At 44.5% G+C, this 70747-nt stretch overlaps 2 protein-coding genes across 2 annotated transcripts in view; one reads left to right on the forward strand and one right to left on the reverse strand.

The window, feature by feature from the left end:
* C7 (complement C7) overlaps window positions 1-2502 on the forward strand; it is a 21610-nt gene extending 19108 nt beyond the window's left edge. Inside the window, exon 18 of the mRNA XM_068423129.1 lies at window positions 1149-2502. Within this exon, the coding sequence (XP_068279230.1) occupies window positions 1149-1336 (188 nt within the window). The 3' untranslated portion in view covers window positions 1337-2502. The remainder of the gene's footprint in view (window positions 1-1148) is intronic.
* Window positions 2503-33134: 30632 nt separating this feature from the next.
* C6 (complement C6) lies at window positions 33135-57273 on the reverse strand. Its single transcript, XM_068422150.1, has 17 exons — window positions 57116-57273; window positions 56193-56349; window positions 51793-51937; window positions 50673-50814; window positions 49670-49808; window positions 48315-48515; window positions 45004-45244; window positions 44183-44305; window positions 43086-43252; window positions 41830-42055; window positions 40459-40630; window positions 39254-39365; window positions 38698-38830; window positions 37508-37699; window positions 36878-36968; window positions 35257-35498; window positions 33135-33316 (listed from the first exon to the last, which is right to left on the reverse strand). The coding sequence occupies exons 1-17, from the start codon at window positions 57271-57273 to the stop codon at window positions 33135-33137; spliced, it is 2823 nt and encodes a 940-aa protein (XP_068278251.1).
* Window positions 57274-70747: the final 13474 nt, after the last annotated feature.

Here is a 70747-nt window from a genome sequence, read left to right on the forward strand (position 1 = left end):
CAAAAATAATAACAAAAAAAGATAATCAAAACTGGCTGGAGCTTCAGCAGAGAAAAATACAGGCAAAAAGCCCCCATATAATACCAAAACAAAGACACAGCTATGAAAAATAAATCTCAGATGGGACCTTCTTCTTATCTGATTTTTTAGCTGTTGTCACTGATACAACTACGCACATTTATTTGTAGGAGTAGATTCTTTGATCTTAGTGAAACAGCCTTTATGTAAATAAAGCTACCAGTTTTAAAGGTCTGCATGATCAGTTTGTTACTGTCCAACGACAGACCTCTCATCTTACATGTTATCTGGAGCAGTGGGTACACAAATCTGTTCAAGCAGTAACATCAGAGAAGGCTTTGAGAGCAGTATGTCAGTCACCTTAAGCAAGCTTTTCACACACACACAATCAGCCTCTCCAAGCAGAGGAAGCCCCAACAGTGCACCACTCATTTCTACTTGTGTTTTTTCCACTGAATCTGGATATCAGCTAATATTACTTCTGGTTAGGAAATGAATCATAGAATTATAGAATGGTTTGGGTTGGAAGGGACTGTTGAAGGTCACCTAGTCCAAGCCCTCTGCAGTGAACAGGGACATCTTTAACTAGATCACGTTGCTCAAAGCCCCGTCCAACCTGACCGTGAACGTTTCCAGGGATGGGGCATCTGCCACCTCTCTGGGCAACCTGTTCCAGTGTCTCACCACCCTCACAGTAAAGAATTTCTTTCCAATACCTAATCTAAATCTACCCTCTTTCAGTTCAAAACAGTTCCCCCTTGTCCTATCACTACATGCCCTTGTAAAATGTCCCTCTCCAGCTTTTCTGTAGGCCCCTTCAGGTACTGGAAGGCTGCCGGAGCCTTCTCTTCTCCAGACTGAACAAGACTGGAAGGCTCCCTAGAGCCTTCTCTTCTCCAGACTGAACAAGCCCAACTCTCTCAGCCTGTCTTCATAGGAGAGGTGCTCCAGCCCTCTGATCATTTTTGTGACCCTCCTCTGGACCTGCTCCAACAGCTCCATGTCTTTCTTGCACTGAGCACCCTCCAGAAAATTGCTGTCAATGCTACAGTTTTGCTGTAAACATTTTAGTCTGTTCTTTGTTGAGTTGGATGCCATCCTGAGTGTTTTTCCTCTGTGCTTTTGCTTAGCACAATCCAACAGCTGTGTTTGTGACGAAGATGGGCTGTGCAAGGAGGGAGGCATCCAGATCTGTGCTGAAGTGAGCGGCTCTGCTGCCCGTCGGACCATGACTGAGTGCGAGGCTGGGCGGCTCCAATGCCAGGGGGAGACTGTCACCCTTGTCAGCATAAGGCCCTGTGACGTACAGAGCAAATAAGATCTGTTACGGTTCATTTTGCTTGTTGCCATGGGATCTGTCAAAATGTGTCAACTCTTGGGCAGGACGTACTTCGAACCTTGCTCTACTAAATATAAACTCTGCTGTGAAGTCCGCTGCAGCTGATGAGACCGTGTGCATCAGCTCTGGTCGGCTCTGAACCAGGGCCCGAGGCTCTTCTTTAGGCAGAGCGGCACTTGCCACTACCGCTCGTGACAGGGCTCTTGCTTAGGCCCCAGACTTAGTACTGGCAAGTTTACTTCACATTTCCATCAGAAATTAAAAATATTGCTGAAGTGCAATTGGCAAAGTAGCATTTATAGTGATGGATTACAGTGTCTGACATTGTAAATACATTTTTCTTAAAGCCACGCAAACATATGCAAGCACCATGTAGATTTAGACTGCAAAAAAAAATAGGCTTTACAGAGTAAGAGGTATGATTCTTCTCATTTAATAAAGTCGCTTCTTCCTACTGTGCCTTATTCAGTTGAGCAAACAGTATGCACAGCATTGAACCTGTCATTGAGCCTGAAGCTCTTAAAGGTCAAAACAATGTGCATTAATAGTAAAGCCAGCTTAAAGTAATGAGAAGACTTATATGCTTGCAGCTTCTCATACACAGCCCCACGTCATGAAAAATCACCATTTTACTTTGTCATAACTATCATCATGACCTACATTTGTAAGTGCAGGTAATTTAGTTGCATTTGTCACATGCATTTATGTTTGTGCCAAGACCAGTTTGCTTACAGACCATTGCACATAGAGGCCTTCCACCACAGCAAAACATTCTCAAAGGCAGCTATTAGGGAAAGCGTATCTTCACAGAAAAGGAGACACTCTGCGTGCAGTCCCGATGGAGATACCTTTGAACAATGTCCTAAGACTGCTTCTAAACAGAAAAAGTCTCTCACACTCTTTTCTTACACAGCTAAGCATGTTATCAGGCAGTAACGTCTTTGCTCACATATGGTGTACCTTGCAAGTCCGTTCAGGTACCTGTCCTGGCAGTCCGATCCCTTCTGACTGTTCTCAGATGCAAACAAGGACAAAGGGCTGGATAGCAAGTGGATGATCAAGCAAGTGCAGTACTATCAGCAGGAAGTCTGTATGCTTTTTAAGCGACAGATTTTATTTCTTACTATCAATAAATACCTACCAGATAAAGCACCTCTCTTGGTCATCATGTTTGTACCTGTAGCTTCCTCACATAAACCCTACCCTCAGCTGGAAAAGCTTTGCTTTCCGTGGTGCTGGCAATGAGGATTAAGCCAGAATGGGAGCAGCATGCTTTCCCTTGGAGACTCCCTCTCCTGGAGGCAGCTGTGTTGGAGGGAAAGGTTGCCACCACACTGACTGAAAGGACCTTCTGACCTTTATGCTGTCTGGAACTTAATGGCATTTTTTTGTTTTTTGAGCAAATAGTAAATTTTTGCTAACAGCTTATAGATGAAAACAAGTAGAAGAGAAGCCAAATTAATTTAATCTGTTATTTGCTCTTTATTATTTGCTCAGGAGTAGCATGTTCAGAGAGCAGCCAGATGTTTGACCCTTGGTTACTCCCGACAATCTTGTCCACAATTTCTAGCCTTTTTCTTGGGGCAACTGGCCCAACATATGATTGGATCACGAGCCCACTGGGTAGCAATAACTTCCATAGCTGCTGGAGGCAACAGAAAATAATCTGTGAGTTTCCTGATAGATAGCACAGAAATAATAGTGACTTGATGAATCATGTCTTCAAACATAGGGAAATTTAGAAAACCAGCACAGAGCCTCAAGAAACACTGAGAATTCCTGCTTAAGAAATAGTTCAAAAAAACAGCAAGGTTGCCTGATACTTGTCTCGATACGTCAGCAGGAACAGATCTCCACATCCATAAAATAAATTAGTCTGAGTAAAGACAGATAAAATAATAATGAAGGCTACATTTCAAATGGTTCACCCAGTCCCTTATATCTCGATGTTTACCTGACCCATATAAATCTTCACAGGGATCCTTTTTATCTCCCTTTTTCTTTCTAATTACCCACTCCATCTTTTCCCCTCCTGCTTCTCAGCCCAGCCAGTGCCTTCCTTGTAGACGTCTCATAGACCCTCTCCCTCCCAGCTGCCTGCCAGCTGGTGTCCAGTGAGGGTCTGCTCCCCCTTGTGCTGTGCATTTGCCCCATCACCATGTGTTAGGATACTTGGGAGGAATTTGATATTACATGACCTGAGTTTTGGGCAGCTGAACTGTGAAAAGCAGAAATAGAGAGCTGCAAGACACTTCTGTGGCAGACAACAGGCTTTTACAGGAACTGGGCTCTTTTAAGTAATGAAGATCATCACTCTGCCTTGCTTTCACATTTCGCAGTCTATTATGCCAGATCCTGTAGTAAGGGGAAAACCGGGGGGAGGCGCGCTCGCAGGTGCTGGGGAACGGTCCTGAGTAAGCTACGCAATCTCAATGTGAGTATGGAAGCTTCTTGTTTATTAACAAAGAAAGCAGTGGTTATATAGACTATGCATATGTTATTCACGCGCCCCGATCGCACTTGTGATTGGTCCATAGGTTTACATATTCAGAGCCGTGTCCGCCCCCCCCCTCCCGGACGTAGTTTTGCTTCCCGCGAAGCAGGCACCACGAGGTTCTTTGTTCTGCACCGTGCAAGGGGAGTGCAAGGTCGCTAGCTCTGGGCTTAACCCTTGCTCAAAGCCTGGGTTGCTCAGACTGCTCAGTGACTGACACAGGATCGTGCCCCTTCTCACTCAACCAAACCTCTACAATATCCAATGAGACCTGCAGTGCATACATGTCCCAGGAGGAAGCACCTTAATATTAATCTTATTGTAAATATGTATGTTAATGATATTGTAAATATCTGCCCCTGTTATTGATGAAATGAGATCCTCCCAGGCATGTGTAGAGGGACCAACAGTTTCATATATTGTGTGAAGAGAGAAAGACAAAGGATGAAGGAGAAAACTCACAGCAAGCTGGTAAATTTTTGCACATGACATTCAACTAAAAAAAATATTACCCTCTAAGAAGCTGCTGAGAGACAGAATGAGCTGGGAAATTGAGTAATGCTGTGGCAGATGAAATTTCACTCAGATCAAGGTAAGGTAAACTTGTTATCCATACTGATGAGCCAGAGTCATGGGATCATCTGAGGCCAGTTACTTGGAAGAAGTCATCACAAACTGCTCAGTAAAAAAACTTAACTGTGAGGAAAAATCACTGAAAGGAAAACTGGTTCTGTTTTAGTGCAAACCAGGACAGCCTGTGAGTGCCTTCAAAAGAGGCATTTGGACAATGCCGTTCATGACAGGCTTTAACTCTCGGTCAGCCCGGGACTGCTCAGGCAGTTGCACTAGACGATCGTCACAGGTCCCTGCCAACTGGAGCTATTCCACCCTACTACCTTCCAATACCATCAAATCAACATTGTTTGCCTTTCTCCAGTTTTTGTATTTTTTACTGCCCTAAACGTTATATGATGAAAGAAGCTAGAAATCTTCTTTTTTAAAGTAATCTCATCATTCTTACAGAAAACGAGAAAATATCAACAATTCCTTCCAGCCTCATACAATATTTAGAAGCCATGGATGTTGCCTTAACTGTTATTGGCTCTTGTCCAATAGAGTTTTGCTTACATAAATATTTTTGGCATTTGCTCGTTCACATTTTCAGCTACCAGGCTTTTAAAATACCTGTGTTGCCATGACTTTTTTGAGAACAGGAACTAAAGACTTTGTGCACATCTATTGGCTGTTGATATACATAGTCTGGACTTATAGTTTAACGTCTGCTTTTAAGTCACGGATCAGCCCCTGAGAGTTTATTATTTCACCTTTGTTCTCCTCTAAACTCCCTCTAGTGTTTATAAATGCTCAAAGGCATCCAGGCCTGGAGAAAGGAACCCTGTGTTCTTCTGCAATGGCCCCCATTCCATTGCGTTATCTTTTTCAGCTATTTTATACGACACAGTATTATGCTTTAGTATTTTCTGATTCTTATACAGATCATTAATAAATTGGCTTTCAGGGCTGCATAACACAAATCCCCTGGAAATCAATGCAATATGGACTATATACTAGTCCATATGTGGACTAGTTTTTACATGTGTATATATACATATATATATGCAAAATGTATATGTATATGCCAAATATATTAAATATATCCCACACAATATGTATTGTATGGGGAGGGGTTATTTTATTTTATGGTATGCATTGCATTATGTATATGGCATTGTATGGTTTATAGTGTATGGTATTCATTGTATTGCAGGTATTGTATGGGACGGTATGTGTTGTATCTATTGTATGTATTGTATTTTGTACTGTACACGTAGTGTATGTATTGTATGTGTTGAGTGTATTCTATGGTATGGTATGTATTGTATTGTGTTTTGTATGCTGTGGCGTGGTATGTTTTGTATTCTATGTATTGTATGTATTTTATTGTATTTTGTTTTGTATTGTAGGTATGTATTGCACGGTATGGTGTGTATTGTATGGTGTGCTATTATTGTATCATGTCGACTGTGTATAATGTAGTTTGCATTGTAAAGGTATTTTCCGTTGTAATGTACTTGTCATATTTTATGTATTAAATGGTTTCTATTATATGGTTTGTATTGTATGGTTTCATATGTATTGTGTTGTATGTATCATATTTTGTATTCATTGTCTTATTGTATGTGTTGTGTTTTATTGTACGGTATTTATGGTATTGTATGTATTGTGTCATATGTATTTTGTATTGTATTTTATAATTTCATTACCAACTTCTTGTGTTGCACTGCGCCCCTCCCCGCGTAGCTCCAGCACCCTCCAACACCACCTCCCAGCAGGCTCCCGCACACAGCACTTCTCGGGAGCCAACACAGCCGAGCCCATCCCAGGAACCAACCCCAACCCTGCTGAGTGCAGGCGAGCGCCGGGCTGTTCCTGCTGCTGCTCCAGAACCACACAATGGCTCCTGAGGAACCATCCCTGCACTTGTGAGGCTGGACCGGGTTAGTTGGTACAGTATGTGCGCCGCTGCCAGCAGTTGTTTCCAGCTTTCACACTGCCATGCTGTATGACCGTGGCTCTGTACTGCAAAGTGCACCCCGGGGGAGCAACAAGGCACCCGCAACTTCTGGAAATGGCACTGGCCTGAGAAGTTTTAACTCAGGCTCCCATTTTTGACAATGTGACGCTTCACCCGCTGCAGCTGAAGGTGCCAGGGTTACCGACATCTTTGCGCTAACGCAGGGCCAGAGAAGCCTGAGTCCTGCTGAAGGTGGGCACGGATGAGGAAGGCATTTTGCTCCCCACCCAGCCCCAGCACCCTGCCCCTGGGTGAATGGGGCATCCAAGAACAGCCCACCACCCCCCAAATACAGAACTAGAGGAGCCATCCTCCCACTGGGAGCATGGGCTGTTCGCTGCGGTAACCTCTAGAGAAATTAAGGCTGCTATTACGAAAAGCCTGTTTGGGGATCAGTGCAGTCACAGCTCCCAAGGGACTTTGCCTCTCGCAAGGCAGCTGTGCCAGACTGAGCCCGTGAGGCAAATGCACTGGGAGGGGAGAGGCTGCTTCCCTGAGAGGGAGGGATGAGCTACAAGGTTTTGCTATAAGGGGGTGGAGATGGGAGCCCCATCACCTAAATGCCCCAGGAGAGACTGAAAGAGGTTAAAGACACAGCTGGTCCTGAAGCGGGGCCAGCCCCAATGCAGGGGCACATTAAATTCACTGGAACACATTAAATTCACTGGAATTCACTGAAAATGAACTTCTACATTCCTTGGCTGTGGAAGTACTGGCCACTACAGTGCAAGAGCTTTGCAATTGTGTATACAAACAGTGATGGATTCACAGAATCACAGAATCACAGAATCACAGTTAGGGATTGGAAGGGACCTCGAAAGATCATCTAGTCCAATCCCCCTGCAGGAGCAGGATTACCTAGACCATATCACACAGGAACACGCCCAGGTGGGTTTTGAATGTCTCCAGAGAAGGAGACTCCACAACCTCTCTGGGCAGCCTGTTCCAGTGTTCGGTCACCCTCACCGTAAAGAAGTTTTTCCTCATATTTATGTGGAACCTCCTGTGTTCCAGCTTGCACCCATTGCCTCTTGTCCTGTCAATGGATGGCACTGAGAAGAGGCTGGCTCCATCCTCATGACACTTGCCCTTTACATATTTATAAGCATTAATGAGGTCACCCCTCAGTCTCCTCTTCTCTAAGCTAAAGAAACCCAGCTCCCTCAGCCTCTCCTCATAAGGGAGATGTTCCACCCCCTTGATTACTTCAGCGCTGTTTATTTCTGCCTTTCTTTAAGGTTAAAGTATGTTGAAAACATAATGAAAATAGTCCTTATTTTCAACATGGTAACAGACTTTCATTATCATTCTGTGTTCTCTGTCTCATGCCAGTCTAACTTTCTTCCTCATGATGAGCAAATTAAGGACATATGATGTGTATTATGTTTGATTCATACTTAGCCAAAAAGTTGTATTCAGAAAGGTGCCATCAGTAATTTGATGTTCCATTGATGCCTACAGTGGTCTGTACTCGAGTACTCTCTATATACATTATTTTCTGTTACAATTTTGATGACAGAATAAAGGGTGCACCTACAAAATTGGCTGAAAAAGATTGCCTGGTTTTTGGAGGACAGGACAAGAAAAAAGGACTGCCTGTCTAGACTGGGAAAAGGACTAAAAAGGAGCACATGACATTTAATAAAGACATATGTGATATACTACAGTTATGAACAGAGGTCAGTGTAAAATGCAAAACGGGTAGGCAGTAGTCCTGCTACAGGACGTCAGGGTTGTGGTGGAGCCAACAGTGCAAGGCTGTTGCACAAACGGCAAACGCTATGCCATTAAATATTAGCAGGACCATCGTGTGAAAGTCATGGGAGGTAACTCTGCTGTATTTTCTTGGGTGAGGCGTCTGATCTGTGGAGATGTAGTGTCCAAAGGAGAAAGGCAAGAGGATGGTTTTAGCTGGATTTTAGGGCAGCTGGGTGCAGGCACAAGCCACATCAGCACTACAAGGGGGAAGGGACAATACTGACAAGCTGACTTTCTCTGCACGTGCTTCTGTCACCAGCGGAAGTTCCTCTTCCACCAGTGGAAGCAACCCTCTTGCAGGACTTGAGCAAGCATCCTTTCATGGGCTTGTGACAGTTGTGCTCTGGGTTTTGGCCACTCAGATCTTGAAGACCTCCAGGCTCAGGGATCTCACAACACCTCTGGACAACTCACTCCAGAGTTTCACGATCCTCACAGGGATGGACTGAGATGTCTCCAAGCAACGGACTGTGAGGTCTCCTAGCAATGGACTCTAATGTCCCTGAGCGATGGATTGTGACCTGGTATCCCTCACAGCTTGTATCCAGGTGCCGAGTCCCACCCAGCCGGCTGGTGCCCACACTCCAGCTGAGCAGCTTGCGAGGCTGGAGTGCTGAGCACAAGCTCGGTGCTGGTGTCCAGACGGGAGAGATTTTCTTGCAGCTCTTGGTCCTAGACCCCAGAGCCATCACAGGATTAGCCCCAGCCCTGCCAGGTTCAGGCAGCCGGGGCACCTAGGAGGCACGCTCACGGCAGCAGAGGTGAGCTGGGAGGGGACACCTCACCCTGGGGAGCTGGGAGGGTTTCCTTCCTGGGGGACCTGGGCATATCTTGCAGCCCTCCCCGGGCCAGCCCATGACTGGGCCCTCTCTTTCCTTTCTAGCGTGACAGGGGCTGCTGCAGTGCCGGTGTGAGGGAGCGTCTCAACATCCCCAGCTCCCCCCAGACCACCGCAGCCAGTGGAGAGCATGGCCACAGAGCTGGAGGACCGCTGTCCCATCTGCCTGGGCAGCTGGGAGGAGGCCAGCTTTGTGATGCTGTGCCTCCACAAGTTCTGCTATGCCTGCATCCTGCAGTGGGCTGAGAGCAAGCCCGAGTGCCCCCTCTGCAAGAGGAGGATCTCTTCCATCCTGCACTCGGTGCGGGCTGACGATGACTACAGGGAGCACGTCATCACATCACCCACGGCACCATCAGTCATCGTCCGCCGGAGGGGAGCAGCTCCTGGGTATGCAGCCGCCCACCACCTCCATGGGCCTGGAGCACCCCGGCGGCGGGCTGCAGAAGGGGTGCCCAGGGGTCCTGGGAGCGGCTTCCAGCCCCCGAACTGGCTGAGCCAGCTCTGGGGCAACCTGCCGCTCTTCCAGACCCCGCAGCCCTGGGTCCATCGGGAGTTCGAGGAGCTCCTCATGGATGCAGGGCTGCGGGGCGGGATGCCGGGGGTGTCCCTAGAGCATCGCACGGCCACGCTCGAGCAGCAGCGTGCACGTGTGGCTGTGCGGCGGCGCAGGGCAGAGGCCGGCCGTCTGTCTGGCGGGCAGGACGCCCGTGCTGCCGGGGGACGGGAGGGCAGCCCCACGGGTGCCCCTGGCCCTGCTGCCTCCCGACGAGGGTCTCCCAGCCCCGGCCCAGCCCCCTTGGGCAGCCCTGGGAGATCCAGCCCAGAGGAGCTCCCCGCCGCCTCCTCTGCTGCCGTAGGTGGGGGTCCCGGCAGCCACCCCTCTGCTCCAGATGCCATCCCTGCGGAGCGAGGAGAGCCCCAGGAGGACCCAGGGGAGGCAGTGCCCAGGCCCTCCACTTCCACCCAGGGCAGGGCACGCTCCCCTGGGGGGCCACGGCGACCCCCAAAGAGGAAGACCAGCGGCTCCGAGGCCTCTGAAGCCAGCAAGAGGCCCGCACTGCCTCGGTGAGCCTGGGCGGTGCCTCGAGGGACGGCCAGACCACAACCGGGCCATCAGCTGGGGTATGCACCTTTTTTGCTTTTTTTGCCGGGAGGGGTGGGGTGCTAACACTGAGGGGTCCTTCTACGTGTGCCAGGTGCTATTTTGTTGTTCCCCCCAAAGGCACGCGCTGCCCAGCTCCAGGCCTCCATCTCTGCAGCTGGTCCCGGGGCAGACGTTTCCAGACGAGGGGTCTCCAGGGCCAGCCTGTGGCCCACCGCTCGTCACCCCAGGCCTGGTCTCCTCCTCACCACACCCTCTGCCCCCATGCCCTGGGGCTCTGCTCTGCTACCAGCCTGCACTGCTGGGTGCAGCCTTGCTACAGCGGCGCCCAAATCCCTCCTCCTGCGCGCAGTCACGCCTGGGTGCTGCTCTCTGCGTCACCCTGGGGTCTCACCCTGCCACAGCAGGAGCCCCGAGAAGTTCAGCAAGGGGAAGCACCAAGTCCCTGCACCTGGGGACGGACAACCCCAGGCACCAGCACATGCGGCTGCCTGCCTGTCTGGAAAGCAGCCAGGGAAAGGTGACCATGCTGCTGCCCTCAGGCACAGGCTTTCTTCCGGCTCTTCTGGATCCAGCCTTGGTGCTGGCATTTCTTCTCCTCCACTTGGAAAGGACTCACCTTCAGCAGATGCTCGGCAGATGGATGCCAAACAACTGGAGGACTCTGGGATTGTCTAGTTTAGAGACAAGGAGGCTGAGGGGCAACATCATTGCTCTCTACAGCTTCCTGAGGAGGAGAAATGGAGAGGGAGGTGCTGATCCTTTCTCCCTGGGGTCCAGCGACAGGACGCGTGGGGATGTTTCAAAGCTGCGCCAAGGGAGGTTCAGACTGGACATTAGGAACCATTTCTTTACCAAGAGGATGGTCAGACACTGCAACAGGCTCCCCAAAGAGGTGGTCGATGCCCCATGCCTGTGTCATGGTTTAAGGCTGGGCTGGCTGTTAAACTGATGGCAGATGCTCTCTATTAACCCTTCTCCCCCTCAGAAGGGGAAGGAAAAGAGAAAAGGGAGAGAGACTGACAGGCTGGAAAGTTGCAACAGTTTGCTTTTAAGTCATGGATCAGCCCCTGAGAGTTTATTATTTCACCTTTGTTCTCCTCTAAACTCCCTCTAGTGTTTCTAAATGCTCAAAGGCATCCAGGCCTGGAGAAAGGAACCCTGTGTTCCTCTGCAATGGCCCCCATTCCATTGCGTTATCTTCTTCAGCTATTTTATACGACACAGTATTAGGCTTTGGTATTTTCTGATTCTTATTGTCCTGGTTTGGCCCAAACCAGGCCAATTAGTCTTAAAGAAACCAAGGTCACTGCTAAATTCCTCACTGCTTATGAGTGAAGAGCCAAAGGGGGGTCGCACCTGCAGGGAGGAGCAGACAGGGCAGGTGACCCAAGATTGACCAACGAGGTATTCCATCCCATACATGTCATTCTTACTTTCCTGTTTATCACTAACCCACTGCCTCCTGGAGGTGGGGCCCAGGAGGGAGGGGCCCTCCTGTCTCCCACTGATTGGTACCAGCTTTGCCAATTCTGCAGTTAAAAGCCTGCAGGTGTGATGGCAGTGAGAGCTATTGCATTTTGCCCTCTGCCCGTGCTGGGGGGAGCTATTGCATTTTCCCCTCTGCCTGTGCTGGGGGGAGGTACTGCATTTTCCCCTCTGCCTGTACTGGGGGGAGCAACTTTGCCTGAGGAGGATTTCCACGCTCTTGATCTTGGTTTTGTACATATTTGTATATATTTGGTTATTTCTATTATTATTGTTATTATACTCTTTTTCATTATTATAGTTTATTAAAACTGTTTTAACTTTCCAACCCATAAGTCTCTCTCCCTTTTCCCTTTCCCTTTCCCTTAGTGGGGGGGAGAGGGTTAACAGAGAGCATCTGCCACCTGGTTAATAGCTGGCCCAGCTTTAAACCATGACAGATTTATTGGTGCCCAACGTGGGGCACGAGAGAAGCTCCAACAGGTTGCTCTGATAAGTTGAATCCTGGCTCTGGTGGGAGGAGACCCGGAGAGCTCAGATGAGAGAATATCAGATTTTTTCCTTTGAGATTTACGAGGGGTTGGAAAGTTAAAACAGATAGTGAAGATGGTGATGTCATTTTTGAATGCTGTGTTATCTCATCTTTTTATGGAGTTTCTTTCACAATTGAGTATTGCAATGATGCCCTACCTGCCATGGGCACTGTGTTATTGCTTGCTTCTTATGAATGTTTACATGCAGTTTAGCAGTGGGCGCTGGTCGAAATGTATTGTTTTGGTATGGGGTTTGATACTGATTTATGCTGTGATAAACTGGGCAGTTCCTATTCCGATCTCTTATCTCTATGGCACAATGATGGGCAGCTTTAATCGCGAATCAGTAGCAGCAACTTCATCTGCGCGCTCCAGGCGTCCTTTAGCAGATTCTGTTAATGATTACACTTCCAGTTTTACTTTGGGAAATAGTACCTTCTCCTTTTCTGCCAAGCTGATTCCACTAGATTTTGCAAAATTAGGATGGTGCTGTCTAGGTGGCATGTTTTTATTTTTGGTTGTCCTGAATGTGTTTCTGATGTGGGATAAGATTAAATATCGGTGCAGGGACAGTTGTAGGTGTTATGCAGCCACCTCAGATCCTACAGTGTGTACTGCCGCTACAGCCACTAAACCCACTGAAGCCTCGGCAGCCTGTACCACAGCTGCTACACCCCCCAAGATGGCCACTGCAGCTACTCAGACTCTCAGCACTCCCAAGACAGCCACTGCATCTACTCAGACCCCAGCATCTATCGAATCTCTACCAATTGCTCCTGTAACCAGGAAGAAATACCAAAAGAAATCAGCTCGTGAAGTGAAGGATGATGACTCAGAGCCTTCTAAGGCAGAGCCATCATATGACCCAGGTGAGGGCCCTTCTCAGGCAGAGTTAGGGCCTGACACAGATGGGGGTTTCCTCGATCGTCCTTTTAAAGCAGACCCATCACAGAAGAAAGGTCCTTCTAAAGCAGAACTATCACAGGAGGAGGACTCGGACGTAGAGATAACCTACCACTCCTTATCCCTGAAGGACCTGAGAAATATAAGGAAAGACTTCAGCCGTTATGACAGTGAACCTATTATTACCTGGTTGCTCCGATGCTGAGATAATGGGGCAGATAGCATGCAATTAGATGGCAGAGAAGCCAGACAGTTGGGATCCCTGTCCAGAGATGGTGGTATTGATAAGGCGCTCGCAAGAATGTCAAACACTGTCAGTCTCTGGAGGCGACTCTTGTCAGCTGTATAGAGCAGATATCCCTATAAAGATGATGTTATGAGTCACCTAAGCAAATGGACCACTATAGAAAAAGGTATTAACTACCTTAGAGAACTGGCTGTGCAAGAGATCATTTATAGACACCCACGGGACATTGTAGATCCTGTAGATCCTGATGAAGTGGAATGCAACCAATCCATGTTCCGGAAGGTTGTGAAGAATGCTCCACCGACATATACCCATACATTGTCAATATTAGTATGGGGAGAAGATGATATGGCACATTCTACTGTGGGCGAAATGGCTAACTGTATGCGACAGTATGAAGATAGTATTTCTTCCCCACTGCAGGCACGCATCTCGGCTGTGGAAAAACTGACTAAGGAGAACAAGGACTCATTTAAACAACTGTCAGACAAACTGTCCATGATCGAGAATAAACTTGACTCTCTACCTACACAGGCGCGCGTTGCAGCCGTTAGGAGAAAACGCTCTCCTACAGGACCGGCTCAAAGGAAACAGAACACATCACGAGGTATCCTGTGGTTTGCCCTGCGTGGTTATGGGGAGGACATGAGCAGATGGCATGGACAACCTACCAGTACCCTACAGGCACGAGTACGTGAGTTGCAAGCTAAAAGAAATACCAGAGAGAATTTTTCTAGGAGGATGGCTGCTCCAGTTACCAGTGAGCAGGACCCCAGTCAGGGGAGATGGGCCTCAAATCACTTTTTCCCAAGTGTGAATAGGAGAAATGAAGGTCCAGTCCCTGTGAGCAGCACGAATCCATTTCTTAATTAGGGGGGCCCTGCCTCCAGCCAGGTGGAGGAGAGGGACAACCGAGTTTATTGGACTGTGTGGATTCGATGGCCTGGCACATTAAAACCACAAAGGTATCGAGCCTTGGTAGACACTGGTGCACAGTGCACCCTAATGCCATCGGATCATAAAGGGGCAGAACCTATCAGTATTTCAGGAGTAACAGGAGGATCTCAAGTGTTATCTGTATTGGAGGCCGAAGTGAGCCTAACTAAAAATGAATGGAAAAAGCACCCCATTGTGACTGGCCCAGATGCTCCGTGCATCCTTGGCATAGACTACCTCAAGAGAGGGTATTTCAAGGACCCAAAAGGGTATAGATGGGCCTTTGGTATAGCAGCTGTAGAGACTGAGCACATTAAACAGCTGTCTACCTTGCCTGGCCTCTCAGAAGATCCTTCTGTTGTGGGGTTGCTGAAGGTTGAAGAACAACAGGTGCCAATTGCTACTGCCACGGTGCACCGACGACAATATCGCACCAATCGAGACTCCCTGATCCCCATTCATAAACTGATTAGACAATTAGAAAATCAAGGAGTGATTGGCAAGACTCGTTCACCCTTTAATAGTCCTATATGGCCAGTGCGAAAGTCTGATGGAGAATGGAGATTAACTGTGGACTATCGTGGCCTAAATGAAGTGACGCCACCGCTGAGTGCTGCTGGGCCAGACATGCTAGAACTTCAATACGAACTGGAGTCAAAGGCAGCCAAGTGGTATGCCACCATAGACATTGCTAATGCATTTTTCCCTATTCCCTTGGCACCAAAGTGCAGGCCACAGTTTGCTTTTACCTGGAGAGGTATCCAGTACACCTGGAATCGACTGCCCCAGGGGTGGAAACACAGTCCTACTATTTGCCATGGACTGATCCAGACTGCACTAGAAAAGGGTGGAGCTCCAGAACATTTGCAATACATTGATGACATCATTGTGTGGGGAGATACAGCAGCAGAAGTTTTTGACAAAGGGGAGAAAATAATCCAAATTTTTCTGAAAGCTGGTTTTGCCATAAAAAGAGGCAAGGTCAAGGGACCTGCCCGGGAGATCCAGTTTTTAGGGATTAAATGGCAAGATGGGCGTCGCCAGATCCCGATAGAGGTGATCAACAAAATAACAGCTATGTCCGCACCAACTAACAAAAAGGAAACACAAGCCTTCTTAGGCGTTGTGGGTTTCTGGAGAATGCATATTCCAGATTACAGCCAGATTGTACGCCCTCTTTATCAAGTGACCAGAAAGAAGAATGATTTTCAGTGGGGCCCTGAACAACGACAGGCTTTTGAACAGATTAAACAAGAGATTGTGCATGCAGTAGCCCTTGGACCAGTCCGTACGGGACAAGATGTTAAAAATGTGCTCTACACCGCAGCTGGAGAGAATGGTCCTACCTGGAGCCTCTGGCAGAAAGTACCAGGGGAGACTCGAGGTCGACCCCTAGGATTCTGGAGTCGAGGATACAAGGGTTCTGAGGCCAATTACACCCCAACTGAAAAAGAGATACTGGCAGCATATGAAGGAGTTAGAGCTGCCTCAGAGGTAATTGGTACTGAAGCACAACTTCTCCTGGCACCTCGATTACCAGTACTAGGCTGGATGTTCAAGGGTAAGGTTCCCACTACCCATCATGCAACTGATGCTACATGGAGTAAATGGATTGCATTAATTACACAGAGGGCTCGAATAGGAAACCCTAATCGCCCAGGAATCTTAGAAGTGATCATGGACTGGCCAGAAGACAAAGACTTCGGAATGCCACCAGAAAAGGAGGTGACACGTGCTGAAGAAGCCCCACCATATAATGAACTACCAGAGGATGAGAAGCAGTATGCCCTGTTCACCGATGGATCCTGCCGTCTTGTAGGAAAGCATCGGAAGTGGAAAGCTGCTGTATGGAGTCCCATACGACGAGTCACAGAAGCCACAGAAGGACAAGGTGAATCAAATCAATTCGCAGAGGTAAAAGCCATCCAGCTGGCTTTAGACATTGCTGAACGAGAAAAGTGGCCAAGGCTGTATCTTTATACTGACTCATGGATGGTAGCAAATGCCTTGTGGGGATGGTTAAAGCAGTGGAAGCGAAGCAACTGGCAGCGCAAAGGTAAACCTATTTGGGCTGCTGAATTGTGGCAAGATATTGCTGCTCGGCTAGAGAAACTAGTCGTGAAGGTACGTCATGTAGATGCTCACGTACCTAAAAGTCAGGCAACTGAGGAACATCGAAACAACCAACAAGCGGATCAAGCTGCTAAAGTGTTCCAAATAGATTTGGACTGGGAACATAAAGGTGAACTATTTTTAGCTCGGTGGGCTCATGACACTTCAGGTCATCAAGGAAGAGATGCAACATACAGATGGGCTCGTGACCAAGGGGTGGACTTAACCATGGACTCTATTGCACAGGTTATCCATGATTGTGAAACATGCGCCGCAATTAAGCAAGCCAAACGGTTAAAACCTTTTGTGGTATGGGGGACGGTGGTTGAAATATAAATATGGGGAGGCCTGGCAAATTGACTATATCACACTCCCTCAAACCCGCCAGGGTAAACGCTATGTGCTTACCATGGTGGAGGCGACCACCGGATGGTTGGAAACATACTCTGTGCCCCATGCCACTGCCCGGAACACTATTCTGGGCCTCGAAAAGCAAATCTTGTGGCGACACGGCACGCCAGAGAGAATTGAGTCGGACAATGGGACTCATTTCAAAAACAGTCTCATAGACAACTGGGCCAAAGAGCATGGCATTGAATGGGTATATCACATCCCCTATCATGCACCAGCCTCTGGGAAAATTGAACGGTATAATGGGCTGTTAAAAACTACCCTGAAAGCAATGGGGGGTGGAACCTTTAAAAACTGGGATAAGCATCTGGCACAAGCTACCTGGTTAGTTAACACCAGGGGATCTATCAATCGAGCTGGCCCTGCTCAGTCAGACCTTCTACATACAATAGAAGGAGATAAAGTCCCTGTGGTGCATGAAAGGAATCTATTGGGAAAAACTGTCTGGATTCTTCCTGTAACGGGCAAAGGTAAACCCATTCGTGGGATTGCTTTTGCTCAGGGACCTGGATGTACTTGGTGGGTGATGTTGCAAGATGGTGAAGTCCGATGTGTCCCTGAAGGTGATCTGATTCTGGGTGAGACTACTTAATTCTGAACTGTATGTTGTTGCTGCATAAGTGTCTTTCAGGTTAAGACAGTGGTGATGAGACCGGAGCTAGCTTCATCAAGTGGCGTCCAGTAACCTCCTTGAGTCTGACATCTTTAACCTGCAACCCGTGGGCACGAACCATGACAAAAGAGAGACTGCTAGCCAGAGAGACTGCTGAGAGACTGCTAGCCAGATGGAAACCCACAATCCTGAACCAAATGAACTTAATGAACTTTTTGTGTAGAGATGAATCATAAACTAGTGATATGTGTATATATATTTGAAAATGAAAAGGTAGTGGTGATCTGAGTATGACGTGAATGGTATGGAATAAGGGGTGGAATGTCCTGGTTTGGCCCAAACCAGGCCAATTAGTCTTAGAGAAACCAAGGTCACTGCTAAATTCCTCACTGCTTATGAGTGAAGAGCCAAAGGGGGGTCGCACTTGCAGGGAGGAGCAGACAGGGCAGGTGACCCAAGATTGACCAACGAGGTATTCCATCCCATACATGTCATTCTTACTTTCCTGTTTATCACTAACCCACTGCCTCCTGGAGGTGGGGCCCAGGAGGGAGGGGCCCTCCTGTCTCCCACTGATTGGTACCAGCTTTGCCAATTCTGCAGTTAAAAGCCTGCAGGTGTGATGGCAGTGAGAGCTATTGCATTTTGCCCTCTGCCCGTGCTGGGGGGAGCTATTGCATTTTCCCCTCTGCCTGTGCTGGGGGGAGGTACTGCATTTTCCCCTCTGCCTGTACTGGGGGGAGCAACTTTGCCTGAGGAGGATTTCCACGCTCTTGATCTTGGTTTTGTACATATTTGTATATATTTGGTTATTTCTATTATTATTGTTATTATACTCTTTTTCATTACTATAGTTTATTAAAACTGTTTTAACTTTCCAACCCATAAGTCTCTCTCCCTTTTCCCTTTCCCTTTCCCTTAGGAGGGGGGAGAGGGTTAACAGAGAGCATCTGCCACCTGGTTAATAGCTGGCCCAGCTTTAAACCGTGACACTTATACAGACCATTAATAAACTGGTTTTCAGGGCTGCATAACACAAATCCCCTGGAAATCAATGCAATATGGACTATATACTATTTTTACATGTGTATATATACATATATATATGCAAAATGTATATGTATATGCCAAATATATTAAATATGTGTTGTATTGTATCTATTGTATGTATTGTATTTCGTACTGTACACGTAGTGTATGTATTGTATGTGTTGAGTGTATTCTATGGTATGGTACGTATTGTATTGTGTTTTGTATGCGGTGGCGTGGTATGTTTTGTATTGTATGTATTTTATTGTATTTTGTTTTGTATTGTAGGTATGTATTGCACGGTATGGTATGTATGGTATGGTATTATTGTATCGTGTTGACTGTGTATAATATAGTTTGCATTGTAAATGTATTTTCTGTTGTAATGTTCTTGTCTTATATTTTATGTATTAAATGGTTTCTATTATATGGTTTGTATTGTATGGTTTCGTATGTATTGTGTGTATCATTTTGTATTCATTGTCTTATTGTATGTGTTGTGTTTTATTGTACAGTATTTATGGTATTGTATGTATTGTGTCATATGTATTTTGTATTGTTTTTTATATTTTCATAACCAACATCTTGTGTTGCACTGTGCCCCTCCCCGCGCAGCTCCGGCACCCTCCAACACCACCTCCCAGCAGGCTCCCGCAGACAGCACTTCTCGGGAGCAAACATCGCCGAGCCCATCCCGGGATCCAACCCCAACCCTGCCGAGGGGTTAACACCTGAAGCGTGAGAGACGCTTCCTATACAGTGACATGGAGAAGCTTCCCAACTTCTCCCAGATGGGAGCCTGCCTATACAAAAAAGATTTGGGACCAATATGCATCTCGAGACTAACCGAAGGACAGCAAGTGATGTCCACCAACCTGCTGTTGTTAAACTAATAATGGTAGCACTAATCATGCGAGCTACCGTTTGCAAATCTCTTTTTCACTGGAGATTGTATATCCCCAGTATGCTTCTCTCAGCTCTTGAACTCAACCCCTGGCACCCATAGGTCTCCTCCACCTTTCAGAGTGAGAGACACATGGATCAGAAGGCTGTGGTTCCCAAAGCACTCCCTGATCTGCAGCCCTGAGCAGGAACCTCCCAGTTGACAACAGATCAGAAGTTTAGTGGCCTGCCTAAAGCAAAACATCACTAACTGAAACAAAAATGTTTTGAAGAAAAACATAACTTGAAAACATTAAAAAGCTGGTGTAAATAACACTAATAAGGTATATTATTCCCCACGACTGAGAAGTCCCTTTTCTCTCCTATTCTGTTAATGTTTTTTTCAGACAGCTTTGGTCAAGAGCGCTTCCGCTATTCCACCCCTCTTCACATAGGCTTAACTTGCTGTTTTCCCTCGCTTGCCAGTTCATAACCTGATGGAACATGCTAGCAATTTCATTGGGCACAGATCTTTATACCTGATGATTTTGCCCATTGCTTTCAGCCTGGGAGCTGTTGCACTGCTTCTTTCTCCAGCCCCAATAGAAGCTTAATCAATAACCTCCTGCCCTGGTCTTGTCACCACCTAAAGCCATTGCATCACCATATTCATAACGTTATGACAGACCAGCTCCACTTCCACCACACTGCGGCTCTGCCACATTGCTGGCTGTGATGATCCACCACTGTAACAGCAGATACGTTACTGCGTATGACAGGAAGCACAGGAATATAAACTGCTATTGATTTATTTCTCTTTCTACTGCAAAACACAGAAGAGTTGACTCTGACCAGCAGAAGAATGGTTCTGGCACCCTGGATCTTCTGGCCAAACTCAGGAGACATGTTAACTGCTCAGGGCTCAATCTCCAGGTCCTGCTCTCCTGCATGTGCTCCTCAGGCGGCTGTTTTCTGTTCTTGTGGTCAGGGGCCAGTGGGCAGAGTCCTGCCCCGCAGCAGGCAAGAGAAAATGATCAACTCACTTTAGCACTTCTGTAAATGGATTTTGATTATATTCAAGCCTCTAAGAACTGTATTAAATGTGAATACAGAAAATAAAATTTAGTAAGAGGGAAGCAGTGACAAACAGCTGCAAATGGTGCTTTTGAGAAGAGTGATAGTTTAACCAGACTAGATCACTAGCTTCTGGCAAAGCAAAGTTGTGGTTTTGTATTTTACTGTTGACAGCAATTATGCTGAGACTTTTACAGTGATTGTAGTATTTGCTTCCTGAATAATTACACAATGCATGATAATAACTGAACTTGCTCATACTACAGGCCTTATTGATCTAAAGGCAACCAACAAACACAAGCAATATTCTTGTATTTTGAGAACTGTTACTCAGGTGATAAAATCTTATGATGAGGGGAGCTATATAAGTACTGTCACATGCATAAAGCAGGTTATAGCATTCTACTGATGGAATTAGCCTAGGCACATGTAGCAGCAAAGGCTGCTGCAAATCCTCTCCAAATAGAAAAAGATGCCAAGACTGGCATTTCTCGAGTGAGAATTAATTTATTTGGATCATCTCCAAGGGCATGTACATGCTGACATGTCCCTGAAAACAGGATTGCCATCTTTGTTTCAGTACATACCATTGCTCCCAGCACACAAATACTGGATATTTTGTTTCTGCGTGAAGCTCCCACCAAGATGCAATCAGACTGCTTCTAATCCTTGCAACACTGGCTGAAGCAAAAGGAACAGGTATTGTGACTCTCAGTGGGAAAATCTGGCGGCATTATCTACAGAATAGTTGGAGTTTTATTATTTCTTCTCTCTGCATTGTTTCCTCTACCAGATTTTGTGGAAGCTCATCAATCAAATGCCTTTCCAAGAAGGCCAAATCCCCTTAAGCCCCAAAGATAGCCTTAGGCAATGCATATCTACTCTCCCTGCTCTTTAAGCTAGACACAAGATAGCCTGATCTGGGAACCATGTAGCTGCATTACGGTAATACAGTGGCTGAGCTAATAGGTCCTGGGGAGATCAGGATGGATTAACTTGAGCACAGCACAGTGCTTTGAGACTTCAGCCAGCTTTTAGGCTGAGAAGAGGTGGAACAAATACAGAGCTGGGGCCAGCAGTGCCAGACACAACTGCATCTGGCCAGGACTGACTGTGCGGTTTTGCTGCTGCACTCAAGATGTTGCTCAGTATTTACAAGCCTTGTTGATTTTAGAAAGAGAGGACATATATCATAAGGCTAAAAAGTAAGCCAAAGTCCTGACACTGAGTTTGTACCTGCAAGGGCAAGAATGATTTAAGTCTTTAGTAAAGTCTCTCTGTCGTGCATGCTCACATATGCAAGCTAGCTGCTGCCTAAACAGGGACTGCAACATCCATGGCTATATCAGTGAAGGGAGCATGCGGTGGTGTTGGCCAGTGCTAAAGCATTTTCAGTCCCTCCAGTGAATGTGTGTTTTTGCACATGTGTGCAGACACATACCTGCACACACACCCAAGCACACCCATCAAGCCAGTAACGAGTGCAGCTGCTACCCAGCTTTTTCTTGGCAGGGCTCCACACATCGTGTCAGCCAAGAAAAATTTCACATTTACAGGAAAACCCACTGCTGTTCTCACCCTGTTACACTGTAAATAAAAGCATTGCACAACAAATGTTGACACAGTAACTCTCAGCAGAATTCCACAGACAAAACAATCATGTTTTCACAGATGCTAACAAAATAACCTAGGATTTCACATGTACTTATTGAGAAATTATTCCCTGCTGACCTAAACCAAGGACATGAGATGATTATCATAAATCATCTGATACCATCAGGTATTGTTCTAAGCAGGTTTAACTTAAGAGAGCTTGAAGGAACGTATAGAGTATTGCTTGAGGTTTCAGCCAATACTGAAAAATGATCTTAGTTTCTTAAAATTTCCCATCCCCATTTAGAGATTCCAGATGACTGAAACACTACTGTCAAGCTTCGTTTATACTTCAAAAACTGGAACATTTCTCTGGCCCTGAACAGTGACCCTTTGGACTGTTGTCTGTCCCTAGTGAGTGCTAGAGAGTTTCAAAACAGATACGGGCATGTGAATAAAGTAAATCAAGTCTAGGAATTCCTGGGAAAGAGCAAATAACCAGTGCTTGTAACAGTAAATAAAACTGGACAGGCCTCATTTTACAGTCCCAAAGGCAAAGGGGTATGGGTCAGTTCACATCCAGCCAGCTAACCCCCTGCCACAAAAACAGTTGTCTTGGTGGAAACAGTCCTTGGCCCATGTGAGTGGTTGAATTGGGCCCAAATGCGCTATGAGGGAGGACTAGCTAGCAGAGACCAAAACCATGTCAAATAATTGAACAGGAAGGATAATTATGTGCCCTTTCCTGAAGCCCATGAACTGGTCGTCTTTCATTTAAGCATCACAGACGTCACAACCAGGCTGCTCAACAGAGGAGAGAAACAGCTGCAGTGTTATGGTGACCCCACTCTGCTGCTTCTGGGGACACAGGACTAAAAATGCTCCACTTGCAAAACATCCTGAACTTGAATGAGCAACGAAATCTTAAGCGCAACTGCTTTATAAAGTAACAGTTTTGAAATAACTCCAGAAAATTAGCCCATTGCTAAGGTACAACTCTAAAGTGCTATTTATTTGCTAGATCATTTTTCCTTCTTGGATGATCGCTGTTAATAACAGTAGCTCCCAAAATGGTTTCATACGAGAAGTACTTACTTGCCAGACTCACCTCTACCTTTCAAACCTCTGCAAATGAAATCAGCAAGTTGTTACATGCAGTACAAAGCTTTGTAACCAGCAGTCACAGAGCTTTCGTGAATCCAAGGACCGACTATCAAATTTAGCTTTGAAAATGTGAGACCTAAATCAAGGCATTTGAAAGTTATACCTCATGCATTTCCCAAGCGGTAGCAGGTGCAATACCTGCAGGGCTGTTTCCTTCCAATGCTCAGAGAAGACTATCTATCTTTTCAATAGCCCAGTTCATGTCAATGTCACAATTACAGGGACCAGGACACAGAAAGTGGGGTTACTGGTCATCTAGACATTTTCAACCAAATACTGGCAATGTGGCTTCATACTCTTCTATTCTGCAACTTTTGACAAGGACACAGATGTCTCCAGAGATGTCACTGTCAGAAGAGAAAAATTTAAAATGAAGGGGAAAAAATCCTTAGTCCCCAAACTCGATAAAAGGCCAGCTCACTTCTGCCTCCTGAAATCTAAAGCACACTTGTTGAATCCGGCAGCCTGACCGGTGTCTGTCACGGTTCTTTGTCTCTGCTGCTGTTGCAGTCCTTGGACACATATTTTGTGTAGATATTTTTCCCGGTGTATGGACCTGGTGAACCAAGACTGTCATTTTTCTGTCATGCAACCTAGCACTGCCTGGCACAGGTTCAGGTTTGAAATCATGTCACCCTGGCTGTAAGTATGGTTCACTTTTAATGGGTTATTTTACAACAGCTGTTTCGGGGCTTCTGATTATTTTTAGTTCATGCAGTAATAACCTCAGGGAATGGAAACACCAAACTTTCCCACATATTCTTACCCACAGTCTTCAGCTATAGTCACACAGATACGTTGCGATCCAACCTGCCTTGTCCAAAATTACAATTATCCCTTGAGCTCCCCTGAAAGGCAGTAGGAGATGGCAGGCAGCAAACATAGCAGCCCCTGGGGGGACCATTGGTGGGCTTCAATGCAGCCAGCACCTTCCTCAGTCTTGCATCCCTCAGAGTGGCCAGCAGCATATTCAGGGACTCATTTCTGGAGACAGACTGTGGCCATGGCACCTGTGCCACCTGCTTACTATAACCTGCACCACCCTGATTACACGTGCACCATAAACATTAATTGTGAAAATTAGGGAAAAAAAATCAAGTGTTTTCAATCAGTTATGGTTTATTCTGCTATAAGTTTCAGTTGTCTCTAGGTGAGCTGATTTCCAGGAACAGATCTAATTGCTGCTGTGCTGTTAATTGCAGATCTCTTTCTGGACTTGTAATCTGAAGGTTCGGATTGGCTGCTTTGCAGTGGCATGTCACAAAGCCTTCCTGAGATACAAGCAAACAGCTAGCGAGCTGAGGAAACTGCAGATAATCAGCTTTATTTTCTCCCTGAGTGGTGTTTAACACACGGGTCACATTGACCAGGACCTGAAGTCTCTGAGACAGCATTCAGCAAGACCTGCTTGTTCATCAACCAAACCATTGTATGATTCTATGATTCTATGACTTCATAAAAAGACATGCAGGGGCTGTATTTGGAAATATTAAACTCTGTTTGGCAATTGAGTCAGGTGATGTAACCCATAGAAAGCACAAGATTGAGCTGACCTTTTATGTATTTCTTCAACCAAATTAAAAAAAATGTTGATTTCCAATGCTGTGGGTTGTAAGGGACCTTAAAGGTCATTTAGTTCCAACCCCCCTGCCATGGGCAGGGAAACCTTCCACTAGATCAGATTGCTCAGAGCCCCATCCAAACTGGCCTTAAACACTGCCAGGGAGGGGGCATCCACAACTTCTCTGGGCAACCTGTTTCAGTGTCTCACCACCCTCACAGGAAAGAATTTCTTCCTAATATCTAATCTAAATCTACCCTCTTTCAGTTTAAAATCCTTCCCCCCTTGTCCTATCACTACATGCTTTTGTGAAAAGTCCCTCTCCAGCTTTCCTGTAGGCCTCCTTCAGGTACTGGAAGGCTGCTAGAAGGTCTCCTTGGAGTCTTCTCTTCTCCAGGCTGAACAAGCCCAACTCTCTCAGCCTGTCTCCATAGGAGAGGTGCTCCAGCCCTCTGATCATCTTCATGGCCCTCCTCTGGACTCACTCCAACAGCTCCATGTCCTTATGTTGGGGCCCCCAGAGCTGGATGCAGTACTCTAATCTTTTAGCAAGATTTCAGCAGCAGAGGAGGGAGAAAGTCCCCAGTAACAAGGTGTTATGCCCAATAAATAAAATATCACTAGAAGTTTGCCCTTGCTGATATGTTTATGACTTCCAGCTAAATGTGCACTTCTTTACCTTCCTGTCAGGGGAACCGGGCAGCCCCAGCCCTGGGCACATCCCTGGGGATGGGGACAGGCCAAGGCTGGGATGGGGACATTGGCCCATGGGCAGGGATCCCAATCAATGAAGTCCATGACCAAGCAGGTCAGGGCCTGATGGCCTCGGGGGGGGGGGCTTAAACAGGGTCCTGGGACATGGGCAGGGTGGGGAAGGCCCGTGGGAAGCTGATCTGGGCCGTAAGTGTGGCTGGTGCCCCCAGGTCCTGACGCTTGAGGTGCCTTATGTGCTCTAGGTAAATGATTTTGTCACCTAAGGATCGTACTGGGTGAAAGGCTCTGCTACCCTGCAAGTTATGGAAGTAACAGCTTCCAAAAACAAAGCTGGAAATTTTAGCATACCTTTCTACAGTAATTTCTTGTCTTCCTTTAAGCTCATTTGTGTCAGACTGAAGACCCCTTGATTCTCAACTTAGGATGTAAGGGGGCTCTAGGGAGGGATAATAATAATAATAAAAAAAAAGGCAACCAGTCTTAATCTAAAAAGTAACTGTTAAAATCAAGTCCCTTCTGCTCTGGGTTTGGTTATAGCAGGTCCTGGAACAATAGGGCCCCAAACTCCATCAGGTAATGAACAGGGCACAATATACTAAAATCATCCCACCCCCGTTTTGCTGGTGGCTGGCTGTGTCTCATACAGATACACTTGTCTCTTCCACCCACACATGAATAATGCTCGATGGTTTCTGGTTCACAGAGCTTATGATGGGAAGGCAGCACAGGCACCTCATTTGGTACTCAGCAACATTTTGGGAGCCAGTCTCTAACCTTGAGGTATCACAGTGCTGAGCCCCCTCACAACAGCTTTGGTCCTTTGTGGATGGAGCCAGTTACTCCTGAAAAGTGGCAATATAAATGGTGCTGATCTAGAAGACAAACAATCCAGTGCTGGAATTTAATGTTAGCAATATATATATTCATATATTTTAAATATAGACATACACACACACAATTTTAAAAATAGAAAAGGTAGGATTAATTTAATCCAATTTTAGACATCTATAGCATAAATATTTGTATCTGACCTAGTCACCCCCCAGCTCCCTTCACAGTCAACAGAGGAAGACAGGCACCTTTAGGGCATGACTCAGCTGGCTTAGTTTTAGATGTCTACCTAAGAAGACAAAAATCCTATCCTCTAAGGGACTGTTTCTCTCCTCCACTGACTAAAAGGACAGCCAAAAATGATTAGCTTGGATGCAGGCACACACCTTTAGGGTCATCTCACTCCCAGTAACCAGGGAAGGAAGATCAGCTTACCCAAACCCCTCCGCATCAGAAATCTTCACACCTACCCATACACAAACACACAGAGCCTTCGAAGCCAGTTGAAAGACCCCTTATAGTAAAACTGAGACTTCTGAGCAGAGGATTTATTAAATGTAGTTAAGTTTTAACTTATAAACAATGTTATTTTTAGCATCTTTATCCCATAACATTCCACCAGCAGAGATGAGTCAGTTCTGTTACAGGTATAGCTGAAGCCTCCATTTTCTGAAGCAACTAGCCAAAGCCTACTGCTCAAGGATGTCTGGGTGAGGAGAAACATGATGGACCTCTTTCTCTAAATATGGGAACTAAATATACTAGGCTGGAGCCTAGTGAATGACACATGAATGCTGCTGGAGATGCATCCCTGCGTTCCCTGGAGTGCAAGCCCTGGCGTGCGTTGGACGGCAGTGAGCTCTGCAGGAATCCACTGGGAAAAACTGGCCAAGATCACCTCTGGTTTATCACTCACTGGGAAAGAGGCACTAGCAAAAGCTCTGGTACCCACCTTCTGCTATGCTCACTGCATCTAGAAACTTTGCATTTAATAGTCACAGTCATATTTTGCACCAAATTCTTAAGTTGAGATACTTACTTCTCACAGAGCAGCTAAAATAGACATCAGGACTCAAACATTTAATACAAGATATTTTCTCTCACAGCTGTATCAGGAAACAGTAATTGCTATAACTAAGCAGTGGCCCATTGACGAAATTTTGGTGGTTACTATTTAAATCTATATATCTCCCTTATCTTCAAATCGTTGAAGCAAACTCTGGATTACTCCTTTCTGAGGCTGCATAAGGATAAACATTATAACAGACATATATATATCCTGTTCTCTTCTATATTTGGTCAAATTTTGCATTCTACATTCCAATTGCAATAACTATTTATACAGAAGCCCACAACAGCAGCTGTTAATTGTCCAGCCATTGAATCATGTCTCAGCTGTCTCACTGTGGTAAATGTGTTCTACAAACACTTCACATATTCTTGTGCTAGTGAAAAATTAGATATTCTGGGATGTTGTATGGAACTTTGCGTCAGTGGAAATGCTCATTATATTAATTTTGAATAATGCCTCCTCTCTGACGTTAAGAACAAATAGATGGGATTTTTCTGTGCAGTAGAGAAGCTGCATTACCAAGAAAGCTGTCCTTCGAGAATCGGTAAGGTCTCTGTGACCTTGGTTACCCTGACAGATTCAGTTCAGGTTTGCTTCTTTTTCCCCAATTATAATTTATGACCTAAGGCAATGATCCATCAAGCCAGATAACATTACTTGGAGCTTACAATGGCAAAGGAGGGATGGCATTTCCTGCCACCACTGAACAAGAAAAATCTATCATTACCTAATATAAGTTATCATAGTAGAAGAGGAGAGCTTATCTAACAGTGTTCGCGAGAGGGCACGGAGACACCGCACGCAGACCAATATGATCGTTAAGCAGATCTCGTTTATTTACGTATCTGAGGGTACATTTATACTATTCCATTGAGCATACATTTATAGTATTCTATTTTTGTACACACTCTGTGTACATGTCATTTCTATTATGATTGGTTAGTATGCTTTGTTCACACGCCTCTATATTAGTTCTGATTGGCTTATGCTAAAAAGTTATATCTTGCAGGTGCAGCATTCTTTTTTTTTTTTCAACTTCTCCCATATCTTGTTGGTCTCATAGCCAAGGCCCTTGTTCTGTATTATGATTGGCTAGTTCATCACCACCCCATTACCACCCCCTGGACATGCCTGGACATAGCTCGTTCAGTACCTCGTTCCCACCATTGTCCCGTGGGAACCCCACACTTATCCAAGAAAAAGATAGATGTTGCAGGAAACATTAGAGCTGCAGTCTTTGATGTCAGGGCTAGGGACCCTTGGGACAGAGCACAGCAGCAAACCCAAAGGCCTTGCAAGTGCAGTCCTGACCCTAATGAAGCCAACAGCAAAATTCCCACTTTCAGCAAGCTGAAGATTTCCTCTGGATTCAGTTTATGGCTGAATCACCACCTTATTAGTGAGTGGCAGGTGATGTCTCCACTCTGTGCCATAATGCTCAGCTATAAAACAGAAACTACGGGAGTTGTCCACATCAGCAAGAGAGAGCAACGCAAGTCTTAATGTGAGCACTTGCATAGCACACAACCACTCTGAGACTGGAGGTGCTGGAGAAATGGGGGCAGCCAGGGAGATCTCTGCTGCCTTCTGTTTACCAGGAAATAACTTCATATGGCAATTTATCATGGTGAGAAGTGTCAGGGAAAAAAATTCTTCCTATCAGAAACGTTGCTAGACAGTCACACTAATCAGAGTCAGAGAATCACAGAATGGTTGGGGTTGGAAGAGACCTCTGGACATCATCTAGTCCAACTCCCTGCCAAAGCAGGTTCCTCTAAAGCACATTGCACAGGGTCACGTCCAGGTGGGTTTTGAGTATCTCCAGAGAAGGACATTCCGCAACCTGCCTGGGCAGCCTGTTCCAGTGCTCTGTCACCCTCAAAGTAAAGACGTTTTTCCTCATATTCTCTTGGAACTCCCCGTGTTTCAGTTTGTGCCCATTGCCCCTTGTCCTGTTGTGGGCACCACTGAGAAGAGTCTGGCCTCATCCTCTTGACACCAGCCCTTAAGGTATTTGTAAGCATTGATGAGATCCCCTTTGTCTTCTCATCACTTCTGGAGGAAATGATGCTTGAATATTAACCATCTCTCTTAGACACCCTTACCTTCTAGAGCCCTAACCCATGGGATACCAAGGACCCAGGTAGGTCCTTGAAGAGGCCAAAGTCAGCTCTCCTGAAGGCCAGGGTTGTGATCCTACTTCTTGTCCTGCTTCCTCCACACAGGATCCTGAACCCCACCACCTCATGGTCACTGCAGCCAAGGCTACCCCCAGCCTTCACATCCCCAACCAGTCCTTCTTTGTTTGTTAGAACAAGGTCCAGCAGCACACCTCTCCACGTTGGCTTCTCCACGACCTGTGTCAAAAAGTTATCATCAGTGCTCTTCAGGAACCTCCTGGACTGTGGGTGCCTAGCTGTGCTCTTTCCAGCAGGTATCAGGGTGGTTGAAGTCGCCCATGAGAAGCAAGACCTGCGATCATGAGGCTACTTTCAGCTGTCTGTAGACTCGTCGACTTTCTCTTCTGTAGGGATCGGCTCCGAAGTGCGCCTCACCCCCCACTTTTTTTTTTCCTCAGGCATTGTCTCAGAAACCATCCTGTTGCACGTGCTCAGATGCCACCTTCTGGGGCAAGGACTACCTGACCTTGACGACATTTTCTGAGGCAAGAAGTTAGTCGCTGACTAGGGGTGAGTAACGGCCCCACCCTGGAGCCATCACCCCCTCCTGAGAGACAGGTCTGGGATACCGGTCCGCAGCCTGGCGACAGGCCAGTCCTACGGCGCGGGGACCAGACCTGTCCCGCCCTCAGGGCTGTGAGTGGTGCGAACTGTGACTGGCAGCCCAGCGTCAGCGGCACTGGGCAAAAACTCTCTATAAAAGAGGCCGTTTTGCCCCACCATGTGCGCGCCCACCCCTGACTGCCGAGAATGAACAGAGGACCCATGGGACGCCGCAGGATCCGGGGGGGTGACTGTCCCTCTCAACTGATCTCTTTTCCTCTCTTACTTACCTCTCTGCCTCTCTCTCTTGTTCACTATATCCTAAGAAGTTGCCTCGTTGTTGGAATTAATAAAGCCAAGATTAAGTTTATTGATACCGTGCCTCAGTTGTGCTTTGTCTGAACTCGAGGATCACGAATCTATTTTATTTTTGGTCAAGATTTTGGGGGTGCTTTACCTGCAGGCAGGTAAAGCATACCGTGTGATTGATAAGGCGGGTCCCACGTGGGACGGACTGCATTTAATTTACTCGGGGTTGCTGTCAAGCGCCAAGGGCCAGGCAACTGCCGAAAAGCTTAATTTGGAACTTGACATCTTCCTGACCAGGTGGCCTGTAGTAATCCCCTACAACAGTGTTAGCCTGCCCCTTAATTCTTACCCATAGGCTCTTGACTGGTTCTTCATACACCCCTACACAGAGCTTGATACATGCCAACTGCTCTCTCACATAAAGGGCAACTCCACCTCCTCGCCTTGCTGGCCTGTCCTTCCTAAAAAGTACGTACCCATCCATGACAGCATTCCAGTCATGCGAGCTACCCCACCCTGTCTCTGTGATTGCAATGAGATCATGGCCCTGCGACCGCACATAGATCTCCAGTTCTTCCTGTTTATTCCCCTTGCTGTGTGCGTTAGTGTACAGGCATTTCAGAGAAGTAATGGAGCATGCAGGTTTCCCAGGAGGGGTGCAAGAGGATCCACCATAGCTATACCTACCCTTGATGGGGTTGGCCTTGTGGTTCTCATTTTGGCAGGCAGCTAAGGAACATTTGTCACTGTTCTGGTTGGCCTGGCTTGTTCCCCAGTTGGTTGCAGTGTATGAGCATTGCCATTTTGGACCCCACGCCTCAAGTCCTTCAGTTTAAAGCTGGCCCTACGAAGTTGGCCAGCCTGCTGCCAAAGATTCCCTTGCCCCTGCTAGACAGGTGGATCCCATCCCTCCCTACAGGTTACAGTCATCAAAAAAAGTCCCGTTGTCATAAAAGCCAAAACCCTCATGACAGCATCAGTCACAAGTCCTGTAATGAAAAGCTAGTATTAAGGTTAGAGGGTCAGGAGCAAGAAATCTTCATAGTTTGGAGGGTGCAGAAGGCATACACAGCCATTCTGAGTTGTTATTCCCCCACAGAATGCAACAAGCAAGAAGAAATAGGGGCACTAAGAAACAATCTGGGGACAATCAAATTTGCAACCCTTTCCCAGACCATCACCAGCATATTAGTATATATCTTCAGTTAAAGAAAAAAACTATAGAACTACAAAGGCAAATCTATCTAGTTTTTTATAATCATTTTTACTACACATTTTCAGCAAGAATACATAATGCTTTACTGTATTTAGCAGCAGGATTAATTGTTTCTTTTTCTTGAGCTCCAATCTGTTGAGACTAGCTGCTGATTTAGGGAGCTTGGCAACATCCCAAATATAGGGGTCTAATACCTCCTTGGAGGAAAAATAACCATTTCACATCCAGCCCACTCCCAGCTCCGAAGTGACTCTGCCCCACCCCTGGCGAGGTGTGACACTTACACATAGGGCAAGTTATTCATCAATGGACACTTCTCATGCTTTTTTTCCCTGATTTTCATTGTTCTGCTGACTGCTGGTGAAAGAAAGTGACTTTCAGATTTTGCTTTCTTGGAAGACAGGTTTCTAATCCTCAGTTTTGTAAAATTCTGAGTGTTTAAGGGGAAAATTCTAATTGTAACTGCTTAGCAGTGGTAATTTGTGACCAAGGAATGACCTGGCATGGAGGGCAAGAAGGCCCAACTACAAGAACGGGTTAAACTGGCTGGAAGTAGAAATGTCAGAGGAAGAATGACTCCTTGCAAGGGAGTGAAGTTTCCTTGGTGATGAGATAAGAAATAGCCTCAGCATTGTCTTGTAGCCATCCTGGAATGGGAGCACTCAGGGACCCAAGCTTAGGGGCCATCTTTGGGCAGCAGAGCTGGGCTGAGGGGTGAACCCATGGCCAGGCTGAGGTGCCCCATGCAACTGCTCTCAGGATTGGTGATGCTGCAAGTGTATTTAAGGAATCTGCTTGTGACACATCTTTGCAGACTCCATGTAGAACTGCATAGTGTTACAGCAGGATGCTGCCCAATGCATTGTTTATTACATTTTTCTTTTATATTTAAGCACAAACATGTGTTTAATTCACCTCGAGGGGTACCATAAAAATTCTCCAACAGTGTCGAAGGCTCAAAACCAGCAAACCAACCCAGAAAGGAAATGTTTCCTCCCTTCAGTTACTCTGATTTAAAATCTTGTGGTTTTGAAGACTTCACTCAATCATTGCATATTTGTGGTTTTCTGTATTTTGTATTTCTCCCTGAATTTATACCATGGAGTGCCCAGATGGGTAGCCCCCTTCATGACCCCATTAGGTGTCAGAGGGAATGTGCAATGATGCTCAAGTCTGCCTGCCTGGATGATATAGCTGGAACTCAGCCAGCGAGACGACTAGGGTGCATAGCTGTCACAAGTGCAGAAACAGAGCAACAAATGACTGAGGAAAGGAAAAGTCTCATCCAGCACCAGGGACACCAGAGGCAATGCTGCCCTTTATCCCTTCCCATCCACTCCCCTCCCTCCCTCTGTACATCCACAGAGTTACCAGCAGTGAGAACACGCCCTATACCACACGCCCCAGACAATTTCCAGACCAAAAAAAAGCCCACTCCCACCCTTCTCCCAAAAATCTGTTGTAAACTCTGGGGTTTTTTCTTTCCTCCTTTGTTTTTGATCTACCTGTCCTTTCATAACCCGCTGAGTTTTCCCCAGGGTGGCTCAGCCTGCGCACGGTGTGATGGTTGTGGAGGCTGCCAGGAGAGCTGACGGGTTATGCCAGGCAGCTCTCCTGCTCCAGCACCTCCAGTTTGATGCCAGCACACTTCATCGCTGCCAGCATGCAATGACTGGCTGTCCTCCTCCTCCCTGTCGACTCCATATGGATGCAGTGAAGGCGGCTTTCTTCTTTGGGGCACTGGTAAGGCATCAGGCAGGAGCACTGGGTCTGCGTCTCTGGGAATGAACATGTTGGAGTTTTATCTGCAAATGTCATGACTAAAAACATATTTTGTAGTTTGACAACATTTTAAAGTCCAACAGGGAAAAACACTATTGGAGGTTTGTGATATGTTAGTTACAAAAAGCCTATAGTGCATACACTAGGTGGTAGGGTATTAGGAATAGAGACAAAAGCAGCTTTAAATATTAGGTTTTGCAGCAGTGGCCAATACAGAAGCAAAAATGAAGAATCTAACTATTTATTATACCTGTTCACTTTCCTTGACCTTTCTTCTAAACCAAAAGATATTAAGTTGACTTTCTGTTCCCAATTGTCCTTTCACACAATGTTTCTGTGAGATGGAGTCTTAAGGTCCATATTGTGTCAGCTCCTATTTCATTAAAGGTCCCTTTATGAATGCTAAGCTACCTACTGCTGGCCTGTGGTAAAGCTCAGTCCTGCTGATTATTTCATTACCCATTTCCGATCTAATCAGATTCTGACTCTTTATATTCTTTCCCAGAAGTTCCCTAGGCAGGAAACTAAGTTTCTGCCTTCCTTTTCTTAAAACGTATGAAAAATGTGTGTTTTCCTCTGTTTAGCTACTTTCACGTGGTACTGCAGTATCTTCTGCCTCTGTGTTGATATCAACTACTTGTTCCCAGGAAAACCAAAACTTCCATTTCCTAAATGTTTGTGCATACTCATGAGAAAGCGGACTTTTGTGGAGATGGAGAGGAGGGAAGTCTGATTCAAACCTCTTGAGTACCACAATGAAAACTTATTTATTTATTGTTTTTTTCTTCTCTCTCTCATTTTTCCTCACTGAATAGGGTTCTCTTGTAGGCTTTTGAGAGAAAAACACTGACATGCTGGCACAGGATCGAGCTTTAAGTCACTTCCAGAGTGGGAGCAGATCTAGGCTTCTCTTAGGGGCTCTGGAATAAATAAGCCAAATATCTTTCTAAGTTATAACCACCTTCCCAGGAGCCCAAGGTGCCTCCAACACAGCATGTGTCTTGAAGCACACACCTGGTCGTGCCCTCTGTTTCAGTGCCATGAGGAACAACATCTCATGTAGTAGTTTTACAGACACCTACTTCAAATCCTGTGCTGCAGAAATCTTGCATCTTCAAAACGGGGTTTTAGGAGTGCTGCACGCTGCTGTTGCTTTATTTATCATAAGTAGACAAGGTGTGATAAGGATCATATTTGTCTCTGGAAGCAAGTGAAGGAATGAGCTGCCACTCAGCCTTTTGCTGGCAAGAGCTTGTTGTGCGCAGAGCCAGCCAGCACCTCAGACATTTACAGGAAAATCCACTGCTCTTATCACCAAGTTGCACAGAGTAAATAGCCAAGTTGCACAACAGTGTTTATAAAATAATCCTCTTAGGGATTTCACCAGCTTAGCTAGTTCATTAAAACTCTTAATAAACACAGGTTTCACATAGGAGTATTTGCAAATTTTACCATTAAAATCCCATTAAGCCTGATGGACCCAGTCTTGCTTTTTAAGTACTATCATGATCTAATTTCATAATTGAATTATATGCTATAGAGGGTGTGGCCCAAATTAACTCCTGAAGTACAAACTAGTGGTTATAGTAGCCTCACAGGGAATGGGCAATAACATTACTGACTACATTCCTGTGATTAAAGACTCAAATGTTAACTCTCTTGAAAAAGTTCCCTTAATCTCCAAGTTCCTTTTGTGCCTTACTAATGGGAAGTGGCAATGCTACACCACTCATGCCTAAGGGAAAAGGCACATAGCTAAGTGTAACACTTGCTAGCAAGGACATGGGACTGACCATACATCCACACTCCTCTCACCATGAATTGCTCAGGTGGACCACAATGCCTGTAAATCCCATTCTTGGAGCAGTGAAGGAGTCAGCATATTTTATTTTTAGATCCAAATGGTTGGATAAATCCCACTGTTCAGGAGTCATACCTGGACAATCCTCCCAGTCGTAGCAGATGTCATAGCCACAGGGCACTTTCTTTAAGCTTTTTGTAGAGAGCTTTGCCCTTTCAATAGCCCAGTCTAGGTTGGAATCACCGTGGCAAGGGCCAGCATGCAAGAAATGAAATGACTGCTCTCCGAGGCACATTTCAGCTGAATACTGACAGCTGGGCTTGGTCACATTCTGTGCAGAAACAGCATGTAGCACACAGATGTCTTCTGAGTAGTGGCTGCCCCAAGGAAAAAAAGAAGAATTATTTTAGCAGGCTATGGAACAAGTCCATGCTTCTAACTGCTCCACCAGCATCAGATGAAACACAGCAAAGCCATGGCCAGATTGGATATCTGTCTAAAGACCTAAGGCTTTTCCAGCTACTGCAGGACCTGAACTTGATACAGCACAGTGCTGTGAGATGAGGAAGCTTTGGTCCTGTCCAACAGATGGGAGGTGAAGAACACATGCCTGCACAAGAAAACAGGAGGTGCTGTTATCTCCACAAGGTGTGAGAAATTTCCACAGCCCTTGGGGTGGCTTGTCTGAGTTAATGCAGCCCTGCAGCTGTGCGTGCAAGACTGCCTCTGAGGCAGTTAGTTTGGGACCAATGGCAGGCAAACCCAGCCATGCTGCCTGTAGTTTATTTCTGTATTGCTCTTGGTTCCTGAGTGGATTGGTTCTCAGCAAGTGCAGGCGTTTCCAAGCAGCATCATTTTGTGGAGCTTTGTTTTCCCAAAGAAAGGGAGCAATACAGCTCACCTTGTTTAGCCTCTTGAGTTAAGCTTATAAATTTAGTCAACAAAGCCTCTCTAGTTTTCAGAGGATTTGGCCTATATACTTTTGACAATGACTATCACCCTCTGAACATGCTCTCTTTCTACCCAAGGACTCTTGAGAGATATAAGACACCTGGTTATTTGGGCTCTGACATGAATGAGATTAATCCCATGGTAAGGCACTTGCCTGTGGTCACACAGGAGCACTGTGGTGGAATGTGTGTTGATCTCAGCCCTACAACAGCCCAGCTCATATTCAATCTGTGCTCATCTTTCCCATCTCCAGCCCCACACCACAACTCCATCCTGGCCAACCATTTACTAAAAATCCTCTAGGATAACACTGTATTCACTTGAAGGCTCAATGGTCTGTGCAGGTCACGTTGCGTAAAGAGACAGTAAATCCAAGTCTTACAAATCTTTACATGCTCTGGAGACTGAAACGTACAGTGTATTTTGCAGCATGTTCATCTGAAAAAGATTAATCTCAAATGGAAGGAGCATGACCTATTATAGCAAGGTGATGACAGTGAAAATATAGAAAGTGGAGGAATAAAGAGAAGAAAACGAAGAGTTGGCATCTCTAGTAGCAGATGGTCATGTAGAGTAGGAGGATGCACCCTGGTGTGCCATTTGGTTAATGTCATTGTTCATTTACTTCATAATCTCTATATGGGACTGTAATTTGGATAAAGAGACTGACTAATATCTGAACAGAGAGTAGCCCTGAAGTGCTGTTGTCTTTTGTTACTCTTCCTGTTTTGTGTAATAATGGCCTCTTTGTCTAACAGCAGAGAAACTCTGACTTTTCTTTTTCTAATGAAAGTACTTAACTTACCCACAGTCTTCTTGTGGAGACATACAAACACACTGAGATCCAACCTGCTTTTGTCCTGCATTGCAAACACCTCTAATTTTAGTTTGCACATCTGAAACAAAAGAGAGAGAGTTATTGTTACTAGTAACAACATGAACAGAAATATCTTAGACTCCTGCTGTAAAATCTAAAATGGATTTATTTCTGTTTATCCCATATTTCTCTCTTCAGAAGCTGCAGTGAGTGGGATTCCACAAGTACGCACCAGTCTTTGCAAAAATCACTGGAAAATCCTGTGCAAGACAAGAAGCTGAGTTTCAACAGAATGCATTCTCCTACTTTACTTTCATAAAGCCTTGTTAATACAGCTGGGGTTCGTTTTGTTTTGTTTTGAAGAAAACAGTTTCAGTAACTCACTTTCATAATTAAAGTGTACAGTACATTGCACCCAAAAAATTCTGAACTTAATGCGGAAGTTTGGGGCTGAAATTATATGGCACGGTGGTAGGGACAAAGTAAATTCAAAATTAATGACCAGTTGCTGTATGTCCCAAAGCCAGTCATCTGCCTCCTAGTTCTAGCTAGCTAAAATAAACTGTGCTGTTAATTCCAGCCGTATAGAAACAGTAAAGTATCTGCAGGCATACTAACCTTTTTCACATGTAATGGACCTCAAAATAGGAGGTATCCAGGACAGGTCTTTCCCACAGGTATACTGTGTTTGACCAGTGACTATAAACCCAGCTGGGCAGCTCAGCTTCACAGTTTCACCAATGTTGTACTCTTGCTTAAATGGAGAAATTGTGATGCTGTCAGATGTTGGTGGCCTGAGGCATACCGAGACTGTAATAAACAAGAAAAAAGTATAATTCTTGTTGCTTTTATGGTGTGTTGATATTTACAGCAAGTCATAGTGCTTCATCTGAAGAGTCATAAAGACACTCAATAACACTAAACATTTGACTGACATTCAAAACTAATAAATATTTAACATAATTAAGTCTAGAAATTTTCAGTGCACTGTCATAGTCTTTAAAAATATTTCCCGACCAATAACTCAATAATTACAATGAGTTTCTAATGTATGCTATTATGAGTAATTTAATTTTACAGTTTAAAAACAATAAGAATGGCATTAACAGCATATTTTAATTTTTCTTTTGTTAATAAAGCTATTAGCAAAACCATTAAAATGAATGGCAACGGAAAGCTTGTAAGTATATTCAGGTAAATTTTTTGATAAAAAGAACACTAAGTTAATGAAATCACACTGAGTTCTAGAAAACTATTGGAATCTCTCCTGTTAGCAAACCCAAGTCAGTTCTGATCCTTAATTCTTAACTGGACTAGAAATACTTCAAGGCATTGATTTATCATGGGGATTTTAAAGTCAGCCTGGGGGGGTGGTGGTTAGAGACACATCACCCTTTTAACATAAAAAGTAGAAGACAAATTCATCTAAGAACACTTTCTTCAGAGTAACTGTCATCAACTTAAAGATATCTATGTAAGTCTGGAAACAAAAGATGAGTCCTTCTGTTAGACATATTTAAAACTAGACAAGAGAAGGACCTCACAGCATCCAGCTGAGGGGTTTCTAAAGCATTGAATTTTACAATATCCTTACAAAGCACATAATAGCAACACTTCTGAATTGAAAGAGGAATGGTGTAGTGACTCAGTAGGAGTTTGCCATCTCTACGTGAAATACCTTCTTAAAATGCTATCTTTCCAGATATCATTACAGATTCTTTTGTTAAAACCTGTATTAAAATCTATTTTGTGTTTTTTTCTTCCACTTCTGTTTTGTTGCTAGGCTAAATTAGTTTTCTCTTTCTTACATTGACATTCAACAGGTTGCTGCCTCCAGGTTTGATCTGGCAGACACCGAAGGAATTGATAGCCACTGAGGACATGACCACTCATACAGGCAATTTCAGCTTCTTCCCCCACAGCATACTGGTTCTTTTCATTCTACAAAAAAGAAACCAAAAAGCCCCTCAAAAATCAATAGTAATGAGACTGGACATTGTCAAAAGAAACAATGATAAAAGCCTGATGATATAATGTAATGAATGCGTGCTTTTACTACTCTGAAATATGAGTCATCCGTTCATCTATATAATTATATGTTTGCCCAGCTGGACTAACTGATGTCATGGTTACAGAATAAGGATTCAAGGACCATTGTTTGAAACAGATTTTACCTTGTCTTTGCTTCAGTTGCTGGTGGACTTTGGTGGACTAGAGTCCCACAGCATGTCACATACACAGCAACATGCTCACTAGCACAGTAGCTAGCTTGCGTATCAGGCACATGTAGCAAAGAAGCTGTAAAATTTCCCAGCTCTGCAACTACTATACTTTCCTTCTGTATCACTCATTTTTCATGCTTACCCTGATAAAGCCATTTTCTGGTGGGTCAGGCCTGGAGCACCCAGACTCAGGTTCACCAATCAAGATATCCTCTTCTCTTCTGGCTTCGTCATCATTTATACAAGGAGCACCTCTGAAAAGTAAAAATTTGCTGGTAAGGATGTATCTTAAGGATTCACGTCACCAAATAACAATGGCAGAATGTCAGGAGCTTTGGACAGGAATGCTAAGAGTGTGTCTTGTCCCCCCATCCCCATGGTGAAAAAGCTTTATTCTGCTAAATAAAAGATGGTGGACATAAAAAGTTGCAGGTGCTGACAGTAGGGAGATTCTGAGAGCACAAAAAACGTGATAGATATAGGGCTACAATTTCTGTTGACATAATTAATGAAATATTTTTATAGAGTAAGAAAAAGAGGCAAAGAACAGCATGTGGAGGAAGTCTCTAAGAAGTCCACGTGATTTGGTTGGGTTTAAGATAGAGTAGTCAAAACCCACCTGTTGCCATCAGGCAATGGTTAAAACAGGCTGGTCTTTGTAAGTGTGGAGCCGTAGAGCCTGCGGTGTCTAACTGAGATGAGTAACAAAGAACTGTGGAGCCCATTGCTTTTAATCCTCTCCTATCCACTCCAGAATCTCCTCTGTAGTCATTACAGCAGGGATGATGAAAATCCCTGATGAAAAAACTGAATCTGCACAAAGCCTTGCTATTGAAGATGCAAGAAACTGAGCCAGTTTCAGTTGGAGTTACAATTTTAAGACAAAACCATGAAAAACCAGTACGAGACATACTTAATGAGGGAATATGAAAAGCTTGGTAGTTTCAATGGAATTCTCTCTGAGACTGAGTTCAAACCTAAACCTCTAAGAGAAGAGGATGTCATATTAAAAAAACAGAAACTGCAAACTCCCATGACTGGAAGCAGATGAGTTCTCCCGTGGCTTTGAATAAGAAGCCATGGAAAGCAGTATAAGAGAACTACAGTCATACTTTAGTATGTAATTCATCAGCCATTTTCTAGGAATAAACAATGAATAAATCCAAACTTGAAGCAAGTTGCAAAGATTTTCAGACATGTCCTACTCTCAGCCCCACCACAGAAGTTCAGACAGGAGAGTTGTGACTCCTGACTACCATTTCTCCTTGGTAGTCACAAAACCATTCTGGAAGGCTCCTTAACTGTGCCCCATGACTGTGGAGATCTTTTGATCTATCATCTTCTTACCTGTCCATGAACAGAGAGACATAACAGTCCTCCTCTTCTTCCCGTTCACCTTCACAGGGCTTCCCACCATTCATTGGGGAGGGATTATTACACTCCCGAGTCCTTCTTGTTTTGAAGGAAGCATCACATGAACTCCATTCAGACCAGCAACCCCAGCGGCCATCTACAGCAACTGCAAGAGATAAAAGAAATCACATCTTTTGGTAGATCTGTACCATACATAGTATTTCTCTTAAGGCCACACAGGATAGGGATGGTGGCAAATTCATAACAGCCATTTTCGGAGGATTTAAAATTGTTGCTGTTAAGGGAGTAGATTGTCTCTAGAATGTGAAGTTTTCCAAAGAGATGGTCAGCCAAATCCAGCTGCTTCATGAAAACGTAAAATATATCTTCCTTTCTAGTTTTGATTGCAAGTGACATTCAGACCCAGAAGCAGCTTATTTTCTGCTTCTATTGCACACTCAATGTTTGAGTTTTCATGGTGCTGACAACCTTTTTAGATAGCTCAGTATCTAATGAGTTATTAAATAAATCTGAGCTCTAACACCATGTTTAAATCCCAAATCTACATCCATGCAAGTTAAATTAAAACACTATTGTCTTTTCTTAACCCCTGGGGTATTTTATCTGTGCCACCATGAAGCATACATAAAAATATTTATTTACACACCCTTTCTTTTCTGCGTGCAATACACTTTCTACATTCACCTCTATCTGCATATCTTCAATTTTTTATTTCTTTTAAAATATTTCTTTATAAGGGTCAGATAATGAGACCTGTAGCTGCCTAAGTGACTTTCCCTTCTGTCCGCTTTTGGTCCTGGAATATAAATATATGTAATAATAAATATAATAATGTAAGTTTCTTCGGTTTCCCATAGGTATGACACCAGTGCCAATTTCATTCAAAAACCTGTTTGCATGAAATTGTTCTTTAAATTCTTCAGAATTATAATTATGTTCCCTTTACCTCAAGACAACTGAGTTTTCCTTCTGCACTGTAATCAACAATTTTTATCTCCATTAGCCATTTAGTCTTAAGCATAATAGGCTATAGGGAAAACTAAGGAATGGTTTCTTAATTTTTGTATCAATTATCTTTGATCTCAACTCCGTCCTTATCGCTGAACAGCTCATTTCCTATTATCTTAATTATGTAGCTAAGGAATTTTTACCATATCTTACAGTTTCTTTTGAGCTGTGCCTATTCAGTTTGATTTTTTATTTTTAATCCTACCTTTATTCTTATACTTTTTGACCACTGTCATGTGGTAAGAAGTGCTATGGGGAAGGGTATCTCAGATTCATCTTGGACAAATAGATACCAGAAGGACCATATTTACATTATGACAGTATCACCCCAAATACCTGATTTGTAACCCGGAGCTCGTGTCTCACAGTTTTTGCTGTAGGTGCCAGCCTGGCACAGGCAGAGGCACTCCGTCCCGGAAAGTACAGGCCTGCCGTTGTTGGGGCACGGGGCACACTGGCAAGGATCAAACCTGCCCGCGTATTCTCTCAGGGCTCTCCCCAGGTTGCGGCGTTTGGTCACAGCACATGGCACATTCATCACCAGATCCACGATGGGTGACACCTGGTAGACAGACAATCAGTAAGCGGTTACCTAGACATGGCCGGGTCCTGCTGAGCATAGCTGCAGGATTTCAAAGGCACTAGAGCCTACATATGAAGCCATATCACACAGGAGTCAGGTGTGTTGGAAGCTATGGATGCTTTAAAGGAGCATGACAGTGCTATACATCTAAGTGCCATGGTCTAGTTGACACAGTGGTGTTAGGTAAAAGGTTGGACTCGATGATCCCAGAGGTCTCTTCCAGCCTATTTGATTCTGTGATTCTGTGATTATCCTCTTTGTATTGCTTTTATTTCCCCAATTTAGGGCTCTGTGAGCCAGTGGAAAACCAACCAAGTGGGATACCATGTCTAAAAATTCAGGACACTATAGATGATGTGGGGTTTGCTTACGCCTGGTCCCTGCCATGTGAGGCATCCCTACACTGCCTTCAGGAGCTCAGGAGATGCAGTGGGAGGAAGACCACTGCATGCTGTGTTCAGGCAGGTGTTGCTGTTTTCCTCGAGTGCTTTGCCACTGCTACTGAGCGGCTGCTGTGCCAGCCGGGGAGCCAGGCAGCTCAGTGCACTCACAGCAGCGCCAGCATGCGGCATTAAATAAGCAGGACAGAGATACCAGGGGACTGCTGTTTTGTTTCAGTTTAGCAGTGTGTCGTACCTTGCAACATAGGCCCGACGAGGGAAAGACCACAGGGGAAAAAAGTGTTACCAGCACCATGCATTGCTTTCCTGCACACTAACTAACCTCTGTCCTTGCCTGAGCTCCTGCTGGTGCCAGAGTAATTCACTCGTGCTCCTCCCTTTTACTCTCACTGCCCATGGGCTATGCAAACCTGGTGTGGCTTATAAACTGACAAGCACAAGAAGTAGTTCTAACAGATGTTTTGTATGTTTGTGTTATGCCCATACGCATGTGCATTCATATCAGACACAGCATCATCCTGATTTAAAAAACACCTGCAGAGCTCTCTGAAGAGCTGCTAACTGGTGAGTGCTTTACTATCTCAATGTTTTTCTTGTTCTTCTCTTACCTCAAAGTCAATCACCACAGGATTGTCCTTTGTTGATTCCAGCCAGTTTGTGAAGACTGTGTGCCCTGGAAAAGCCCCCTTCTTCTCCCAGGCCAGAGCTGCCGCGTACTCTGACCTGCCACCTTTTACAAGGGAGACTGACCGTTCGGCTGACTCCAAAATGGAACCTGAAAGGGGATTTCATCACAGTATTGTCAGACAAAGGCCTTCAAAGATGGCAGATGTAACAACAGAGTTCTAAGAAAAAGTGTAAGAGGATATCCTTGAAGCTACCCTTGGAAGAATGAAGTCTAAGCTCAGAAAAACAATACTTGCTGTGACAGCAGCCTTCCAAATGAAAGTGTCTGAGACCTCAGCCATGGAAATATTCAGAACTACACAAGACACTTGTGGAAAATGCAGGGGTTAGAGCAGGCTGCTCTAGGAGAACATAATGCAAGGCAGGATCTTTAGTCCTAGCTGTAAACACCTGAGCAATGTAAATTGATCATAAAATGAGGACAAAAACATGGTGGTGGTGATGAAATCCCTGTTTTTAGTGATGCAGAATGTGACTCTTGCCATTCTTGCAGAAAATGCACCAACTTTCTGCAATTCCTGTGACACATTTCTTGCATTGCCAGGAAACTCCTGCACCTAGATGCCTGCATGGCATGAGGAAGATGGCAAGGGAAGGTCAAGGAGTGTTATTGCTGCCCAAGTCTCTCAATGAGCCCTGAGCAACACTTAAAGAAGATCAGGGACTCAGTCATGATCACACATTTCTAGTTGTGCCCATTTCCCTGTTCAGCATGGCCCTGGACCCAGGGCCACGGGGAATGTTCTTCAGATCTGTGACTGACTGGAAGAGCCAGTGCCACCAGATCCTAGTGATGGTGCTTCAGAGCAGAGGAAGAGCTACATCATAATTTCTTTTGCAAGTAAGAGGATGTTTCCAGTGCCTGCTTCAGAGACAGTGAAATACTGGCTCCTCTGACAGTGGTGGAAGAGCATATGTAGTTTAACAAAGCTGGGAGGTCACCTGGGGCACCTAGCAAGGGGAATGGTATCTCTCAGGGTAAGTAACAGGACATGGGTCCTATTCTCATCACGGTCACCTTCATGTTTCACAGTCATCCTGTTTGTGGTGCATCTGGTACTGACTTTCTTTTTCTTCCGGAAGAACACACGCCGTGTTGTTTCTGTTCGGACACACTCCATTGATTCATCCACTGCCAGGCCTAGAATTACCACACAGCAGCAGCTTATCGCCATAACCATGTTACATGATGACACCATGCCCCCAAGCTTCCACATCGAGGTGAGCCATCACAGGTCTCCCAGCTCCTCACCCACTGCTAGAGACTTCACTACTGCAGGCACCTCCTTCCCCAGGTACAAATAGCATTGGACTGAGTCGTGCTTACCATCCCATTAGGTATCATCCCATACCCATGCAAGTTACAGCATTAAGGATCACAGCTTTTAATGTTAGATTTCCACTTTTGTGGTATTGTCTTTTCATTTTGACAGTCTTGCAGTCGTGGGAATAGTTTTAGAGTAATTTCTAATCAATGCCAACAACTTTAATGGCTCTATCCCAAAAAGTAACACAGCTCTCAGACCTCAGTCACACACTGAAGTATTCTGAAACACCTTTTCCTGGTGGCACCTGGCCTTGATCTGAAGGTCTTAAGAGGTTTCCCTGAACACAATGTTTACCAAGTAAGGAACCTCTTGAACTTTTCAAATTAAGACAGCGTAGAGCAAAAATTTCTTCTTGCTCTATATTTAGGCAGTGTGAGTAATTCCTGGGTCTATGTAAATCTAAAGGATTTTTTGCTATTGGAGAACTTACTATGGTGGTGTAAGACCTAAAAACATTGATAAGAAAAACGGGTAAAAAAATAATGATATTCTCTTGTTAAAGATTACATACCTGAGTTCTTCAGTTCCTCAGAGCTATACTGGTAAAGAATGTCATAGGAACCACCCATCTTCCCAGAGGTGTAGTAATGAGTGCCAAAGTCATCAAATATTCTGCTGTATAAAGCGTAGTTGTACTCCAGGGGCAGGTGGTTAAGTGCTTTTAGAAAGACATCTGAGAGCTGCAGATCTGACTCTTTCATTGTGAAGTTTGCAACAGAAATTACTTTATGGACTCTAATAAAGTTGGAATTCTAGAAATAAGAAAAGGGGAGTCTTAGGACCTTCACAGGTAGCTAACTGTAGAAAGTGGAGGAGGAAAGAGTATGTCCTGAGATACACTGCAAGAATTAATTGATCCTGTGTATCATGCTGCTTTAACCATGAACAAACTAGCTCTGGAGTTTCAAAGAGCCCTGTGAGGTTCTTGAGGACAATGCTTATTACTCCTTTGCATTGTGGGAGTGTATAGTATTCCAACAGAAATTAGGGCTCCCTGAGCACCTACCAAACAGAAAGCAAAAGGATTCCTGCCATAACAAATACACCAGCAATTGATAAGACAAACAAAAGTTTCAGAGGAAAGGCTTCAGCTTATAAGCATCTATGGGTCATTTGCAGCTAATCTGGTGAGTGGGTATTTTGGATACTAATTCACTGTTATGAAGTTTCACAATTTATCAGTCTGATAAAACTAAACCACAGGGATAAAGATGTCATTGAGTTCAAGTGTCAGGCTATTAACAGAAGAGGCAAAAAAAATAGAGAAACCTCAAAAACTGGAAACATCTCTTATATTTAGAAAAAAATGGTGGTTTTGAAACAGCAATGCTAGCGGTTGTTTATGTGAGAGTTTAACTAAATAGAAAGGAGAGGAATAGGAATTACTGGAAGAAGGAATTTATAAAGTGGCAAGGGGAACTGATGGCACAAGGCCAAAGCAAAGACATCAAGAGCAAAAGGAGGGGCAGAAAACTGGAGCGAATGACCAACCAGCAGATAGGAAAGATTCATTATAAAACAATTTGTTACTGATTTATACATGGGTTCTTCTGCTGAATTTTGCCTCTGGTAGGTTGACTCTACTCCACTTCTGTCTCCAAGGTCGCTTGGCTTGGAGGACACAAGGATGCATGTAGACAGGGAGTTCTTCCAGCCAGGACTAAGCAACATAAGGCACAAGCTGGACCTCAGCTCTCAGTTCTGCACAGCACTGCTCATTTCAGTGCTCTCATTTGCACATTGGAAAATAAGATAAGGGTACTCAGCTTTCTGCTGCAGTGAGAATAAGAATGGAAGAAATAGGGTATCTAACAATTCCCATATTATGTTCAGCTCCTAAAATACCCCGTGGTAACATCATTTTTAGGATTTTCAGGTGATTTAGGTTCTGATCCTCAATTTTCAGCTCTGCGAGCTAACATTTCAGTTATGACATGCAAAATTGCAGGCCACTTTGGCAGATATTGGTTCTAAAACTTTAGTTGGTTTTAGTATGCACTTGCATGTCAAATAGGAATTTCAGCTTGACATGCATCTTGTATTTGCATTTTCTTCTAGTAAATGTATCTTAAGTGCTTTTATTGCTAGCAATTTACCTTACAGTTGTCAAACCCAGTGATTTCTGTGTTAAAACCCCAAGGCACGCACAATGTTGGAAACCGTCACTTGTAGAACAATCCCAGGAAACTGGATTCCAACGTCTCCAGTAATTTCTGGGCACATGTTTAATCATAGTGGTAAGCCCTGGTGCCTGTAGCAAGCTTGACCCATGAGTACCAGGTATTAATACCAAATATTAGTAGGTCAGGGATGATTATTCCCAAAGAAAGCCTCATCTAAATCAAGCGTGAATGCTCAAGTTCAGTTTTGTTATACAAACTACTTCATTGTCAAAAAGCAGCCAAACACAAGCTAAGCTGGACTGGTGTTGAAAACAGTAGTTTTAACTGGAAATTTTCTAACAAAGCAGGGTTGCACCTGAACATGCTGATTAAGTAATCTTTCATTTATAGGTCTCTCAAACATTCGTAAGTATGCATCTATCTAAAAAAACACATATAAATAAATTTTATACAGTTAGAGATAAAAATAGAGGCTTCCCATATGATGCAGTAGAGAACATTAGGAAGACCCAGATTAAAACTCCTGCTATTGATCCACTAATAAGGGATTTTAACCTGTGTCATCTTTAGCCAACACCAGACTAAGTTATTGGCTATTTCACATGGATTTCTGGGATTTCATGACAACAATGTTGAAAACCAATGTACATCCAAAAAACCTTCCTGATGAAAGTTTCATTTAAATTAACATTTCCATAAGTAGCTTTGGTCTGCATTTAAGCCCATAAGAAGCCACCATTCCACCAAAATAAACTTACCAGTTGTACAAAAAACCCCAGCCTGATCTGTGTACAGGTACCTACATAGGAATGAAAGTCAACAGGTTTCCAGTAGCTGGAACTTCAGTATAGTTGAATTCAAACTAGAAGTAATGGACTGTTTAAGAAGTCAGGTTACTTAACCGTTAGGACAACTCAGCAAGGCCTGCAGTGAACTTCCATTATAGGAAGTCTTAATATTAAGATTCATTCTAAATGTGTTAGAACTCCTGGGTTTCAACAGGCCTTAGTTTCAGTCAGTCCTATGGCCTCTTCCGTGCAAAAGTGCAAACAATAGCCCATCCTTTACTGCCGTTAAACTATAAAAGTACTTATATATCTTATATCCCACAGTATTCATCTGCATTAAAGGTACAGAATTTTATAGGAGAAAGGTTTTCTGTTCTCAGAAACTTTTCTGTGAATGTGTTATTTCTGAGATTATCTTTATGACCAAGTGCGTCTTGGCAGCCATGAGACTCCAATATGCAAGTTAGTTACCACATTAAAAACTAATGTAGATTAATTCTCAGTACATGCATATGTATAACATTCCTGAGTGCATTTCATTTCTTTTTAGAGTTGTCTGCTACTGTTGCTACATGGCATTCTGCCTTCTTAATCTATAACTAGGGAAAGGAGTGCTTTACCCTATCTGATAATCTCAAATCTCTGTCATATCTATGCTTTTTTAAGTGGAATAAGCCTATGATTTCTGTACTGAAAACAGAAAAGCATGTTGCATTACAGAAGGTATGTTACAACCAGGAATATCCTGTAATATCAGAAGAGGAACTTTTAAATCTGTAATTCTAGTGGTTTTTTTGAAAAAAATGTTATGCCAATGCCTTGATAAGGAAAGTAGCCTTTGTTAGTTCAGTTCTGAAGTGAGCAGACAGAAATTGAATAAAATGAAGACATAGGAGGCAACATTCAATTACCTTTTCGTATGAGGCTTCAATGGCTTTCTTGAAAGAGGAAGATGATGTGACTTTAACCCGTGTTTTTCTTGAGAATAAATATGGAACACCAGAAGATCGTCGAGCACCATGAGTGGATGAACTACTTCCATGAGCACTATCACTCAGGGGAGTTAAATCATGGTAGAAATCTGATGTTACATCATCCTCTTCATCTATTACCTGGAGATTCAGTAAAGCAAAACACATTTGCCCAAATAATAATCTGAAACAGAAATCTATTAAGCAATGAATTCTTCATTTTTTAATGGAAGAAGCATGCCTGATTATTTGTCATATGGGAATAAGCTAAAAAACTCTTCTTAACACAAAAGATGACACTGAGAAAGGTTAATAGGAGAGATGAATATAAGATAAGAAGTAGATTTACTAATAGGCATTTATACAAGGAAAAAAAAAATATGTAACACTTTCTTCTAAAATTCCCCACCACTATGACCCAAAGCTTAGGAATAATTTTCCAACAAGTGTTTCAACACACTTTTCAAAGACTCTCAGACCTTCATGACTGAGTCCCAGTCCCATGGCTTCAATATTGTACAAGGCAAAGAGCTTGATGTTTTCTGTCCTTTCTTCTTCTTGATTCCCAGCTACAGGGATGAACAGGACGCCCTAACCATGGTATTCAAAGTATTTTCTAAATATTAGGTGTAAAAAACCTCACTGATTCCCAGATTTTTGCTAAGATACAAGCCAGGTTCATTTTGTCCTTGGCCTGTCCTGCAAGACTCCTCCCCAGATTGTGTACTTCTTGTCCTCCTGCCTCCCAGACCGACTGTCTACCTCCTCTCCTTGCTGTTCTTCAGAGGGGCTGGGCAGGAAACGGGCAGGAAACAGGCAGGACTGAGGGGCTGAAATGGCTCAGGGGGCAACTGTGTCCCAAGGCTGAAAGTGACTAGAAGGAAGCTGGAGTTAGGACAGTCATTAGTACTGTGAGGATACGGCAGTGATGCTGAAATGAGCTTTGGACTTGAAACAACCTCTGGCCAGATTATGTCAGAGTTAGGAGCAAGGCCCTTGGTACCAAGTCAGAACAAAGACATGGTCACAGCAATGAGGAAGCGGGAGAGAAACCCAGATCAATCATGTTGACTGATATATGATGCAGTGAGTAAACAGAGATCTGAAAGGCATGAGTAGAGGCACCAGACTGCTCAATTTACCCCATTCCCACACATCACATGAAGCATGTTCAGGCCTCACCAGGTTGAGAAATCTTGTCCTAAAACACATCTCACTGCCTAAGACTTGAACACATAACTTGGATTGTGATAATGGCAAGAGTTTTTCAGCTAGGAGTTGCTGCTTGAGAATACCTGAAAGCTGACAGCCTCCAGGTTCGCAGGAACACGATAAGATTTCCTTGTCTCGTTGCGCTTCACTGTTGTGCATTGTCCTCCATTGAATGAGTTGCCAAGGACTTCTCCTCGGCTCTCTCCAGCCAGAATGTGAAATCTAAAAAAAGATTATTTCCAGAGATTAAACAATCCCAGAAAGACATGTAGACTTGGAACATTTAGTGGCATATAGCTGCATTGAACATTTTGTAGGTTTGAATGAAACTGCATGAGCATCTGGCTTATGTTACTGCTTTGAAGGAAGCTCCTCTACAAGAACATCTCATTCACACTGAATTCACCTGAAAAATGCTGTAGTAGCAATCCTGTTTCCTACTTTCCAGCAGTGCCTAACCCTCTAGATAATCCCAATATCAACATAAGACAATCACTCTTAAGGAGAGAAATACCTAAAAATGGCCTAGGAAAACGAACAAGCAGTTCTCCATTTCTACCATGAGTGATGTTACCAGAGCGCACTGAGTTCAAATTCAATTCAAAAATGCAAGACTACCTGGGACAAGCATCCCATGTTTAAGTTTTACACTGCTTAAATTGCCTGGAAGAGGTGATAGTTGGTATCATGCGGAATGTATCGTAGACAAACAAACATCTGTAGAGGAACATCCTCAAAATTTCTGAAGCACTTGGCATAACAGAGCTGCAAGCTGACGTGATCACGTGATCCTGTACGTGATCCTCTGGTTGCTGTGAGGCAGGAAGGGTCACTCAAGACAGCAGTGCTCCCTGACAGCTCGTTATCTAATGCACTGACAGTGCAGAGCAGGACCACAGCAGGACTGGCAGATGCAGTGGGCAAGTCCTAGGCTGATGGTTTAGTTGCATTTTTATAATTTCTTGTTAATTTTAATTTGAGAGATTATGTGTTTTAATAGGATACTCTCACATGCTAACTGGGGATTATCTTGTTATGTAAATTAGTGAGACAACAATCTCAAGTTTATGAGCAAAGCTGGCTTACCCACTGCCTATTAACTGCACACCTGGGATGCTCTCATACTTTCTGTTACACACGGCCTTTTTCCTCCCACAATTTCTTTCATCAGAGTTGTCTCCACAGTCATTTTCTCCATTACATTCCAATTTTTTTGCAATACAGCGACCTGCACCAGAGAAACAGCAGCAGCAAGAAACTTTATGCAAAGATTCATCATGTCTGAATGCAGAAAAGGGCAGTCTGTCTTCTTCCCTAGTAAAGGTGTGAACTTGCCTTAGGAAGTAACAGTGAGGCAATATAACACTTAGGTTATTCCAATGAGAAATGGTTGTTTCAGCTCTGCCAGTTTTGCCTTGCTTTGAAGATGCAAAGGCTTAATTTAAGGTTTAGCAAAAGGATATGTGGATAAAGTTATTTTGAGGCTAATCAGGTATATTTAAATCGAAGCAAACAAGAAATACTCACAAATTTAATAAAACTAGTGTGAGTTTATGTTCAGACAAACTCTATGGATATCACAGAATCGTAGAATCACAGAATGGTTTGGGTTGGAAGGGACCTCAAAGATCATCTAGTTCCAACCCCCCTGCCATGGGCAGGGACACCTTCCACTAGACCAGGTTGTTCAAAGCCCCATCCAACCTGGCCTTGAACACTGCCAGGGAGGGGGCATCCACAGCTTCTCTGGGCAACCTGTTCCACTCTCTCACAGGAAAGAATGTCTTCATAATATCTCACCTGAATCTACCCCTTTCAGTTTAAAACCGTTCCCCCTCATCCTACCACTACATGCCCTTGTAAGAAGTCCCTCTCCAGCTTTGTTGTAGTACCTTCAGGTACTGGAAGGCTGCTATGTGTTTGTAAATTAAAAATTTGTGCAAAAAATATTATTGAAACAGTGCTACTGTCTAGCTATCATGGTCATCCTGACATCCCAAGCTAGAGATTGCACTTGAATTACTTTTAGTTATAGAAGAAACATAAGCTGCAAACATCAGCTGCTACTAATACATATGAAACACTTAAGTAGACTTTTCTCCCTGCTCCTTTTCCCTGGAATTTGTGCATGGAATATACAAGACTCTGTGTCTAATTTTTTAACTATCTAATAATTCAGCAGTTATGCAATGAGGATTATCATTACCACTTTCACACTGAAATTTATTCTTGCAATCAACTTCCACTATGTTACAGAGCTTGGTTGGGAAGCATGGGCGGGAATCCACCAGCGGCTCGGTACAGGCCTGACCCCCAAACTGGGATGGTCGCAGGAGTGTCCGGACACGAAACTGAAAGGCAGAGAAAATAAAACCAGGGTTGTTTGTGTGAGCTGTTTTTTAGCTAACTGCCCCCCAGGCAGAGCCACATGCCTCAGTGCTGCTGAAGCTTTATCAAAACCAGAGCACTGAAGGAAATAATCAGCTATTTTTGTCCTTACATCCTACCACGCCATCATCCCAGGTAAAGCAGGCAGGGAACTGAAATCCAAGAGCCCCCATAGCCCTGATGGAGCATACATGATTAAACACTTGACAACCTGGGCTACATCACTGGGGAAAACAAAAGTTCAGTCCCTGTATCTTCAGTTTTAAAGGTACAGTAGGAAATGGTGTGTGAACAGGCTTACGGAGATTTTTCCTGTTCTTTATCATCTCTGTTGAAATAGAAATACTGGGACAGTGGTACATATCCCCATCCTCAAACCAGCTGACGTGGCTCCCATACATGGGAACTTTTGTTTGAGGAGCAACGGATGACTGCGGAGGACAAAAATAATTTTCCTGAAAGTTTCTGTTACTAAAGAAGGTCTGGGAGCAAAATCTGGAGCTCACTAAATTTTTTTTCCCACAAGTCAGTTACCTCCATGCACAATACGAAAGCTGACAGCTGCTAGACAAATGACTTCATGTGTGTTTTCCACTCCAATTCAAGGGACTGATGGTGAGATCTGTCTGCGTGTGACTGTACAGTTCCTCCTCTAAGAATTTTTCCCCACTGGAAAAGCGCAGTTCCTCACAGACTTCTGTTACTTCCCTCCCTGTAGACAGTCTCTGGAGTCAAACAATGCAGGAAGATGTCTAGTAAACATCAGTAATGGAGTGACTATGAAGGGAGAGTGCGAGGGACAACACCAGACCATCTGAGAACTTTTGAGCTCAAGATAACCCTTCCTTGTACTCCATTTAGGTTCCGTAACACTCACTATATTATTTGCATGAGCTTCCACCTCTTCATCCCTCCCCCTCACTGGGAGCTTGCTTACACTAGTCTTCACACTTACCTCAGAAGTCACGTCCTCTATTCTGATGGATGTTTATATTTATAAAAGTCACAAGAAGTGATCTTTATAGCTTGGAGGGAAAAATGGATCACAGTCCACAAAAGCACCTTTTTGCTCAAAGCAGCAAATATGTTGCATCAATATTTAAACAATGCTTCTATATATGGATGCATAGGTAAGAAACTCAGCCATTTAAGAGGATATTAATTACAAAAAAAAAACCAGTTCAATTGAGAGCAATGGCCCCTTTCAGCTCTTGCAGCTTTTTTGCTGTCTCTCACTCTTTCGCTGTTTCTCCCTGCTCTGCTCTCGTAGTCTCCATCCCAGCTGCAGGATGGGAACCACATAGGGTGGTTCACATCTCACACCTAGAACAGCTTCTTCATGTCTTCCTCATCCTGCATGGGCATCAGAAAGTTATATATGTATGTAAAGGTATACTTATGATATAAGGTTTTTCAAGATTGCTTTTCCGGCATGGATTTCTGAAGCCAAGTGGGACATTCAGAGAGCTGTAGGCTGTGTCTGCACAGAAACTTGAGCTACTATTATGGTCAGCCTCAAAACTCAGACCCGCCAGTCACATAACTACTCCAAACATTCTGCACTCCACTCCCCTTCACTCCCTACAACCTTGCATTTGCCAGGGCTTGGTTTCTTTAGGTCAAATACACTTGAACCCCTGACTTTTCACCTCTCCCCTCTGCCATCTCACCTCTGAGTCTACCATCAGTCAATAGACACAAGCCCAAGAAGAAAAACACCATCCTGGGGCTTTGTTCCACAGATATTTGGGAGGAATATAAGTCTGTTGTCAGAGGATGTAGGGAGGCAACTAGGAAAGCTAAGGCCTCCTTGGAATTAAACCTTGCAAGAGAGGTCAAGAACAACAGAAAGGGCTTCTTCAAATACATTGCAGGTAAAACCAACACTAGAGGCAATGTAGGCCCACTGATGAATGAGGTGGGTGTCCTGGAGACAGAGGATAAAAAGAAGGCGGAGTTACTGAATGCCTTCTTTGCCTCTGTCTATACTGCTGGAGGCTGTCCTGAGGAGCCCCGGACCCCTGAGGCCCCAGAAGAAGTCAGGAAAGAGGAGGAATCTGTCTTGGTTGATGAGGGCTGGGTCAGGGACCAATTAAGCAATCTGGACGTCCATAAATCCATGGGCCCTGATGGGATGCATCCGCGGGTGCTGAGGGAGCTGGCGGAAGTCATTGCTAGGCCACTCTCCATCATCTTTGCTAAGTCGTGGGCAACGGGAGAGGTGCCTGAGGACTGGAGGAAAGCGAATGTCACTCCAGTCTTCAAAAAGGGCAGGAAGGAGGACCCGGGTAACTATAGACCGGTCAGCCTCACCTCCATCCCCGGAAAGGTGATGGAACAACTTGTCCTTGGTGCTGTCTCTAGGCACATCAAGGATAGGGGGATCATTAGGGGCACTCAGCATGGCTTCACCAACGGGAAGTCATGCTTGACCAACTTGATAGCCTTTTATGAGGACATAACCCGGTGGATAGATGATGGTAAAGCTGTGGATGTGGTCTATCTCGATTTCGGTAAAGCGTTTGACATGGTCTCCCACAGCATCCTCGCAGCTAAACTGAGGAAGTGTGGTCTGGATGATCGGGTAGTGAGGTGGATTGTGAACTGGCTGAAGGAAAGAAGCCAGAGAGTGGTGGTCAATGGGACAGAGTCCAGTTGGAGGCCTGTGTCTAGTGGAGTCCCTCAAGGGTCGGTACTGGGACCAGTTCTATTCAATATATTCATTAATGACCTGGATGAGGGAATAGAGTGCGCTGTCAGCAAATTCGCTGATGACACAAAACTGGGAGGAGTGGCTGATGCGCCGGAAGGCTGCGCAGCCATTCAGAAGGACCTAGACAGGCTGGAGAGTTGGGCAAAGAGAAACTTAATGAAATATAACAAGGGCAAGTGTAGAGTCCTGCCTCTGGGCAAGAACAGCCCCATGTACCAGTACAAGTTGGGGACAGACCTGTTGGAGAGCAGCGTAGGGGAAAGGGACCTGGGGGTCCTAGTGGACAGCAGGATGACCATGAGCCAGCAGTGTGCCCTTGTGGCCAAGAAGGCCAATGGCATCCTGGGGTGTATTAGAAGGGGTGTGGTTATCAGGTCAAGAGACGTTCTCCTCCCCCTCTACTCTGCCCTGGTGAGTCCGCATCTGGAATATTGTGTCCAGTTCTGGGCCCCTCAGTTCAAGAAGGACAGGGAACTGCTAGAGAGAGTCCAGCACAGAGCCACGAAGATGATTAAGGGGGTGGAACATCTCCCTTGTGAGGAGAGGCTGAGGGAGCTGGGTCTCTTTAGCTTAGAGAAGAGGAGACTGAGGGGTGACCTCATTAATGTTTATAAATATGTAAAGGGCAAGTGTCATGAGGATGGAGCCAGGCTCTTCTCAGTGCCATCCGTTGACAGGACAAGGGGCAATGGGTGCAAGCTGGAACACAGGCGGTTCCACATAAATATGAGGAAAAACTTCTTTACAGTGAGGGTGACCGAACACTGGAACAGGCTGCCCAGAGAGGTTGTGGAGTCTCCTACTCTGGAGACATTCAAAACCCTCCTGGATGCGTTCCTGTGTGATATGGTCTAGGTAATCCTGCTCTGGCAGGGGGATTGGACTAGATGATCTTTCGAGGTCCCTTCCAATCCCTAACATTCTGTGATTCTGTGATTCTGTGATATTAAGCACATCCCCCTGTTTTTTGTGTAGGCTATAAAGGTTGGGGAAACGGTGCTCTGGATTTCTTAATGGCAATCTCAAACTGATCCCGACTATCAGTGTAAGCTACAGCCTGAGCATTTCTAGGCAGTGCTGGTTAGGATTTTCCAGTTAACTCTTTTTAACAGATGCTTTGATCCTATTTTTCGTGTCTTTGGAACATATAGAATGCTATGGATAAGCTAAAGATTCCGTGACTTTCTCCTGCTTAAGCAGACATGCAAACTCTATAGCCTAATTTATTCTTTACGTGGAAAACTCATCTTTGATTGTGACAATGGAACTTTTGAAGCAAGTTCTCATTAATGGATTTATGCTACTAAACCACCCCTTTCTGTTTTGATGTGCTTATTTTAACTTGTTCTCTCCATCTTCTACTGTTATAATTCATAATCAATTTCCCTTGTTAACTTAAACTGTCATTTTGCAGATCAATTGCCATAAAGTTGAATGTCTGAAACAAAGAGATCTCTTAAGCATAATTTCTTGCATTTAACCCACATAATAAATTTTCTACCTACTTGTTTTTTAATGCATGGGTCACATTCTGACCAAGGGCCGAAGTCTCCAAGCTGACAGTTGATAGGACATGTTTGCTGGTTACATGCACGAGATTCCTGCTTAGTGCACAGCTGGTCACAGAAGTTCTGGCTGTAATATTCATCCATTCTTATTTGCCTAAAAAAAGTTAACAAGTTATGCAGGGAAAGAATCATAGACAGGTCATAGATGTTCTGTAACTGTGGGTGAAGGCTAATAAAGAAAATTATTTGAGCTCAGCGAAAAAAACTTGAGATATTATAGGTGGTTGCAGAATGTTGATTAAAAGAAAATTCCAAAAATGCCTTAAGTTTACAGAGCAATTCTTTTTGATTCATATTACTTCAAATGTCCCAGAGAATAGCTACAGAAAGAGCCTGGAGGAAAAGAGGGGATTTCTCACGAGTTTAGAGTTTGCTACTGAATTGCATCTGATTTGGTGCTGCTGAATCTTTATTTGACTTTAACTGTTGCCATAGAATTAATCATACAGGGGGGTACTTTCTGTAGGCTTGCCATGCTGGAGCTTACTCCTCCCATGGCATTGCTCTGCACTGGGCAGAACTCCCAGAGCAGGACACTGAGCACGAGCCCCATCTGCTCAGAGAGGCTGGTTGCTCAATGCACACTGCTGTCATAGGACCTGGCTGCTCTCTCCTCACTGCATGTGTTGGCAGATATAGGCTTGTTTGGAGGCACCATAATGCTCTATATACATAATTTTGTAATTTTTCAGTCTTGCAACTAAAATATATTCTCTTTATCTGGTAAACACTTGGATATGACAATTTTTCTCAGTATATTATGGAAGCTGGAGCTTCAGACACAGGTTCCCCTCCCCAGAAGCATTATTTTCTCAGGGAATAAATAGAAACACAGAAGTAGTGAGATAGTTTGGCCCTACCTGTGCCTGGTCTGTGTGCCGTAGTTGCAGGTTTGTGAACAGGCAGACCACAACCCCCATGGGTAATGTTCACAGTAGCAGCCCTTGCTGCTCCCAATCACCAGGCTCAGAAGGATCAGGTACATTAACATAGTCTTGTCTGTAGTGAAGGTGTCCATCTACAACACATGGACAGGTAACAAAAGCTCAAAAAACTATCATCAGTCACTTACAGTTGTGCCTGTATTCTTAGAGAGACTTCTCTTCTAATTTACAGAGTCTACAAATCCGCTTCACAATACAAAGTTGCTAAGCAGTGCACCTAGAAAGGGGCAATAATGCATGATACACATTTATTAGTAATTTAGTTAATTCTTTAACGACCAGAAGTCACAATGGCTTTTTTTGGCCACTTATTTATCAGGAGTACTAATCATGACTGCAGTATTTCTATTTAGGAAGTTGCTTATAAATAATTTTGAATGTGACAAATAACTACCTGCTGTTGCTCTTCATTGCTTAGAAGTATTCTCAAAAATATTTTCTAGGAATAAGAATAAAAGCATGAGACAGCTCTTCGTATAAAACATGTAAAACAACAAACACTACCTGAAGAGTAAGCAGCCCCATCTACTACCCTGTATGGAGAAATCTATTATTAATTTACACATGCCTATAAAACCACTTTGCATAAGCGTTTTGCTGCAGTGAATCCTTCCTTCAGCTTTTTGTTGTTCTTAGTTTTGACTAGCCTGTCTAAACCACAAACCATCACTATTGAAAGCTCATTCAAATTTTCTATCAACAGCAGAAGACAGAACAGCTAGCTTATTTCTCTCTCCAGTGGTCAATCAAACTTTATTTGATGAGGCAGAATATTATAGGCAGTTTTTAGGAAGTAATAATCCTTAGTAAACTTGAAAAATGTTTTCCTGACAAACTACTTATTAATTGAAAAATGCAAAAGATTTTTTTCCCCTCACAATGAGATTGACTCAACACTAAATTTGATAGGCTGTTACAGTAGAACATTATCACTTCGTTTTGCTGCAAAAACCCAAAACCCAACAGGAAGTTTTAAAAGCAAAGTGTTTATTTTAAAACAATAGACCAGAAGATTTCATTTTGAAAAGTTTGAAATGAAATGTGCAATTGTTTCCTCTTTTAGGATTTTAGCCACATATGCTATTCTGATTTTTATACCTTGCTGAGAGAAATGAAATTGCATCAAGTCAAAACACTGCTTCCTCCTTTAGTAAAGAAAGGCAGTAAGTCTTCACACAGCTGTTGTAGTGAGTACTTAGAGCACTTTTTACACAACAATTCATCGATGAACAAGCCTTTCAGAGAGATTTAAGTATAATCAAACCCGAAATATGGTAAAACTGAAGACAGAGAAATCAGCAGTCTTGCCAATGAACCAAGAGGAGAACAGGTATTACGTCTTTTTTCTTACCTGAGTTCCTGGCTCCTTGCACTACAGTGCCGGCTTAGAAGAGATGAAGCCCCGCAGAACAATTACTTTGTTCATTCCTTCACTGTACTATACATAGAAAAACACTGTTTATTCTCATCTGTGAGCAAAACTCCAACCAGTCAATACATTAGAAGCATATCAACAGCCATATAAATGTAAGTACATAAGAGATTAATTCAATATTTTGAAGAAAAGACAAAGACAAAACACTTCCCTGTATGTTTTGCAACCTGTGTGCATTGAACCCAACAAAAAAGCTTCCTTATTAACTTACTGTAAGACTGTTAGCTGCAAAGTCAGTCAACTCTGCAGACTGGTGTGACCTTGGTGTGGTTTGCTGCAGTCTCCTAAGTGAAAGGTTGGAGGTTTTGTTTGATTTGGTTATCCGTTAATGAAGGCAGACCTGGTCTGGTGGCAGAAATGGTCAGAACAAAATGGCCTCTCCACCAGCACCCCCAGAGAGACATGTTCTAGGGAATTGTGGGGGAAGAGCTCTTCATACAAATGGAGCTGCCCAACATGAGCTGAGAGGAATAAAATACCTTTGCATTAGGCCGTAATGGCTCAATGCACTGCAGGTCTCCTTGTGCTGCCCGACAGAGGTGCACAACCTCTCTGCTCTCAGTTTGATGAAAAGAGAGTGAGAATCTAGCAAGATGGCACATGCTTATAATTCATTATTGCTTTCACTAGGAAACAGGAGACAGAGTCCAGGCCAGGGCGAAACACTGGTCTGGTGCTGTACCCTCTCTGCAAAAGTGCGTTTCCCAGAGAAAGCAAAAATCCAAATACATTTGAGGTTATTTACAACTCTTTGCCTTTTGCCCTCCACGGTGAGCTCTGGGCACACAGTGACCCTGGGGAAGTGCAGCCAGGAGACAAGAGCTGCTGGGAGCCTCTGCCCTGCAGTGCAGGCACCACCCTGATACCATGGTGCCAGGGCGGGAGTTAAAATGGAAAGCCAGAGAATACACCCGTGCAGAACAGAAACAGCAATGACAAGCACAACCCAAGGAAGTAGTTTGCCCTAAAAAAATAAAAGTCTGGAACAGAACCCAAAATTCCCAAATACCCGGCATGCATCCCACCCAGAGGGCAACGCTGAACTGAATCCCCCTTCACTCCAGCAGACTGGCAGAAACATGTCAAGATGTCAGAGTCTTCAAAACATATTACCCAATTTGTTGGGACCCAAGGTCAGATATATCCTTGAAAAAGAAACACAACTCAGAGCTTCCTGCACAGCTTCATATTCCAGTTGCCTTTGCAGGTTTTTATTTTTTTTAATTCTGAGTTTGTCCAAGGAAGTGTTGTTACACAACTTGAGGACACAATTAGCAAACTGATGTTCTGCCAGATCCTTGTTACGTTGTATAAACTTGTCATAAGAAATCAAAATAGTCATCACTCTGACTCCATAGTTGCTGCTGGGTGGGATTTGTGGTTATGTGAAAAATATCGGCTTCTGCCTTTCAGAGAGCGTCTCCTCACCCTCAGCACTTCCAGCTCTCTGAGGGCAGCCCCTCCAGCCACAGTGGGACGATGAACAGGAGATGCATGGCTTCTTCCAGGCTTGTCAGAAACGAACCCCAGCTGTGAGCTGCAAGTCAGTGTTTATAGTAGTATAATGCAGTTGGCTAAAAGCTTCTAGCTGAAAAACTACTTTTACACTTTTTCTTAACAGGAAAACAAGGAGTTACTAAAAGAGTTTATAAATGTTAAAATGAACACAAGGAAAGGGTGCTTCACACAGTCTACAAGCAACCAGTGCCATTCATAACCAGAGAACAAGCTAGCAGACAAGCACCACACTTAGCATCAACAGAAATGTTAGGGGAAGACTGGCCCTGGTAGACTTCACACCAAAGTCAGGGCTGGAGGACAGCATGAGTACATCCATATCCAGTCCTTAGATGTGGGTTCATGTGAACTTAAATCAGTTGCCTGAAGCTGATGGGCCACAGCAGCAAAGAGCACTGCTTGGGCTAACTCACATTTTGGCAAAGATGCATGCAACTGCTGATGTGCCCCAAGAGGCTGCCAGCTCGTCTGCGAGCAGGCGAGCTGATCAGAGGAATGAAGGGTTTGGACCAGGACAACAAATCTGGCACTCATGTAACCAAAGTGACTAGAAAAAGGAGCTATTCCCAAGTGTGGCAGCCCACCTCGTGACACTGCAGGACTGCTCTCCATATATACACCGCAGTTCCTCACTGGCATTGTCTATAGTATATCCTTGGAGCAATCTCACTTTCTTCTGCCCTGGCTGGAGATCAGCACTTGCATATGTGCACCCTTCTCTTATACCATAGGATGTGTTAGGGCATCTGAACAGCAGGCAATACCCTAGTGCTGACACTTCACTTTGTGTTCACTGTCTGTTCTCACAGCAGCAAGTCACAAGGTTTCCTCATGACCTTTTAAAAAGTATGAGAAATCAAATAAATCTGCTTAGAGATACAAGCACTTAGAAATTTAGTCAGCAATATGGCAAGTGATGGCTCATGCAAACAAGGGTGCTTTCTAGGAGTATTTTCACGTGGAAAAGTATCAGCACCAAAATATGCTCCTCCTTGGACTGCGGTCCTGCAGGCTTTCACACCCATATGATGCTGCGCCTTACCAAGTCTCTGGTCTCAAGCTCTGTTGCCGTATTCCCCAAAGACCAAAGCACTATCACTGGAATCAAATTGCGAGCAAGCCAGAGAGGTCAGTGTATAGATGCATGCCATTTTACAACACTCAGACTTCGGGAGCATCTATGCACATATCCATGGCCTCAGCTTCATTATTTCTACAAGAAATATTTCTCCAGCAAAACAAACATAACATCCCTTCATCTCTGCTGCAAAGTGTTTAAAAAAGATCACTTTTCAAAGAATGAGGAAATGTTATCTCAAAAGGAGTGGAGAAATCCAGTGAGTATTCTGCCTGGGATTGTAGTGCTTCTTGCTGGGTTTCACAAGGTCACACTTCATCTATTTCATCCTATATCTAATTCCTCCTCCTCAGAAAAACTGTATTGTCCTCCCAAGTCAACCTGTAACCCCCCTCTGAGAGCAGCCTATGTTCTCACCCCAAAGATCTTCTCAAGGGGGAAGCTCTAGAACTGTAAAGGGGAAAGAGGAGAAGGAAGGGGCCAAACACCACAACATTTTCTGGAAGGCAAGCAAAACAGAAGTCAAACAGCTCTTCAATTTAAGTGGCATCCCCTGGTTCTTTCCATATCCCCTAGGTGCTGAGACAGGAAAAACCATTCGTTTTGTCCCATAAAATTCACAACTGTGGACTGTTACCACCTACCTTCAGTTCTTCAGATGATGAAAAGCAAAAGTTTACTGAACTGCACCCTTCATCTCACACAGATCTTGCAGACATGGCTTCAGGTATCTGCTCTCTGACAAAGTCTGGAGTTTTAAGAGCACAAATTGATCCTATTCACTAGACATTTTTTTTCCCCTCAAAATCTTCCTGAAAACAAAGTACAAGAGAAATCTTTCATCCCTTCATGGCAGATTAAAATTTAATGTCAGGCTGGACTGGGAGGAAAATACACTTTGCTCTTAATTCAGTAATTCCATGCAGTCTTTTTCCTTGTCTTTAAACTTTTATCACCTTATATGCCCGCCATGAGAAGGGATATTGAAACAAAAAAAACGAAGGCACCTTTAAGCACGAAAGGCCGTCTGAATGGCTTCAATACTGAGCTGTTTTGACATATCCTGTGGCAATAAGAAGAGTGAACCATAAAATATCTTATTTATTCTATCGCCAGGCTGTCTGATGACAGCGGTGGCACTGCCCCTGGCATGGCACTGTCGTGGCAGGCAGCCTTGCCTGCAGCCAGGCACCCATCGCTTGTGCTCTGCTTCACCAGGAAACCCGCGCCACTGCTTCCTCGCTGGCTGCCACCGCGGATCTGAAGGAGGTGTGGGATCGAAGGGCAGAGGCAAAGGCTTTGGGGAGAGGGGTTGTACCAGAGAAGAGGATGCTGTGAAACAGCAGCACCTGTGGAGTAAATTTCTGTCCAAGGATTGTGTTAGCAGATTCAGATTTTATCCTGCAGGATTTGAAAGCGTTGAGTTGCAGCTTCCCTCTCCAGCTGCTTTGTCAAATGAACAGTCAGGCATTCCCTCTCTTTTATAGAATTTGCTGCTTCTTAACTTTAATTAACAAGCTGGAAGTATTTGGTGCATCAGTAGTAGCCCAGGACTTCATCGTGGCAGGGGTCGGCACGAAGGTCACACCAGGGCAGCAGCAAGCAAAACTGGCCACTGCTTCTGGACATGTGTTCAGGTGGCTTTGCTCCAGACTAGGCAAAGTTCAGGGTGTTTAGCTCTGAAAAGCACATTCACTATTTGCATCACCAGGAAGCCCCAGTACAAGCCTTGTTTGCTGAGCCTCAGCCCTGTTGCTTGCACCCTGTCGTACTGGGTGGGCTGGAGACAAGGAGGGAAACCCCAGCTCAGCACCTTCCCTCATTTCCATGCTTTCAGGCTACCGTTTTGTCACTTCTTCATCCCACAGATCACCTGGAGCATGAATTAAGACTCTTCACCTTTAGCGGCCATGTTGGATTTCACCCCCATTAACAGCCAGCGGCTGCTCTGAGGACTGAAGCTCTGCCACGGGGTTACCAGAGCACAACTACAGCACAGGCACATTCCCCCAAAGCTGCAAAAGCACCCCTTCTGCCAGGGGCTGAAATGCTTAAAAGTGGGTTTTATCTACCACACCGTGGAAAAACAAAACTCTGGGGAAACTAAATCCCAGTTTCCATGCTTGTAAGGCACCTTACCAGCAGAGGAGAGCACAGGGAACCAACCAGACACACTGCATGCAGGCATTCACTCAGCCTCTTCACCTCCTCATGGAGGGTGGGTGGAAAGTCAGCCACCCCTTACACAGCACCCTGTTTGCCAAACCAGACACCAGGGAAGGAGGAAGGAGCAGCTGAATGCAGGGAGTCTGAGCTGGTCCATCTCAGAAGAGAGTCACGCATCCTCCACTGCATGAGCTGCAACACAGAGCACCAGTATCCCTCCTGCACCACAGCAAGGAGTCTGCAGCAGCCACCACTGCAAGGTCTATGAGGAAAGAAGGAGGTCAGAAAGCATCTGGTGCTAGTGATGCATGAGATGGGCTTCTTCTGGCGCTATAAGGAGGATGCATGAGCTGGGCTTCTTGACCCTCACCTTGTATGCCCAGGTGAACATGACCTTACCTTATCACATTTTTCAGAATAAATAAAAGTCATCATTAAGTAGCTACTATTCAAGCTGCTTGTATGTTGAGGAATTTGCATCCAAAGCATGCCTACTACATGAAACAAGTGATTCATTTAACTGTTTTGTTTCCTGGTTAACACTTCACAAGTACTAATGACTAACAGCATTATTAGTGACCAGTAAAACATACTCTGATCATTATTTTTGTAAGACACCAGTTGAATTGCTTTTTTAACATTTTTTATAGAAAATACCTACTTCCCCCTACTTTTTTAAAAGGTGAAAACTTGCATTTATGATGACTGAAGTTTTTTAAAGGGGAGGTTTTTTTTATTTTCCTTTTTTTTCCTCCTCAAGAAAAAGTAGAAATATTACTTGAAAAATGCTTGGAATTAATTTGAAAAATATGGACATATTTTTCCATTGCCTTGTAATTTTTTCCCCACAGTTCTGTCTGCTAAATAGATCTAATCTATGGTGTGCCCAGAAAATCCTGAACCACTCATGTACACAGGCCCCTTCCTACAACCCTATGAATGCTTAAATCAAGGTGATTAATTTTGACGAGAACAAAACATAGAGCAGCCTTAGCAACCTTTCACATAAATGAACCGACACTATTGAGCTGAGCTTGAGTGTTTGAGAGTGGTGTAATTTAAAAGGTATATACTTTTTACACAATTTTATATATATTACATACATGTATTTAAAAGATATCAGATCTGGATATATAGATTGCACCAGCTTCTCCTGTCGTTCCTTCATTTGCCTGTGTGGACATAAATCCCAGCATGTGCTGGGGAAACCCAAAGGCTTTAGGGGGTTCGCGCTGAAGGAGGTTGACTCAGTGAGGATTTACCAGTGCAAATCCAGTCTGCAGGGCTTTGTCCATCAGCTCAGGCTCAGAGTAATTCCTGCACCACGGCTGGCAGTGGGTGAGGGAAGAAGAGACTTTTTTTTGCTTAACTGCTGTTGCTCAGGGGCAACATGGTTCTACTTGGCTCCTGCTGCGCTAGGGAGCTGTGGCACTTGGCTGCATGCAGCTATTTTGCAGGCAAGAGCAGACTCATGGCTGTGGGTTTCCTCCTCTCTCAGATATTTCTCAAGTTGGTAAAGTTCAGCCGAAGAAAGAGGCACGGGTTCATGCCAGTTTGGCACTCACCAAAGTCCCTTTCACCAATGCTTTGTCCCCAGCTTGCCACATTTACAAGGAGGGAGCCATGGAGCCCAGCACGGGATAGACCACCCTACTGGGAACTGCACCACTTGCTGCTGGAAACAGACCCCAGGGATGGGTTTGAGAGCAGAAACATTCTCCATGCCTCTGTGTGTGTGTGCATGTCTTCCTGACTGCGTTGGTGCCCAGCTTTCTGTCTGATACAGAACGAGAAAAGAAACAAGAGTGGCGTATCTCGTCTTGTTTAGGAAAGTTTATGTAGCACATTAACACTAAGGACAGAAATTAATGAAGCCCAGGAAGGAAAAAGGATTTTCTGCTGTGTAGATTTTTCACATCATAAAGGCCCTGTGCTACATGAAAGCGCAGTTCTGCAAGCACTGATATGTGTGAATGACTTTATATCCCCAAACAGTCTTTTTGAGGGACTTAAATTGAAAGCAATTAAAAGATATGGAATTGCACAATCATTAGCTAAATTCCTGCAGCTTTACTGCAGGCAAACCTCACCACTAGGGAGCACCAACAGACAAAGTTTTTTAGAGCTTTTGGGTGTTGAAATCAAACTACAAATATAAAATCCAGAATGTATTTAACACTGACACAATAAATATTTTAAATTGCGACTTTTTAAGACTGCCCACCGAGAAACTAGATGAATCAGGAGTAATGGGGCAAGAGATTTTAATTTATTTGATCACTAGGCAAGGTCTGTAAATCGATACCAATCAAGAGCTCTGCTGATTCATCTCTGCAACTTGTGGATATTTTTTTTCCGAGTTTCTAGATGATTGGTAACTCTATCACAATAAAACAAGACAAATACCAGGCACCGAAGGAGTGTTTTCCATCAGATATGAACCTTCTAGGTCAAATCTAAAGTACATTACAGAGCTGAGAGAACAAAAAGCTTGTTTTTTTCTGGGGCAAATCAGGATCAGAGGTTCCTGACAGTGTTTGGCAGTGACTCAGAGGCAGATGGAGAAAATTCAGAGCTGTAGCTCAAGTCCCACTCTACACAGCAGAACTGACTGACCAGCGGTGGTTGCTAACAACTCACCCTGTACATCTTCAGTTCCTCTTCCTCTTCCCAGAAGCACAGCTATATGTCCTCCTTAACCCCTCTTTCTGTCCGAGTTGGACCCAAAACATCAGCACTGCTGTCACGTCTGTGCAGAGTGGGGTGACATCAAGGATGGTGTCAGATTGTGCTGTGACACTCTCTGGCCGTTCTGGTTTTAGTTGTACACCCCATTGGCCGGGTTCCATGGGGAAGTTCAGGAGCCTCAGGACATTGAAATGAAGGCAAGGCTCAAGTGACAACACCACCTTGACTCCTACATGGCTCTGTGGATACAGACCAATGTGTATAATAAATTAATCATTAATCTAAGATTTCACATCTTATCTTCTGCTTCTAACACTAGAAGATGGGATTAGCCTTGATTATTCAGTGACTCAGGAACCATTCAAGTTGCAGCTCTTCCTAGTCTTCATTTTCCCCAACAACCAGGATGTGCACTCGTGACAGTGCTACTGTAGCGACTGTGCTCTAAATATCAAGAGAAGGTGTAATTGAATTCAGTAGGAAAGCTCCTGTTCACTTGTACATTGCAATGACATTTAAGGTGGCATTCCTGACGATGCACAGAGGGATGGCTTCTGTGCTGCCGTGCTGCCGTGCTGGCCAGGGATGTCAGTCCCCAGCTGGGGACTCCTTAGTCCACCTGGGCACTGTGTGTTAGAGGGCAATGGGGATGGGAGCAGAAGTGGGGCACCTGAGATGAAATTGAACTGAGAACAGTAGGTAGATACCCAAGTTATGCTTGATACACTCTGCAAAGCTGGATAGGAGAAACCGTACAGACGGTGAGAGTCTTGAGGGTTGCTGGGCATTGTATGGGCTGTACAATGCAGTACAGAAATAATGCCCTATGCAGGTAGAAGCTGCTTCCCCTTTAGTATCAACTAAATTAGTTGATAGGATAGAACAACTATCCTAAATATCGTATCTTAGAGACCTGGTTTCCAACCTCCCTTTATAGTCATACCACCCATCTGAAGGTTGGCTCTCCAAAATGCCTTGCAAACCACATCGTCAGCAGATCAGCCAAAATTGGGGGGGATGTGGCAGCAGTGCGTGAAAAGGGCCCTGAGCTCTGAGGGGTCCCAAGGTCTCTGCTGCAACTCTGCCATGCTTTGACCAGTGATCTTCCTGAGAAGACCTAAAAATCAAACCATGGCTCTTGTCAGCTGAGATGCAAATGCTTAACAATAGGCCTCATGAAAACTGCCAGTCTGGAAAGATTTTCCTCTGGCTGGCTGGTGTACACATGACCCAGCCTCCTTGCCTCTTCATTGCAGGGCAACGCTGACTACTACAGAGCTAAAATCAGCTTCAGCTTTGCACTGAGCCCATCTGTATCTGACAAGAGTGCTTGCCCTGCAAAGTCCCAGAGCCAGCAAACCCAGCTTCAGCAGACTGGGGAGTGACCTGCACGTGCAGGCCAGCTTACCTCTCCTCATCTGGACTCATGTCCTGAATACCCATGTATGCACTAACACATCTGCTTGCAGTGAAGCTGACCATCACCTACTAGCAACTGCCAACACTCAGCCTTCTCCGAAGGAAGTGTTGGATGAATCCTACTGCATCTTTCCAAGCACATGGACTCCCCTTTCCTGCAACCATCCCCATGGGAAGCAGGGAGATGGGCTTAGCTTTCTCTGCCAAAGCTTTTGACTTGCCTAGGCCACCCCATGCCCCCATCCCAGCAGCAGCAGCAGCAGCAGCAGGATCTGGCCCTGGAGGCAGGCATTGCTTGGAGGCATCAGCTGCAGCAGGACAGTGCTGTTTGCCCAGGCTCTGGCACTGCTGAACTTGCATTTCGGGAAAGGCGTAGGAGAACATGAGGCAGCCCTGACCTGGTGCTAATGAACTCGGTCACAACTGCATCACTATAAAATGGTTTCAACACCATTCAGCACAGCTGAGATATTTTTGTTTCATGCTGGTGCGAGTGGGAAAGGCTGAACTTTAACGTGTGTGCAGTGATTGACAGGCTCACGAGGTGATCCAAAGGTGTCCCACTATCTATCTGAGACAGCTTTTAGAACTGAGCTTACAGTAGTCAATCCTTCTTTATCGACTTATCATAGCATAGAAGGGTTTGGATTGGAAGGGACCTTAAAGGTCATCTAGTTCCAACCCCCCTGCCACAGGCAGGGACACCTTTCCTCTAGAGCAGGCTGCTCAAAGCCTCATCCAATCTGGCCTTAAACACTGCCAGTGTTTAAGTCAGTGTCACTGACTTAATGAGTTTAACAATCATCCCAGTAGGCCAACACTCACTTTACAAATATAAACCCAGAGGACAAAGAGTGAATTCAGGTAGGTTTCAGCCCCTTAAGCCAGCCTCACTGAAAACGAAAGATGATTTATGGTGTACCTGTTCTGCAGATAAGCAGGAGACTTGAGACACTTCGGTAATTACGCATGTGTCCTCCTCTGGAAGCAGTGGCTATTTTCATACCACAGCCCAATGAAGGAAATGTGAGAGGCATCTGTGCTTTGTTTATAGCTCCATTAGCCTTTCTTGACCTGTAAATTTCTTGTCAGCGGTTGAGACAAAAGGGAAAGACAGGGCTGGATTCCAAATGAAAAGTTTGAAGTTCACAGCTAATTCAAGTCTTTCAGATTTTACTGCCTAAAGTTATAGACCCTTTGAATAGTTACTCCATAATTATAAAACCCATTAGTGGAAATTGACACATTTAGTACATGTTTAATTGTAGAACAGACTAATGTAAAATATATTTTTTGTATATAAGTGCTTTATAACATTACAACTATGACCATTTTCCATGGCAGTCTTCACCCTTATCTCCTTCTTACTCTTCATCAGTCAGTGAACAGAAAAGAGAATAGACAAATGGGTTTCAGATCTGCCTAGCACACTTGAAATTTTCTGAGGGGAGTTAGGAACAATAAATTGTACTTTTCTCCCATTTCCAGCCCCGTGGTTTAACCACAATGACAACACTAGGAGAACACAAAGGCACAGCCTGAGGGCCAGCAGCAGGAAGCACAGTGCTGTAATGGCATCTGGAACATTATCAGTAGCACAGTTGTGAGTAATTGCATTAATTGCCTTTAATTACATTCTGTGACCTGAAACAGGTTGCTTCCAAGAAACATGACACACTAGCAATGACGACGGATTTAGAAAGTAACTTGAACAAGTGTATGGTTAGATCTTTCTAATCAGAGCCATAGCTGGAATGACAGATGTGTACATGCGTATTTGTGTGCTTGTTTCACAGGTCACCCACAACAGACGTAGAGGAGCAAGCAGCAGGTACTTCTTCACATAGGAAACCCTATACAAAGTATTCCCAGAAAAAGGGCAAATCTGGAAATGGTGCTTTGCTTTCCTTTCCTGGGGACTAATCACCTCTGTCTTCTGCCATTAGTGTCCCTACCCCTATAGAGAGGCTTTAGAGACGGCAGGTTACACCACAGTTCCTGCTGGATGGTAACATCTTTGCCGTGAGAACGATGAGAGTTGTAAGTTACCACAGCTTTCCAAACATCCTGAAAGGAATTTTGTCTCGAAGTCAGCTCTGTCCCCTCTTTAGTTACAGTTCTGCAGACATGAATAAACTTTTACATGTATGCATTTCTGTGGTGAGGCAATTCTGTCCAATGCTGGACAGAATTTACTGATGAAATCCAAAAGTCAGTGGAGGAGCTGCATTAGAAAGGCACGCTCCCAGCTCTCCACCCAAGCCTTGGGATGGACCTAAAGTCCTGGTCCAGCATCCCAGCAACAAAGCCAGGAGCTGTGACTGTAGATTTATCTAAGGATGATTTGCAGGTACACACATGCCTCCATGGCAGGCAGACAGGCTCCTGAGATGTCTCTGCTGATGGAGCCAAGATGACTGTTTTTCTGTCACTCCCCTTGTCCTACGGTGGGATGGAGTTGGTGGTTTTGCCATGCCATGTTTACATGGCTCACCTGCAATTATGGGAGCTGTGCTCTTCTCTGTGACTCAGAATGCTTTATTCATGATCCATTTACGGTAAGACAAAGCACAGCTGATGATACTGAAACTCCTTTGCATGCTAACGGCTAGGTTTTCAGCTGTGTGTCTCTAATTCTCATCATGCCTTAATGCTGACATTTGTGTGTCTGAAGGAGTGCTGCACAACAAACTTGCTCCATGTGCATTTACCTGCATGCAGAGCACAGCTGGCTGTGCAAATTCAGTGTGTGTGCCTCTGTATCCAAGAATAACTGCATGCATGACTCCTTGAACATCTGTATGAAGATAGGAGAAAAATTATATGCTATGTTGTATGGCTCAGGCAGTCATTCTGCCAGACACCCTCCTCACTGAGCTCCTTCAGCGTGCATGGTGAGATCCTCAGGCTGACCCAGCTCCCAGCTCGGCTGCATCTGGCAGCCTTAATCTCCTGAGCTGCACTATAAATCTTTGCATATCCAGGAAAATAAAGGAGGATCTCCATTATGCCTACATCATCCACTCATGCTGCTAAGTCCTCTGTAGCAGACATGGGTGGAAACTCACACAGTTAGACTGATGAAGAGGGAAAATAGACTCCTTCCTTGCTCCTCGCCTTGGCTGTCCATGCAGTCATAGGCTGTCCCTTCCCCTGCCCAAGGTGTCAGTAGGTCCTCAGTGAGTAATTTTTGAGTTTATGATCTTCAACCTTACCTGTATTAACACATTTTGAGGCATTCAAG

Source organism: Nyctibius grandis, chromosome Z (genome assembly GCF_013368605.1).
Source record: "Nyctibius grandis isolate bNycGra1 chromosome Z, bNycGra1.pri, whole genome shotgun sequence".
NCBI classification, from domain to species: domain Eukaryota; kingdom Metazoa; phylum Chordata; class Aves; order Nyctibiiformes; family Nyctibiidae; genus Nyctibius; species Nyctibius grandis.

What these genes read in the sequence shown, in the direction of transcription:
- C6 (XM_068422150.1), bottom strand. Translation starts at nt 57,273, where the DNA reads ATGGACACCTTCACTACAGACAAGACTATGTTAATGTACCTGATCCTT. An exon ending in GTGCAGTTAATAGGCAGTGG is followed by an intron (nt 49,809 to 50,672) that starts GTAAGCCAGCTT and finishes ATCTTTTTTTAG; the next exon opens with ATTTCACATTCTGGCTGGAG. An exon ending in TCTCCACAAGAAGACTGTGG is followed by an intron (nt 35,499 to 36,877) that starts GTAAGTTAAGTA and finishes TCCTTGGGGCAG; the next exon opens with CCACTACTCAGAAGACATCT.